This window comes from Polypterus senegalus, chromosome 1 (assembly GCF_016835505.1).
Source record: "Polypterus senegalus isolate Bchr_013 chromosome 1, ASM1683550v1, whole genome shotgun sequence".
Taxonomy (NCBI): domain Eukaryota; kingdom Metazoa; phylum Chordata; class Cladistia; order Polypteriformes; family Polypteridae; genus Polypterus; species Polypterus senegalus.
In genome coordinates this window covers 340920656-340981603 of record NC_053154.1, presented here as the reverse complement: position 1 = coordinate 340981603, position 60948 = coordinate 340920656, and the positions used below count along the sequence as shown (strand labels likewise).

Here is a 60948-nt window from a genome sequence, read left to right as displayed (position 1 = left end):
GACGTGTAAAAAGTATTTCCTCTTCACTTGATGCCACTTTCCCTTCTGTTACAGACAGATCATCCCGATTCTTTGTCTCCACTTATCCCTCTCTGCAGAGGACTCTGCCCTCAGATCCTTCACCTCCCAATCTTTTGCCACCATGTCTCGCCACCTAAGCCTCTGCCTTTCTCTTGACCTCCTTAATTTCTACTGACAGTTGTTCTGCTTTTCCAGATGGGTTGTCCTCCCTGCCATGTCAAATATGCCAAAACTCCTCATTCCGCTTTCCATAACGTTCTCCATAACACACATGAACCTTGCCATGGTGTGGCCTTCCTTATTTGCTTTTCTTTTTCTTAAGGAGACCACTAGCAGCCATCTCAGCCTATGTATTTCTGCTGAATGAGGAGCTCATCTTTCTGCTTTTAGGTGGCTCAAATTTCTCAGCCATACAGCCACACTGGTTGGGCTTCTCACTTTCAGAACTCACACTTGAGTGTTCCTGGCAATATCTGATTATTTTTATCTCCTCCCACTTCCTGTTATTTTATCTATTTTACGCTAACTCTCGCCCTTTAGCCTCGAACACAGAGCCCAGATGTTTGTCGTGTTTCATTTGTTTTTATGTCTATGTGTCTTCTGCTTGTGACTCTTGTTCTTTCATCCCCTCCTTCACCGCCTACCATACCTTACTTTTAACCTTATGTGTTCCAAGGCTTTTTGCAAATGTTAACACTGTCCTCCGGAGTTCATTGTCCAAATTTGCACTTAATGCTAAACCATTAGCTAACTGTTCTAACCCTAACCCTTATCTATTGATTTTTGATGCTTCTTTCTTAGTATCTCCATCACCAGTATAGACTCTCATGTTCTGCGTGATGATGCCAATTTTCATTTAATTCAAACTTTCCATTTCTCTGCTTTCTCTTTGTACCACTGAATTTGCCCAGATGTACGTTGACTCTCACTTAATAAGTCTATGACTGTAAAGTAGACCTTGCCATTAATTCCTTTCATTTCCTGATTTCTTCTATTATAACAAACATTTGATACCAATGATGTTCAGGTCTGAAGCAAAAATCTGATATTAGGGCACCTGAATAAATGCATTTATGTCATTAAATGAACAAAATTATCCAACAACAGGTGTCACCCTGTTAAAAGTCATCACCTGCTTTCACATTCACTTAACTAAAACCTACAATGTGGATTTGACAAAACAACATGAGCAGAGGCAACTAAAGGAGAAAGACTGTGGGAATTAAACAAGTTCAAGGAAACGAGCGACGTGCCAGAGTCGGACCAGTTGAACAGGTTAGCACTTTAATTGTAATGTGAGATCATTTTTTCCAGATTTCAGAGATGAGATTGATTATTTTTCACATGACTCTTCTAAACATTTATCATTTAATTTTTATAAGAGTCCATTTGTCAAAGCTGATGATTTTTCCGTCTCATAAAAACATTAACTCGTGGGCACGTTGTGATTTGTTATGGATGACTGATCTCACTTGAGGTAAGAGTCAATGACAAGGAGACCTGGACCTGCTTCTGTCCTACAGGAGAAGGTGAAGCTCCAGGCTACTGAAGATGGACATGGCCAAGGTGACTGCCACTTAGTATCACTCCTAATCTCAGAGGTTCATTGACGTAAATCATAAGGACTACCATGATGCCTTATCAGCCTCATTAGCTGACATTTGAGAATTTCTGGATGGTGCAACACTTTTTTCAATATTAAATTTGAATTTGGGATATTGGGAACTGATCTGTGACAGTCAATGGTTATAAAGCCCAGTCTATCACCAGCAGATCAATCAGACACCACATATGATTATAGCAGACTAAAAAACCCAGCTAAGATTCACACCGTCGATGATTTGTTTATTTGTTACGTGGGGATCCCAGGAACGCACTCAGCCTTGGCCCGACTCGCACAAACTCCTTCACAGTGATGAAACAGCAATCAGTAATAAAACAGAAATTGAAGAATGTATTAAACACAATGAACACAATATTGGCAAACTACAACAATCACAACCCAGTTCCCTTCCAGCGATTATGCAATAAATACAAATTACGCAACCACAAATTACTAACAAAAACCACACGCGATAAAGTCCATGAAAACCGCAACTGATGGAATGAAATGATAGTGGTAGAAAGTCCCGAGATCGGCTCGCTGTATGTGAATGTAAAGGCCAGTCCTACCGGTATTTCCTGATGAGATGATGACGTGTGAATGGGATCAGGAATGCTCCTTTCTTCACAGGACGATAACAAATCCTCAGACAGTCCTCATGCAGCAGGAAGACACCAGACAGTCCATACACCCAAACCAGGAGACGATTGAGGACAAAACAAGAATCCACGGGTAGTAAAACGGGAAGGCAAAAAGACAGGTCACTCCAGACACGAAACACAAAGGACTTCCTCCTCTCTGTAGAACTGGCCACCTTTTAAATATCACGCTGGCCTCCTTGTCCCCAGCAGCCCCTGCACGCTCAGCAGACGACCAATCAGAGCCACTGCAGGGACTGCTGGGAGCTGAAGTTTCAATCCTCAGTAGCACCGCTACATGATGACCTCTTCCTACAAGAGCGGACACCCTCAGGAATGACATAAATGGCCGTCCAGGTTGTGATTCATCATCAGTGCTACCGTGTGTTTTGAGGTCACCTGCAATGCCTGCATTGGGTTAGCCGCCTATGGAGCTCCTCAGGCGCCAGATACCCATAGCCGCTTAGCAGATACGTTTTGATATAATTACATTCATCACTCACCTTGGGCATGAAGTACGGGTAATAAAAAGACAATTGTTCTCCAAATGTGCGCCATCTGTACCTTAAAAAAAGAAGAAAAGTAAAGACTAAGTGCCATGTAAGTAGCTTAGAAAACATGAAGACAAACCAAAGCAGCTGAAAAGACTGACTGAGTAAGTGCAGAGGAGCAGGGAAGAGTACAGGGAGGACATGTCACAGGTATCTGTACAGACGTCACACTTTAATATTGATTAGTCATTTACCGTTCATGTGTTCCTCACAGGATGATAATTGATGACTTCAGAACCAAAGCTTCAGGCTCCTAGAGGACAGCTTTCCAGGATTTCACATTCATAGAACCTTAAACCTGAACATAGAAAAATATATTAATATTTATCAGACCGTAAAGAACTATACATTACATGTGAAAAAACTCCTACAGCTTAAGCTTCTCCAGTGCTCAAAGTGCATCCAGATTACTGCTTAGTCAGCGTCTTTCTCCTCTTTAACTGACATTATTACTTTTAAATGACATATTAGTAAAGTGAGGGATGAGTCCCAGCGCCCTGATACACGAAAATTCAACCAAAGAGCAAACTTCAAGTACTGAGCTCTCAAAACCCAAGGAATCAGAGTCACGAGGAACTGATCACATCTGTCTCAAATGACAAAGTCGTAAATTAGGACATTAGGGTTAATGGCTGCAACTTTACATGGAAAGAGCCAACATTTATAAGAGAACAAGACACATTCTGATGACAGCTACAGATTAGCAGGTGAAGATACAAATAAAAAATCAGTTTTATGAAGAAAGATAAGACTTCTGAAATGGCAGACACAATTCCACCTGCTGTGGTACTGCCAGTCAATATTGCATGAATGTCTTTACTAATAACCTAGACTACAGATGGAGCAGATGTACCACAGTGCCACCATACCACGTGTTACTTGTAGGACACGGTGCCACTGCCCTCCAGATGTCACACAAAGCTTTGTCTGCTAACAGAGTGGACGTGACAAAGACACAGATGATGAAGAAGAGGGTGCCCCTCCGACAGCACTTCAGGAAGCCCCTTACTCAGATCTCTTCAATTCACTTCTGTATTGCCCACTTGTGGCACTCGCCCACGTTTAAATGCTAAAAGGCAGTGACTTTAGGTGAATACAAGGCACAGATTGCACTACAGCACCAGTAGTTATACTTGTACTTATTTAAGAGCAGATCTTTTACTTCGTTTTCTTCATTGTCACCATTATGTGATGTGACTCATAAACACAACATTAACGTCTGCTTGTTTGTGATGACACTCGGGCACATTTATGAATTAAGCCAAATGATACTCCTTCAGTTACGCCATCGACTAACTGCTTTACTTTAGGTAGCAGTAGATAAGTGACAATTATCTTAATTTAAATGTAATTAACAATCAGAAGTGATATAATTACAGGTTGGCACTTCTGTATGCGTTACGCACTGCTGAAGACACAACTCAACAGACTTTACATTTCAGGTTGGATGAATTCACACGAATCACCAGCAGAATCTTTAAAACTCTTTAGACGGCCAGTCACCGTGTTTCCATGTTTTGTAAAACAAGCAGCCTGCTCTAACATTTTACTGTCACGCTGTTCGAGTTCAGTTTCATCCAGTATTTCAGTCATAACCTTTCTTTTCATCCTTTTTCCAAAAAAAATACAATTAATATTAAAAGCTATAACTGTGTCTTTAGGGGAATCTGAAAGCAAAACATAAAAAGGAGTCACATCTACAACTTTGTTTTGTAATTTCAGCTTCAAACAGGATTAGCAAGATGTCAGCCGTTACTACAGATTGTAAAAGAAACAAAAAAGGGAGAGTCTTCTTAACAATTAGCTATAAAAAGATTAAAAGAGTGAACTCAAAGCAAAGGGCACAAAGAAGATTCTGTGTGATTAGCACTAAAGGCCTCAGGCACTCCGCCTCACAAACAGACAGACGCTCACTTTCACTTGATACGATGAAGACAGACTCGTCACACTCGTCACACCATTTAATGTAAACCGAGGGTCACAACTTGGCTGTGTTGATCATTTTGAAGATTTTATTCCACTTTAATAGTCGTTCACTTCTGACTGTTCAACACAAGTGTTCATGATTAACGTTTAGCGCTTCAAATCTATGAACATACATTAAACAACAGCGCCATTGATTTCTATGGCTTTACTAAAACTAAAAGGCGACTGGACATACTTACTCACTCTTAACCTGTGGAAGGAGCTCCCTTTTGCTAATTCAACTGAGTCTCATTTTCTCATATTTACATGTAGGGGGCACCAGCAAGCCCCCAGACCCTTCAACAGACCACCATCAACCCAAGTGTCAGTTCACTTAATGACTGACTTTAACAAATACCTGCAGGTATGGCTGATGTCCTACTACCACACAGGCACAATCCCTCTTATTTTCTTGACTTTTCTTCCTTTCTTTTTCCTCCTCCATGTAAACTTCATCCACACTCACATGACTCTGGCTCACCTGGATGAGGCTGTGTGACCCTACTACAGGTAGATGGTACCTCCGGGACAGACGAAGGTCCCTTGTGTAGCGGTCCGGTGCCACTCAGATTCAAACCGTCACTAGGACGGTGATTTATTTATTTTTTCAGTGAGGATTTGAGGAACGCACTCAGCCTTGGCCCGACTCACACACTCTCACATACAGAGACACAAACCAAACGAATGTGTGAAATATCTATTATCCATCCATCCATTAAGTGTAAAATCATACATTAACAATAAAAATCAGACAACCTCCCCTTCCCCTTCGGTGAGACAAATATTACACACAACAATCAACTCTGACAATAAACACTCATGGCAACGTCCTTATCACTGTTACAATGTGGCAGAAATGGATGAAATGGTATGGCGTAAAGAGGATGATGATGATCCAGCCTCCATAATAAATGAATTAAACAGTCCTACCAGTAGTTCTGAGCGGTGAAGGGTGAGAGTTGCGGACGCACAATGACTGTTCCATCACAATACACACGACAGGCAGGCATGAGACAGTCTGTTCATCCTAGCAGGAAACGATCCTGGGTACAAATGACTTCACGGTGGTTACGTGGGATGGGACACGCAGGACACACAGAAGCACAGACCTTCTTCTTGCTGCTTCACCTGCCACTTTTCAAGTTTTCCGCTGGTCCTTCTTGTCCCCAGCAGCCCCTGCACCCGTTTCAGACATCCAATGAGGGCAATCCCTTTTGGGGCTGCTGGGAAATGGAGTCCTTTTAGTGGTACCACTGCTACACTTGAAATGGGGATGATTTGTCCCTGTAGCTCTCCTTGGTGGCACCCATGAAACACCACAGGGCTGTGTAATTAGGCTACAATTCCCAGCATGCCCTGCAGGTATCCATGCAGTCACCTATAGTCCATGCAAGTGGTCTCTAACTGTCTTTCCATTATACTTCCCTCCTGGCCTGGTAAAGAACTTTAAACCATCCCAGCAGGACACCAACCCATTCCTGTTGACCATCACATGGCTTACTTTCCCTTCTGTAGCACAGCTGCTCTTCTACTGACAAAGAATTCAGGAAATTGAAGTGCGTGTCTCAGTCTAGTTGTCTATTTGCATGTATATTATATGGTTGTGGTAGTAGTAGGGCTTAATCTGTCTTGCTTGGTTTTTTATCATCTCTATTGCTTTTGATGTTTGCACTTTGTATTGATTCTTGTATACATTATAACTTTCCTTGTAAGTCACATTGCATAAAGGCAAATGCTAAAGAAATTCCATCCATCCATCCATTATCCACCACTTATCCGAGGTCGGGTCGCGGGGGCAGCAACCTAAGCAGGGAAGCCCAGACCTCCCTCGCCCCCGCCATCTCCTCCAGCTCTTCTGGGAGTACCTCGAGGCGTTCCCAAGCCAGCCAGGAGATATAATCCCTCCAACGTGTCCTGGGTCTGCCCTGTGGCCTTCACCCAGTGGGACATGCGGGAACCACAGAGAGGTGTCCAGAGGGCATCCTTACCAGATGCCCAACCACTTCAACTGACTCCTCTCAATGCGGCGGAGCAGCGACTCTACTCTGAGTCTCTCCCGGATAACTGAACTCCTCACCCTATCTCTAAGGGAAAGTCCAGCCACCCTGCGGCGCAAACTCATTTCGGCCGCTTGTATCCGCGATCTTGCTCTGTCAGTCACTACCCAAAGATCGTGGCCATAGGTGAGGGTAGGAACGTAGATCGACTGGTAAATCGACAGCCTCGCCTTTTAGCTCAGCTCTCTCTTCACCAAGACAGACCGTTGCAGAGCCCGGATTAATGCGGATGCCGCACTGATCCGTCTTCGACCTCCGCTCCATCCTTCCTCACTCATGAACAAGACCCCGAGATACTTGAACTTCTCCACTCGAGGCAGTAATGTGTTCCCAATCCGGAGAGAGCATTCCACCCTTTTCCAGCTGAGAACCATGGCCTTGGATTTAGAGGTGCTGACTATCATTCCCGCTTCACACTTGGCTGCAAACCACTCCAGTGAGAGCTGGAGGTCACTGTCTGATGAAGTCAACAGAACCACGTCATTCACAAATAGCAGAGATGAGATTCTGAGGTCACCGAACCGGACCCCCTCTGCTCCTTAGCTGCGCCTAGAAATTCTGTCCATATAACTTATGAAGAGAATCAGTGATAAAGGGCAGCCCTGGCGGAGTCCAACCTCAACAGGAAACGAGTCCGACTTATTATCGCAATGCAGACCAAGCTCCTGCTCCTCCGTAACAACAAGCCTTGTACCCCGTACTCTTGGAGCACACCCCCAGGATGCTTTGATGGACACGGTCAATGCCTTCTCCAGATCCACAAAACACATGTGGACTGGTTGGGCAAACTCCCATGCCCCCTCCAGGATCCTGGCCAGGGTGAAGAGCTGGTCCAGTGTTCCACGGCCGGGGCTGAATCCGAATTGTTCATCTTGAATCCGAGATTTGACCGTCGACCAAACTCTTTCTCCACCACCCTGAATAGACCTTACCAGGGAGGCTGAGGAGTGTGAGCATATCCTCCGGTCACCCTTCTTAAAAACGGGGACCACCACCATGGTTTGCCAATCCAGAGGCACTGCCCCCGATGTCCATGCAATGTTGCAGAGATGTTTCAACCAGGACAACCCTACAACATCCAGAGCCTTGAGAAACCCAGGGTGAACCTCATAAACCCAGGGCCCCGCAACCTCGGAGCTAAAATGCTAAAGAAATTATTATTAATAATAATAATAATAATAATAATAATAATAATAATAATAATAATAATAATAATAATAATAAAGCAGAACAGAAACACTTTTCAACAGACTAAAATCAAAAGCACCACTTCCCTTTGCTCTTCTTGTCTTTGTAAAGTCTGCACACACACACCTCTCGGTCACCAGAATCATGTCACAGATGAGCTGTCATCAGCACTTGTTGGTGACAATGCCTTCTTGATTACCAGTAACACCAGCACACTCTTTATTCTGTAAATTTACAAATCCACCATCAAACCAACAGCCAGCTCCACTGCAGAACTGTGTGCATCAGCATAAAATATCTCATTGCAAATATCTCTCTTTCAAATAATCGTTGCTACAAAACTTTCAAGTCCTTACCTGCTTCTGAAATCCAATCCTGCCAGTTCACCCTCAGCAGCTTTATTAATGTGCCAGCACTTATAAAAATAACAACTAAACAGCCGTTAGAGCCAATGAGGCAGTAAATACAGAAAGAGCGATGTCATCAACAGTGGGATGTGACAGAGTTGTAATGCGATATGCTTTATGCACAAGGCCTGAGCATTTAACTAAAAATGAAACTATCTTCACCTCCATCTTCTAATAATATGAAGCTGTGAGCCAAAACAAGCGTTCACTCTCCAGTGAGCCCTTAGCTGTAATGACACCTGAACCTCTTAGCGATCATCCATCCATTATCCAACCCACTATATCCTAACTACAGGGTCACGGGGTCTGCTGGAGCCAATCCCAGCCAACACAGGGGGCAAGGCAGGAACAAACCCCGGGCAGGGTGCCAGCCCACCGCAGGGCACACACTGTCAGCGGTGGCTGGGGTGGCTTACCTGGCCGGGATGCCCAGGAGGACTGGAGGAGGGCTTGGCGCCTTCCCAGACCATCTGGGGGCGACCGCCCTGGTTCCTTTGGGGGCCACGGGTACAGAGCTTTGAAGCTCCACCCTGTAGGGGCCCGTGGTCACAGGCAGGGGGCACCCTCATGCCTTTGGAGCCCTGGACCTCAGCACTTCCGCCACACCAGGAAGTGCTGGGGGGAAGAGGAGCTGGGTCATCCGGAGTGCTTCCGGGGATACAGGTACAGTATCTGTCCAGACGTCACACTTTAATATTGATCAGCTATTTACTGTTCATGTGTTCCTCACAGGATGATAATTGCTGACTTCAAAACCAAAGCTGCAGGCTCCTAGAGGACAGCTTTTCAGGATTTGACATTCATAGAACCTTAAACCTGAACATGGAAAAATATATTAATATTTATCAGACCGTAAAGAACTATACATTACATGTGAAAAAACTCCTTTAGCTTAAGCTTCTCCAGTGCTCAAAGTGCATCCAGATTGCTGCTTAGTCAGCGTCTTTCTCCTCTTTGCCTGACATCATTACTTTTAAATGACATAGTCGAGTGAGGGGTGATAGCATGGAGCATCCGCTACACAAAAATTCAACCAAAGAGCAAACTGCAAGCACTGAGCTGCTGCTCTCAAAACCCAAGGAATCAGAGTCACGAGGAAATGATCACGTCAGTCTCAAATGACAAAGTCGTAGAATTAGGACATTAGGGTTAATGGCTGCAACTTTACATGGAAAGAGACAACATTTATAAGAGAACAAGACACATTCTGATGACAGCTGCAGATTAACAGGTGAAGATACAAATAACATATCAGTTTTATGAAGAAAGATAAGACTTCTGAAATGGCAGACACAATTCCTCCTGCTGTAGTACTGCCAGTCAATATTGCATGAATGTCTTCAGTTATATAACCTAGACTACAGATGGAGCAGATGTACCGTAGTGCCATCACACTACATGTTATTTGTAGGACACGGCGGCCACTGCCCTCCAGATGGCACACAAAGCTTTGTCTGCTAACAGAGTGGACGTGACAAAGACACAGATGATGAAGAAGAGGGTGCCCCTCCGACAGCACTTCAGGAGGCCCCTTACTCAGGTCTCTTCAATTCACTTCTGTATTGCCCACACACTCTCACTTTCGCTAATGCTAAAAGGCAGCGACTTCAGGTGAATACAAGGCACAGATTGCACTACAGCACCAGTAGTTATACTTGTACTTATTTAAGAGCAGATCTTTTACTTCGTTTTCTTCATTGTCACCATTATGTCATGTGACTCATAAACACAACATTAACGTCTGCTTGTTTGCTGATGACACTCGGGCACATTTATGAATTAAGCCAAATGATACTCCTTCAGTTACACCATCGACTAACTGCTTTACTTTAGGTAGCAGTAGATAAGTGACAATTATCTTAATTTAAATGTAATTAACAATCAGAAGTGATATAATTACAGGTTGGCACTTCTGTATGCGTTACGCACTGCTGAAGACACAACTCAACAGACTTTACATTTCAGGTTGGATGAATTCACACGAATCACCAGTAGAATCTTTAAAACTTTTAGGCGACCAGTCACCGTGTTTCCATGTTTTGTCAAACAAGCAGCCTGCTCTAACATTTTACTGTCTCTCTGTTCGAGTTCAGTTTCTTCCAGTATTTCAGTCATAACCTTCCCTTTTTATCCTTTTTCCAAAAAAAAAAAATTAATAGTAAAAACTATAACTGTGTTTTTTGGGGAATCTGAAAGCAAAAAATAAAAAGGAGCCACAAACTCCTTTTTTTTTGTAATTCCAAAACTTTAAACAGGATTTTGCAAGATGTCAAAGTTTCTGCAGATTGTAAAAAAAACAAAAAAAGGGGGAAAAAGGTCTTTAAAAATTGTATAAAAAAATTAAAAGGGAACTCAAAGCAAAGGGCACAAAAAAAGATTCTGTGTGATTAGCACTAAAGGCCTCAGGCACTCCCCCTTTCCCCAAAAAGACAGCCCGGCCGGCTTGCTTTACTTGATACGTTTTAAGACGGGGGGCCCACACTTGTCACACCCCTTTAATGTAAACCAAGGGTCCCACTTGGCTGTGTTGCCATTTTGAAGATTTTACTCCACTTTAATAGTCGCCCCTTTGACTGTTTAACACACGTTTATGATTAACCCTTTTCTTCAAATCTATGAAAATACATTAAACAACAGCCCATTGATTTCTATGGCTTTACTAAAACTTAAAAAAACACTGGACATAATTTTTCACTCCCCCAATTTTGTGGAAGGATTTCCCTTTTGGGTAATTCAACTGAGTCTCATTTTCTCATATTTAGATGTAGGGGGGCCAGCAAGCCCCCCGACCCTTCAACAGACCACCATCAACCCAAGTGCGCCCCCTTAATGACTGACTTTTAAAAAATACCTGCAGGTATGGCTGATGTCCCTACCACACAGGCACAATCCCTCTTATTTTTTTTGACTTTTTTTTTCCTTTCTTTTCCTCCTCCATGTAAACCCCATCCCCCACTCACATGACTCTGGCTCACCTGGGTGAGGCTTTGGTGGCCCTACTACAGTTAGGTGGTACCCCGGGAAAAGGCAAGGTCCCTTGTTGGGGGTCCGGGGCCACTAGATTCAAAAACCCTCACTGGGGCCCCGGGGATTTATTTATTTTTGGGGGGGATTTGAGTAACGCCTACCTTGGCCCCCTTTCCAACCACACTCCCACAGACAGAACACAAACCAAACAATTTTGAAAACATTTTCCATCCATCCATTAAGTGTAAAATCATACATTAACAATAAAAAACAGACAATTCCCCCCCTTTTGGGGGACAAATATTACAAACCAACAATCAACTCTGAAAAATAAACACTCAATTCAATGTCCCCTTTTCCCCCTGTTCCAAAATTTTTCCGAAATTTTGGAAAAGGTATGGGAAAGAGGATGATGATGGGTTATTTCCATAATTTAAAAGAATTAAAAAGTCCTACCCCGTAGTTCTAGTGGGGGAGGGGGGAGAGTTGGGGCACACAATGACTGTTCCCCCACAATAACACCCAAAGGTAGGCATGAGAAAAGTCTGTTCATCCCCAGCAGGAAATAAATTGGGAAAAACTTCCCCCGGTCAGGGATGGGGCATGCAAGTTTTTTTTTCCTGTTAAAGAAGGCATGGGGCTATCCAGTTTTACCAGAGATTCTGAATTATTTTACTTCCCCCGATGCTCATTTGGCCCTTGGCCATGGAAGGGGAAAACACAATGTTGAAAAAAGCTTGCACCCAAATACAAGACCGTTACCATTCATGACTTAGAAAAATTTTATTCACCTTTGTTTCCGCCAGAAGAAAAAAAAAAAGGTGTAAAAAAAAAGGGATTGTAGTGAAGCCTATGGTGTTTTTCTGATTTCAGTTCCCCACCGTCAAAGGGGGACCAACTTTTCAGTCCCATCCTGATAAGGAATAAAAAGTTTATAATGGTGTACCAAGATCATCTCACCCAAATTTGGGCCCCCGGCCTGTCAAATCAAAAAACAGCGGAAGAAGTAGCTTACAACTTGATAGACTTTTTGGCTTGGAGCACCATCGGGGGTTTTTAGTCCGACAACGGCCCGGAATTTGAGAATAAAAATGGTCAACAGCCTGATGGAATACTGTACTGGCCAACTTTGAAGATTGTCCATGGGAAGCCCAAACCCCAAAGCCAGGGAAGTGTCTAACGGGGGGCAAACCCCAAACATCCACAATATGCTTTTGCTCTTGGATGCCCAAAATGAAAAAAATGGCGGCTGGAGCGAGGGAATACGGTTTAACTTATGAAAAAAAAGGGGCCCGTCCTCTGGAATTTTGAGAAACACCATAGAAGCCCCTTTTACTGCAAAATTAAAGTGGGTTGTGGACACTTTTTTTTTGGGTGTCGTTTTTTGTGACTGAAGACAAAAGGTGAATTAAAGTTTAAAAACCCCCTTTTTCATAAAACACCAGGCAAAAGGGTTAAAAAGACAGAGAAGCACAGTCCTAGGACACCAACCCTTCATCTGCCCTGGGGGGCAGTGTTCAAGATTTTTTAATAAAGGTTTTTTTCTTATGACTTTAGTTAAAAAAGTATTTTAAAAACATTAGCCCTGAATCAGCAAATTTCAAAACCTAAGGGTTTAGTTCTTTTGGTCCCCAGTTTTTATAGTCCCACACTTTTGGTTTTTTTTGTAGAAGCCTAGAAAAACGAAGTAAACTAAAACCATGGGCGGGATTTTTCCGATGACCCTTGGGCACTACACCAGATTGACCAAGCTGTCTTTATTTTTCCCCAGGGTCTCACAATGTCTTCCATACCCCAAGATGTTTTTTCCAGGTGTACAGACAGGACAACTGGAAAAAATAATAAAAGTGTACAAAAAAATACAGCTGGGGAAAAAACAAAACCATAACAGAAAAACCCGGGGTTACGCACAAAAAAACCAGAATTAACCATGATTAAAAAAAACGAAAGTAGCAGGGAAGGCATGGATAGTGAAGAACCCTCCTTTTTTGCCGCGGTTGTGTGTGCTTAAAGGAAAACAGTGGTGCCCATACATGCAGAAAGTGGGAAAATGTTCATGTGATCTTTTGGACATGCTAATAAAAGGCCTGGGAGGAAATGGAAGGTTATGGGGGGGTTTAAAAATTTGGGGCAATATTTTCTTCCCAAAATTGAGAATCGGAAAATAAGAACAATTTAAAAAGGGAAACTAAAGTACAGGGGCCCCAAAAAAAGAAAATGGACACTGACAAAAAATTCCTCCTGCATCTTTGGGGGGCACTGTCGGGGTTTCCCATCCCCGGCGCCCACAAGGGGATGGGGGCCCGCCAAATTCTTGGCAGTTGTTATGAATGTGAGAAGGCGCTTTTTCTGGGCTTGGGAAATGTGAGGGAAATTTTGAAATAACTTTTTATGCAAAATCAAAAAAAAGGTTTGTCAAAAAGGGCTTACTCAAAAGGGTTTAAGAACGTTCCCACCACGGGAAAACGATCTTCAATCTGCAGGAAGTGGCCAAGGATTTGTGAGGTGTATTTCAAGACTAAGTGCCAAAACAACAATTGCCTTTTGGAAAAAGAAGGTTATGCAATTTAAAATGCCATTCTAGCCCCCTTTCTTTTCGAAAAAAATAGTAGGCTAAGTAATGCCCCTTCCCGATTCTTTTTGTTCTCCCAGTAAGATATCCCCTTTTATTTAAATTTTTTTTATTTCTTTTTTTCATTTTAGGGCATTTTGTTATTAAAGATCTTTCCAATCTGGGCATTTTCCCCAAAATTTGGGGTAAAAAAAAGTACTTTTTCTTTTTTTGTCCTAGGCATTTTATGCAATACCTGGGAAAAGTATGTAACAACGCAGAAAATTTCATACCTTGGAAAAGGGGGCAGGCATTGTATACATTTTTCCTAGGTGTACACCCCAAAAATGTCCGTGAAATTAACAGTGGGGTAAAATCATGACATCAAAAACTGTAAATAGAAAAACAATGCAGCAGTGTTTAATTTTATAAAACTTAAACCAACCCCAAAACCGTTTAACCCCCAAAAAAAAGAACTTTTTTTGGAAATTTTCCCAAAACCCGCAAAAAACGTATACAAAAAAATATTTTTTTACAAAATAAAATTTTTAGGGGTTTTTTACATTTTTAAAAAAAATTTTACAAAATTTTTGTGCTTTACAGAAAGGGAAAATGCACAAATACAGTAAAATTATGTTAATATGAGGGGGCTTAAAAGCGGTATTTCCCGGGTTTTGAATTGAGCATTTAACAATCTATCAATCAATCAATCAATCAACAAAATTTTTTTTATATAGACATATTCATACAAAAAATGTAGCCAAAAATGCTTTACAAAATTTAATAGAAAAATAGAAGACACAATAAAAGATAAAAAATAAGTCAACCCTGAATTAACATAGAATAAGAGTAAGGTCCATGGCCAGGGGGGGACAGAAAAACAAAAACCCAAAAGGGTGGGGAAAAAAATAAAAACTGGGGGTTCCAGACCACGAGAACGCCCATCCCCTCTAGGCAACCCCCCCCCAACATAAATCAAAAAAGTCCCCCCGGGGATTTAGGGTTTTCAATGGAAGGACCGATTGATGGTCACGTGACTTCCTTTTCAGCCCCCTCAAATTTTCATCCCGATGCTTTAGGTAGGGGGGGCGCAGGTCACCACCACAAAAAAACCAGGGAAAAAAAAAACAAAAAAGAGAGTAGGGGTCAGTATGGATTTTGGAGCCCCTGTGAATAATTATTATGGAAAAATTTAACAACAGAGTATCAGCATTTAAATTAAAAAAGAAGTTATAAGAAGGCCCCTGTTAAAATAATATGTTCTCGGGAGTGTTTTTTTTAAATGCTCTACTGTATCCCGCCTGGTGGAACCCCTTTTGGGGGCTATTCCCGATTTTGGGGGTCTAAAACCCGAAGGCTTCCCCCTCACCACTTCTTTTAAGTTTAGCTTTTTGGGAAATTATAAGGGGACACTCATTTTTAAGATCTAAAGGGGTTTCGATTTGGGAAAATAACCCCCAGGGGATTCCATATAAAATTAAATTATTTAAAAAAGGCTTTTTAAAAACCCTAAAAATTTTTTAAAAATCAATCCTGAATGACCAAGGGAACCAGTGTAGTGACATTTAAAAATGGAAAAATTGTTGGGTTTTTTTTTTTCCCAGTTAGGGGTTCAGCAGCCGACCCGCACCCCGTTTTCAAATGATTTATGTCTTTTTTTGGGGGGTCCAAGGAGGCGAACATAACCCAGGGGCCACTGAAAACAAAAATTTAATTAATTTCTCAGCATCTTTTTAGTGATATAAAAAGGTCTAACTTTTGCTATGTTTCTTAAGTGAAAAAATGCTGTCCCAGTGGTCTGATGATTATGCCATTTTTTAAAATTCGTTACGTTTTAAATTACCCCTAAATTTTTTTCTTTGCCCTTTAAATTTTAAAACCCTTTGTGCATCAAGTTTATTTCTTTATAACCCCACTGAATCCAAATTTTTGCCAATTACTAAAAACCCCCCTTTTTCTTTATTTAGTTTGGTTTTTCCCCCCCATTCAGGGAAAAACCGTAAGACATTGTGTTAGTGTATCCCAGAAAAATTTGGGGGCATTTAGGTGCTTTAAATTTTAAAAACAGCTGTGTGTCATCAGGGATAGCTGTGGTAACTCACGTTGTAACCTGAGATAATCTGACCCGGAGGCATGGGGTTTAGAAGAGCAGCGGGCCCAGGATAGAGCCTTGTGGAACAAAAATTGAATATCATGTGTCTTTGACATTTGATTACCACAACTCACAAAAAAATTTCCTCCATGTCAGGTAGGATTCAAAAACCCAAATTTTAAAACCCCGCCAGAGAGGCTCACCCATTGACTAAGGCATTTCTAAGAATGTTTTTGATCAATGGTGTCAAAAAGCAACACTCAGATCTAAGAGGTGAGAGAACAGATAAATGGCCTCTGTCTGCATTCACCGCCAAAAACATTTACTACTTTTAACAAAGTGCAGTTTCTGTGCTGTGATTTGTTCTAAAAACCCGACTGGGAAAATTTTTCAAAAAAATACGGGGTTTTTTGAGGGGGGTATTTAACGATTAAAAAGACTGCCTTCTCTAGAATTTTACTTAAGAAAGGGGGTTAAAAGATGGGGCCAAAATTTTTTAAAGGCAGAGGGGCCCAAAATTATGTTTCTTAAAATAAAGGGGTTTTAAATACAGCAGTCAAACAGTCTGGAAAAAACCCCCTATTTTAAGAAAAAATTAACTATGTCCAGAATATTGTCAATTTTGCCTTCAAACAACGGTAAAAAATGCATTAATTCGGGAAATATTTTTTATCCTCCCTAATAAAAGAGCCATTATTAAGTAGAACTTATGGATTTTTAAAAAAATTTGGGGTGTTTTTTTAAAAATATTCCTTAAAACCTCACCTTTTCCCAATTTTTCCCTTACCCAAAAAAAAAATTTGCTCCCGCATAAATTTAAGGGACAGGGGAAATGCAATGAACATGGGGCAATTTTGTTAATTTTTATATATATATAATATTATTTATATAATCAGATTTTTCAGTTAGGGGTTTATAAAATTTGGAATTTACAAAATGTTATTTTCCCGCCCCCAGAATAAAAGGTATTAAAAGAAAAATAATTATTATGATTTCCCAATTTTAGATTTTAAAATTTCCCCTTTTAATTTGAAAGGTTTTCCAAAAATAAGGTGACCGGGGAATGAGTTGCAGAAATTTTTTTTTTTGTCCTTTCCAAAAAGGTCAATTAGCTGCTAATTCCCGCCCCCTAGCTGTTCATCAGTTTTTATTTTTGAATTATATTGTTAATCAGTTGTAAATAAATTGAAACATTTCTGTTTTTTATTACAGAAAAGGGTTTGGGTTTTTTTTAGTGGCTTAAAAGGGAATTTTAAAATAGCAGTAATGATTTGGAATGCACATTTTTCATTCCCGGGGAAAAAGGCTGTGTTTGAATCTGAAACTCCCGAGCCCCCTGGCCCCCTCACAAAAGCAGCAGAATTTTATCTGTTCTCTCATTGGACTAAATTATTGGGGAGGGCCCTCTTGCCGGTTAGGGCTTGCTGCTGAGTGCCATCCCCCTTTAGTAGGGGTCCAGGGAAAAAAACGAAAATACCACTGGGGAAGCTCCAACCTTTCCTTCAAAAAATGAAATAATGACCCCGGGGGGCACAAGGATAATGTTTTTGTTTTTGGGGGGTATATTTTAAGTCATAACGCCACCCAAACGGGGGTTTTAGTTTTGGTAGGTTTCCAAAGCTTAATGTTGAACTCTTTCGGGTGGTTTTTTTTCAGTTAGTTTTTTTGTTCGCCATTTTTGTTGGGGGGGTTTTTTTGGCAGCATCATCCGGGATGGGTAAAACATTTGGGAGCGTTTTTTAGTTTTCTAAAAATTTACCCGCCATTTTGCAGGGAAAAATTTTTTTAAATTTGTTTAAAGTTGTTGCATTGTAGAATTCATAAAAAAACCCCAATTTCCCTTTCCCAAAAAAAAAATTTTTGTTGACTGCAAGCGGGCATTTTGTACATACCAGCTTTTTAAAACTCATTTCTTCCCGGGGTTTACAATGGCCCCACAATTTTTTACCCCCTAGAGCTGTTGTTTCCAAATTTTCAGGCCTAATTCCCCTATGTAAGTTTCACACCCCAAGAACCCCCATCCCCCCAATTTTAAAAAAGCATATAGGGGGGGACCCGTGGCATGTCCAAAAAAACTCTTTCAAAAAAATGACGGGGGAGTCATCATTTTACTGCTCCCTGTCCTGGGAAAAAGAGGGCTTGTTCAGGAATACATTTTAAAAGTTGGGGTAGGGGGACGCCCCTTGCTTCCCTCTCATTGCAGGTGAAAAATGCTTCCCCAAAAACAAAATAAAAACTTATTGCCCCAAATTTCCCGTGAGACCTTTTTTTAGGAATGTATGCTTATTCTCCTAAAACCGCAAGGCCAGTTCCCCCTTCCAAACCCCCAAAATACAGACAGTTTTTGAAGAGCTGCAAAATTTGCATGAGTTGGGACATGATGACCTTTTTCTACGTTTACTTTTTAAAAAGGAAAATGTGTCTAACAAAATTTTATGCTATTGTTAAAATCTGTGATTGTATGAGGGACCCCAATTTTGGGTTCCCCTTGGGCTTGGCCCTCAGGCCCCCCTGACAAGAACAAGCTTTAGGTGTTTAAAAAGATGTTCAAATACACAGAGCCCAAAAAAGTAAAATTAGGAAATGATGAAAAAATTTACACAAAGGTTGTTTCTAAAATACCTGTGATGCAAAAAATTAAAATGGCTTATTAGAATCAGAATTAAAAAGGAAGAATTTTGTCATAGCAGTATTGTGGGAAAAAGACTCCAATTATTTTGGTGACCTAAAGTGGACAAAACTTTTGGTCCAACCAGTTATTCATTGAAAAAAACGAGGATGCCTGAAGCCAACCCCGTACCAGGATGCTTTTTAAAAATTTTCAATCCCTTGGCTCTGTAGGAAAAAAACAAAGTTTTTTCAGTCCATCTTTGTGTGGGAAATTTTTTGCTTTATGTGCGGCGCTTGATCACATGTCCCTTTTTCTTTTTGTGAGAGAAACCCCCAAAAAAATTTGGGTGCCGGGTTTTTTTCGGATGTTACTGGATTTAAAAGATTTGGAGGAAGATGGAATCACTATAGTGCAGGTAAAAAGGGGAAAGGGGCCTTTTATTTGTATTGCAGGGGAAAATTTGGGTTTACACAGCATTGGGGGTTTGCTGAAAAAATTTTGGGCATTCCCTTTTTTTTACAGGTTAATGTGAAATCAAGCCAAAAAGGAAAACCCTTTTAAAGTGATGATCCAAATGTATGAGGTCCACAGCGCCCCTGAAAGTTTTACTCTGGGGTGTTGGTAAAACTACAAATTTTAAGACAGTCAAGGCGCCCAAAATTATAAAGATAAACTCTGTTTTTTTAATGCTTTGAAATTTTTTATGTTTGCCAGGCTGGTCTACCCCCCTTGTTTTTTGGGGCCCTGATGTATTTGAGGGGGGTCTTTTTTCCCATGATGTTGCACAGTACTTGAAGCATTTCATTAAGAAAAAAAAATGGCTTTTCATGGGGCCTTTTAACCGGGCAAAAACAAGCAGTTCAGGTACAAAAAGGGTCTGATGCTCACAAAAGGGCCCTGTGCTGTCAGCTCTGAGGTGTCCCAAACTTTTGGCCAAAAAAAATTCGAATTGGAATTTCTTAAGGTTGGTTTTTCCCCGTATTAAAAATTTGTGTTCCACAAAACATACTATATAAAAATATTAATTTAAATTTAAAAAAAGATATTGTTGATATGATTTGTGCACAAAAGTTTTTTTTTGTCATAGGTAGCCTTTTCTTGACATTATAATCCAAGACTATTTGGGCTGAAGAAAGTGTTTTCCCCCGAGAGTCCCTAAAACCAAAAAACCCCCTTTCCCTTTGGCCCTACCCATCCAGCCCCTAATTTTGAAATTTGGCCCCCTTGTCAATTTGGACAAAGCGTTTTTTAAAGTAAACACAGCTACTTGGGTGTGACAGACTTTTTAAAAAAATTTTAAAAAAAAAATTTTTTTAACTTTTATCTGAAAGACATCAATGTTTCAGGCATATCTTTTTAGCCGGGGGGGGTGCAGTGAGCTGCTGCAAATCAAAAAAAATTTTTCAGTGACACAGTTAAACATCGGGGGGACTTTTTGGGTTTTCAAAAAAAAATATTTGTGTCTCCCCGACATACTGTATAAAGTTACATCGTATAAAAAAGGGAATTTCCTTTTTTCAAAAAAGATGAGCCAATGGAGTTTGGGAAATTCTATTAGTTTAATTCCAAAAGGCGGGGTGTGTATTTTCTGATGGATATACAAAAGCTTACCCGACATTCTGAATACCCACCAGTGACAAAAACCCGAGCACAAGACAGTGACGTTTGGGGGCATTAAGCCGGGGGGATTTTATCCGTTTCCTTTTACGCCTTTTAAAGGGCACCAAGTCATTCCACTGAAACACAGTGTGTTGTCGAAATAAACAAAGATCTTGGCCAGGTGGGGGGAAACAAAATGGGTAAGGGATGCTTTTGTAAAAAAAAATAAAAAGTACTTTTTTTGAAAAATATGAAAGTGACAGCAGTGTTTATTTTTAGTTATACAGAAATAAAAATAAACCTCACTCCGTTATATATTTCAAAACAGAGGTTCCTCTTATGGGGATTTATGTAAAAATGTTTCTTGAATGAATGTCTAATTACGCCTGTCCTTTTTTTTATAATCTTGAAAACTGGCCATTTCTTTTCCCCAATTCCAAAAAGACTGACTTGGAGCAAATATTGCCACGCACCCCATCACTGATTTTCTTTTCCTGACCCCCTTTCCCGAGGTAAAAAAAAGAATTTTTCTAGAAGAGAACATGTGATCCTTTTTGGGGGGGAGACATATGATGACTTTCAGTATGTTGAGGAAATAAAGGGTGTCAGCTTGAGGCCAGTTCCGGCCCGGGGAAAATCCTTTGTTTTGGGAAACTGAGATGTGGGGGAAGTATTGCAGTACAGGATGCAACCAGTAACCCCAAAAGGGGCCTGCATAAAAAGGGGTCAATCTTTAAAATAGAAACATAGTGTTCCTGGTAATTTTTTTCGGGGTGTGTGTGTGTTTTGCAGGCCGGACTCCTGAAAGCAGCAGCTCTTTGGTTTTGCCTCACCAGGACCTCCCCGGGTCCTTAGTCTCCTTCAAAAGTTCCCTCCTCTGTTACTGTTAGCACTTGGTTAGTCAAAGTGGCCTTAACTAAAACCCGCACATACACTGATTTCTGACTGATAATAAGCAATTTTAAATGACCTTGAAAAACTAAAAAAAAATCCTCCAATTGTTTTGTGAAAAAGTTTTAGGGAAAACAAGACTTGTTTTAATTTTTTTTGAATTTTTTTTTTTTATTTAGGGCGACCTTATTTTTTAAGGCGGTTTTGGGGTGGGGTGTAGATCAAACATTTGTTAAAAAACATACCCTTTTCGTTTCTGCCCCGTGCATGATGTTTGGGGAGCCCCTTATTGCTTCCCGCATCCATTACCCCTCGGGGCTGGCATCAACTCTGGAGTTTCTGCAGAGGGGCCCTTTACCTTTGGGTTTTTTCCCCCAAATTTTTTCACAAAAAAACTTTAAAATAGCTGCTTTCATTTTAACCCAGGTTAACCCCCCATTTTTAACCTTCTTTCTTTTAAAAAAGGCCTTTTTAAAAAAATTCGCTTATTGTTAATAAAAGGAAAAATTTTTATTAATTTTGGTCATCTGTGTGTCTTCTGTTTTTCCAAGGTGTTTTTTTCAATCAACCCAAAAAGGTCACTAAAGTGCAGGAAAAACAAAAACCCCCCTTTTTCAAGTTAACCCAGGTATTACCTTTTATTCCCAAAAACTTTTCGGGTCATAGTGGCGTGATGTCTGACTAAGGATAGTAATATTTATGGCATTTACTGATGTGCCTCACCCCCTTTTAGTTTTTAATTTTTGTTTTTTAGTTTTATTATCTTCTCAGCTGTACAAGTTCAAAAAAAGCAAGGAAAAATTACAAACAAAAAAAGTTACAAAAATTTGTAAGCAATATTACTGAGTTTTTTTTTGGGCTTGTATTTCCCATTTTTATGCCTGTACCTCAATTTGGGAAAAGCTTGTATTCCGCTGGTCCTTCTTGTCCCCAGCAGCCCCTGCACCCGTTTCAGACATCCAATGAGGGCAATCCCTTTTGGGGCTGCTGGGAAATGGAGTCCTTTTAGTGGTACCACTGCTACACTTGAAATGGGGATGATTTGTCCCTGTAGCTCTCCTTGGTGGCACCCATGAAACACCACAGGGCTGTGTAATTAGGCTACAATTCCCAGCATGCCCTGCAGGTATCCATGCAGTCACCTATAGTCCATGCAAGTGGTCTCTAACTGTCTTTCCATTATACTTCCCTCCTGGCCTGGTAAAGAACTTTAAACCATCCCAGCAGGACACCAACCCATTCCTGTTGACCATCACATGGCTTACTTTCCCTTCTGTAGCACAGCTGCTCTTCTACTGACAAAGAATTCAGGAAACTGAAGTGCGTGTCTCAGTCTAGTTGTCTATTTGCATGTATATTATATGGTTGTAGTAGTAGTAGGGCGACTCTGTCTTGCTTGGTTTTTTATCATCTCTATTGCTTTTGATGTTTGCACTTTGTATTGATTCTTGTATACATTATAACTTTCCTTGTAAGTCACATTGCATAAAGGCAAATGCTAAAGAAATTCCATCCATCCATCCATTATCCACCACTTATCCGAGGTCGGTCGCTGGGCAGCAACCTAAGCAGGGAAGCCCAGCCCTCCCTCGCCCCCGCCATCTCCTCCAGCTCTTCTGGGAGTACCTCGAGGCGTTCCCAAGCCAGCCAGGAGATATAATCCCTCCAACGTGTCCTGGGTCTGCCCCGTGGCCTTCACCCAGTGGGACATGCGCGGAACACCCCCAGGGAGGTGTCCAGAGGGCATCCTTACCAGATGCCCGAACCACTTCAACTGACTCCTCTCAATGCGGCGGAGCAGCGACTCTACTCTGAGTCTCTCCCGGATAACTGAACTCCTCACCCTATCTCTAAGGGAAAGTCCAGCCACCCTGCGGCGCAAACTCATTTCGGCCGCTTGTATCCGCGATCTTGCTCTGTCAGTCACTACCCAAAGATCGTGGCCATAGGTGAGGGTAGGAACGTAGATCGACTGGTAAATCGACAGCCTCGCCTTTTAGCTCAGCTCTCTCTTCACCAAGACAGACCGTTGCAGAGCCCGGATTAATGCGGATGCCGCACTGATCCGTCTTTCGACCTCCCGCTCCATCCTTCCCTCACTCATGAACAAGACCCCGAGATACTTGAACTTCTCCACTCGAGGCAGTAATGTGTTCCCAATCCGGAGAGAGCATTCCACCCTTTTCCAGCTGAGAACCATGGCCTTGGATTTAGAGGTGCTGACTATCATTCCCGCCGCTTCACACTTGGCTGCAAACCACTCCAGTGAGAGCTGGAGGTCACTGTCTGATGAAGTCAACAGAACCACGTCATTCACAAATAGCAGAGATGAGATTCTGAGGTCACCGAACCGGACCCCCTCTGCTCCTTAGCTGCGCCTAGAAATTCTGTCCATATAACTTATGAAGAGAATCAGTGATAAAGGGCAGCCCTGGCGGAGTCCAACCTCAACAGGAAACGAGTCCGACTTATTATCGGCAATGCAGACCAAGCTCCTGCTCCTCCGTAACAACAAGCCTTGTACCCCGTACTCTTGGAGCACACCCCCCAGGATGCTTTGATGGACACGGTCAAATGCCTTCTCCAGATCCACAAAACACATGTGGACTGGTTGGGCAAACTCCCATGCCCCCTCCAGGATCCTGGCCAGGGTGAAGAGCTGGTCCAGTGTTCCACGGCCGGGGCTGAATCCGAATTGTTCATCTTGAATCCGAGATTTGACCGTCGACCGAACTCTTTTCTCCACCACCCCTGAATAGACCTTACCAGGGAGGCTGAGGAGTGTGAGCACATCCTCCAGTCACCCTTCTTAAAAAGGGGGACCACCACCCTGGTTTGCCAATCCAGAGGCACTGCCCCCGATGTCCATGCGATGTTGCAGAGATGTTTCAACCAGGACAACCCTACAACATCCAGAGCCTTGAGAAACCCAGGGTGAACCTCGTCAAACCCAGGGGCCCCGCAACCTCGGAGCTAAAATGCTAAAGAAATTATTATTAATAATAATAATAATAATAATAATAATAATAATAATAATAATAATAATAATAATAATAAAAAGCAGAACAGAAACACTTTTCAACAGACTAAAATCAAAAGCACCACTTCCCTTTGCTCTTCTTGTCTTTGTAAAGTCTGCACACACACACCTCTCGGTCACCAGAATCATGTCACAGATGAGCTGTCATCAGCACTTGTTGGTGACAATGCCTTCTTGATTACCAGTAACACCAGCACACTCTTTATTCTGTAAATTTACAAATCCACCATCAAACTAACAGCCAGCTCCACTGCAGAACTGTGTGCATCAGCATAAAATATCTCATTGCAAATATCTCTCTTTCAAGTAATCGTTGCTACAAAACTCTCAAGTCCTTACCTGCTTCTGAAATCCAATCCTGCCAGTTCACCCTTAGCAGCTTTATTAATGTGCCAGCACTTATAAAAATAACAACTAAACAGCCGTTAGAGCCAATGAGGCAGTAAATACAGAAAGAGCGATGTCATCAACAGTGGGATGTGACAGAGTTGTAATGCGATATGCTTTATGCACAAGGCCTGAGCATTTAACTAAAAATGAAACTATCTTCACCTCCACCTTCTAATAATATGAAGCTTTGAGCCAAAACAAGCGTTCACTCTCCAGTGAGCCCTTAGCTGTACGACACCTGAACCTCTTAGCGATCATCCATCCATTATCCAACCCACTATATCCTAACTACAGGGTCACGGGGGTCTGCTGGAGCCAATCCCAGCCAACACAGGGGGCAAGGCAGGAACAAACCCCAGGCAGGGTGCCAGCCCACCGCAGGGCACACACTGTCAGCGGTGGCTGGGGTGGCGACCTGGCCGGGATGCCCAGGAGGACTGGAGGAGGGCTTGCGCCTTCCCCAGACCATCTGGGGGCGACCGCCCTGGTTCCTTTGGGGCCACGGGTACAGAGCTTTGAAGCTCCACCCTGTAGGGGCCCGTGGTCACAGGCAGGGGGCACCCTCATGCCTTTGGAGCCCTGGACCTCAGCACTTCCGCCACACCAGGAAGTGCTGGGGGGAAGAGGAGCTGGGTCATCCGGAGTGCTTCCGGGGATACAGGTACAGTATCTGTCCAGACGTCACACTTTAATATTGATCAGCTATTTACTGTTCATGTGTTCCTCACAGGATGATAATTGCTGACTTCAAAACCAAAGCTGCAGGCTCCTAGAGGACAGCTTTTCAGGATTTGACATTCATAGAACCTTAAACCTGAACATGGAAAAATATATTAATATTTATCAGACCGTAAAGAACTATACATTACATGTGAAAAAACTCCTTTAGCTTAAGCTTCTCCAGTGCTCAAAGTGCATCCAGATTGCTGCTTAGTCAGCGTCTTTCTCCTCTTTGCCTGACATCATTACTTTTAAATGACATAGTCGAGTGAGGGGTGATAGCATGGAGCATCCGCTACACAAAAATTCAACCAAAGAGCAAACTGCAAGCACTGAGCTGCTGCTCTCAAAACCCAAGGAATCAGAGTCACGAGGAAATGATCACGTCTGTCTCAAATGACAAAGTCGTAAATTAGGACATTAGGGTTAATGGCTGCAACTTTACATGGAAAGAGACAACATTTATAAGAGAACAAGACACATTCTGATGACAGCTGCAGATTAACAGGTGAAGATACAAATAACATATCAGTTTTATGAAGAAAGATAAGACTTCTGAAATGGCAGACACAATTCCTCCTGCTGTAGTACTGCCAGTCAATACTGCATGAATGTCTTCAGTTATATAACCTAGACTACAGATGGAGCAGATGTACCTTAGTGCCATCACACTACATGTTATTTGTAGGACACGGCGGCCACTGCCCTCCTGATGTCACACAAAGCTTTGTCTGCTAACAGAGTGGACGTGACAAAGACACAGATGATGAAGAAGAGGGTGCCCCTCCGACAGCACTTCAGGAGGCCCCTTACTCAGGTCTCTTCAATTCACTTCTGTATTGCCCACTTGTGGCACTCGCCCACGTTTAATGCTAAAAGGCAGCGACTTCAGGTGAATACAAGGCACAGATTGCACTACAGCACCAGTAGTTATACTTGTACTTATTTAAGAGCAGATCTTTTACTTCGTTTTCTTCATTGTCACCATTATGTCATGTGACTCATAAACACAACATTAACGTCCGCTTGTTTGTGATGACACTCGGGCACATTTATGAATTAAGCCAAATGATACTCCTTCAGTTACACCATCGACTAACTGCTTTACTTTAGGTAGCAGTAGATAAGTGACAATTATCTTAATTTAAATGTAATTAACAATCAGAAGTGATATAATTACAGGTTGGCACTTCTGTATGCGTTACGCACTGCTGAAGACACAACTCAACAGACTTTACATTTCAGGTTGGATGAATTCACACGAATCACCAGTAGAATCTTTAAAACTTTTTAGACGACCAGTCACCGTGTTTCCATGTTTTGTCAAACAAGCAGCCTGCTCTAACATTTTACTGTCTCTCTGTTCAAGTTCAGTTTCTTCCAGTATTTCAGTCATAACCTTCCTTTTCATCCTTTTTCCAAAAAAGAAAACAATTAATAGTAAAAGCTATAACTGTGTTTTTAGGGGAATCTGAAAGCAAAACATAAAAAGGAGCCACATCTACAACTTTGTTTTGTAATTCCAGCTTCAAACAGGATTAGCAAGATGTCAGCCGTTACTGCAGATTGTAAAGAAACAAAAAGGGAGAGTCGTCTTAACAATTAGCTATAAAAAGATTAAAAGAGTGAACTCAAAGCAAAGGGCACAAAGAAGATTCTGTGTGATTAGCACTAAAGGCCTCAGGCACTCCGCCTCACAAACAGACAGACGCTTGCGTTCACTTGATACGATGAAGACAGACTCGTCACACTTGTCACACCATTTAATGTAAACCAAGGGTCACGACTTGGCTGTGTTGCTCATTTTGAAGATTTGACTCCACTTTAATAGTCGTTCACTTCTGACTGTTTAACACACGTTCATGATTAACGTTTAGCGGCTTCAAATCTATGAAAATACATTAAACAACAGCGCCATTGATTTCTATGGCTTTACTAAAACTAAAAGGCGACTGGACATACTTACTCACTCTTAATCTGTGGAAGGAGCTCCCTTTGGCTAATTCAACTGAGTCTCATTTTCTCATATTTAGATGTAGGGGGTGCCAGCAAGCCCCCAGACCCTTCAACAGACCACCATCAACCCAAGTGTCAGTTCACTTAATGACTGACTTTAACAAATACCTGCAGGTATGGCTGATGTCCTGCTACCACACAGGCACAATCCCTCTTATTTTCTTGACTTTTCTTCCTTTCTTTTTCCTCCTCCATGTAAACTTCATCCACACTCACATGACTCTGGCTCACCTGGATGAGGCTGTGTGACCCTACTACAGTTAGGTGGTACCTCCGGGACAGGCGAAGGTCCCTTGTGTAGCGGTCCGGTGCCACTCAGATTCAAACCATCACTAGGACGGTGATTTATTTATTTTTTCGGTGGGGATTTGAGTAACGCACTCAGCCTTGGCTCGACTCACACACTCTCACAGACAGAGACACAAACCAAACGAATGTGTGAAATATCTATTATCCATCCATCCATTAAGTGTAAAATCATACATTAACAATAAAAATCAGACAACTCCCCTTCCCCTTCGGTGAGACAAATATTACACACAACAATCAACTCTGACAATAAACACTCAATTCAATGTCCTTATCACTGTTCCAATGCGTCAGAAATTGATGAAATGGTATGGCGTAAAGAGGATGATGATGATCCAGTTTCCATAATAAATGAATTAAACAGTCCTACCAGTAGTTCTGAGCGGTGAGGGGTGAGAGTTGCGGACACACAATGACTGTTCCACCACAATACACACGACAGGTAGGCATGAGACAGTCTGTTCATCCTAGCAGGAAATGATCCTGGGTACAAATGACTTCACGGTGGTCACGTGGGATGGGACATGCAAGTTTTTTTATCCTGTTAAAGAAGGCATCAGTGCTATCCAGTTTTACGTCAGAGATTCTGAATTATTTGACGTACTTCACGATGCTCATTTGGCCATTGGCCATGGAGGACAAGACACAATGTTGAAAGAGCTTGCACCCAAATACAAGACCGTTACCATTCATGACATTGAACTGTATATTCACCTTTGTGAGCCATGCCAGAAGAAACAAAAAGGTGTAAAAAAAGGCATTGTAGTGAAGCCTATGGTGTTTTCTGATTTCAGTTCCCACTGTCAGGTGGATCTAATCGATTTTCAGTCCCATCCTGATAAGGAATACAAGTTTATAATGGTGTACCAAGATCATCTCACCAAGTTTGTGGTTCTCAGGCCTGTCAAATCAAAGACAGCGGAAGAAATAGCTTACAACTTGATAGACATATTTACGTTGCTTGGAGCACCATCGATTTTACAGTCCGACAACGGTCAGGAATTTGAGAATAAAGTGGTCAGCAGCCTGATGGAATACTGTACTGGCCAACTTTGAAGATTGTCCATGGGAAGCCGCGCCACTCACAAAGCCAGGGAAGTGTCTAACGAGCTAACCAAGACATCGACAATATGCTGTCTACTTGGATGCAAGATGAAAAAACTGACGGCTGGAGCGAGGGAATACGGTTCGCCCAACTTATGAAAAAAAGGGCCTGTCACTCTGGAATTCAGAGAACACCATATGAAGCTCTCTTTGACTGCAAAGTTAAAGTGGGTTGTGGACACTTTTTCTATGGTGTCGTTTCTTGTGACTGAAGACAGAGAGGTAGAATTAAAGTTAGTAAAAATCTTTTATTCATACACACCAGGCAAAGGTTAAATGACAGAGAAGCACAGTCCTAGGACACCACCCTTCATCTGCCCTGAGGCAGTGTTCAAGATTTTTTATAAGGATTTTGTCTTATGACTTTAGTTACACAAGTATTTCAAAATCATTAGCCTGAATCAGCATTACAAAACCTAAGGGTTGAGTACATCTGTTGGTCCCTTAGTTTTTTATGAGTCCACACTTGTGGTTTTTTATGTAGAAGCCTAGAAAACAAGAAGTAGCGCACACCATGGGCACGCATGGTCTGCATGACCCTTGTCACATACACCAGATTGACCAAGCTGTCTTGTATTTTTCCACAGGGTCTCACAATGTCTTCCATACCCCAAGATGTTTTACTAGGTGTACAGACAGAAGACGAACTGGAAAAGATAATAGAAAGTGTACAAACAATACAGCTGGAAGAAACAGACCATCCAACAGAAGAGACTGAGGTTACTGCACAAAATACTGGCGAGAATTCAATCCATGATGAAGGAAACGAAAGTAGCAGGGAAGACATGGATAGTGAAGAACCCTCCTTTTCTGCCACGTGTTGTGTGTGCTTAAAGGAAAGCAGTGGTGCCCATACATGCAGAAAATGCGGCAGAAATGTTCATGTGATCTGTGGACATGCTAATAAAGGCGATGGCGGTGAGGAAATGGAAGGTTATGGGGTTAATAATTGGTGCAATATTTGCTTCAACATTGAGAATGCAGTAGAAAGTAAGAGACAATTGAAAGGGAATCTAGAAGTACAGGCCAAAAAAATGAAAATGGACACTGACAAAAAATTCCCTCCTGCATCTTTGGGGGACACTGTGCGGGTTCCTATCCCTGACGTCGACAAGGGGTGCGGTGACCCGCGAAATCTCTTGCCAGTTGTTATGAATGTGACAGAAGACGGCTTTTACCGACTTGGAACAGTGTGAGGAATTTTGAACTAACTCTATGCAAGATCAAAATTCAGTGTTTGTCAAAAGGGCTTACTCAAGGTTGAAGACGTTCCTGACCACGAAATCGATCTTCAATCTGCAGGAAGTGGCCAAGGATTTGTGAGGTGTATGTGCAAGACTAAGTGCCAAAACAACAATTGCCTTTGCGTAAAAAAGAAGATTAAGTGCAATTCAAAATGCCATTCTAGCCTTCCTTGCTGCAACAAATAGTAGGCTAAGTAATGACACTTCTGATTCTTTTGTTCTCCCAGTAAGCATATCCTGTAGTTCATTTTGTATTTCTTCTTTCATTTTTAGACATTTTGTTATTAAAGATCTTTCCAATCTGGACATTTCACACTTGGTGTAAAATAGTACTTGTCATTCTTTATAATGCCTAGGCATTTTATGCAATACCTGGGAAAAGTATGTAACAACGCAGATATTTCATACCTTGCCTAAAAACGGCAGGCATTGTATACATTGCCTAGGTGTACACTGTAAAAAATGTCCGTGAAATTAACAGTGAATTGCTGTAAAATCATGACATCAAAAAACTGTAAATAGAAAAACAATGCAGCAGTGTTTAATTTATAGTAATACTATAGTAAAATACCTAACCAAACACAACTGTTAATTTCAAATTAGTAATATGTTAAAAGAATCCTATTTCTTTGTAGAATTTACAGATTACTGTATTTTAAACATAGAAAAACTGTGATACAAAAAGCAATATAATATAGTTAATATCACAAGATAACAGTGTTAAAATTATGGGGTTTTTTTGTCAGCTACTTTTTTTTAGAAACCATATTACATTTTACAAATTCATATGTTGTGCTTTACAGATAAGAATATGCACAAATACAGTAAAATTATGTTAATATGAGTGGCTTAAAAAGCAGGTGATGTGTCTGTTTAGAATTGAGCATTTAACAATCTATCAATCAATCAATCAATCAATCAACATTTATTTATATAGCACATATTCATACAAAAAAATGTAGCTCAAAGTGCTTTACAAAATGAATAGAAAAATAGAAGACACAATAAAAGATAAACATAAGTCAACATGAATTAACATAGAATAAGAGTAAGGTCCGATGGCCAGGGTGGACAGAAAAACAAAAAAAACTCCAAAGGCTGGAGAAAAAAATAAAATCTGTAGGGGTTCCAGACCACGAGAACGCCCAGTCCCCTCTAGGCAATCTACCTAACATAAGTCAAACAGTCCTCTTTGTATTTAGGGTTTTCATGGAAGGACCTGATGATGATGGTCACGTAGACTTCTGGCTTTCAGTCCATCAATGTTGGTGCATCCTGATGCTTTGAGTAGGTGGTGGTGGCGCAGGTCACCACCACAAAGAAACCAGAAAAAGAAACAGAAGAGAGAGTAGGGGTCAGTATGGATTTTGGAGCCACTGTGAATAATTATTATGAAGAATTGAACATACAGAGTATCAGCATTAAGTTAAAGTGAAGTTATAAGAAGGCCATGTTAAAGTAATATGTTCTCAGCAGTGTTTTAAAGTGCTCTACTGTATCAGCCTGGTGAATTCCTATTGGCAGGCTATTCCAGATTTTAGGTGTCTAACAGCAGAAGGCCGCCTGCCCGCCTCACCACTTCTTTTAAGTTTAGCTTTTGGAATTATAAGGAGACACTCATTTGAAGATCTAAGGTTACGATTTGGAATATAACGCGTCAGGCATTCCGATATATAAGATGGAGCGAGATTATTTAAGGCTTTATAAACCATAAGCAGTATTTTAAAGTCAATCCTGAATGACACAGGTAACCAGTGTAGTGACATCAAAACTGGAAAAATGTGTTCGGATTTTCTTTTCCCAGTTAGGATTCTAGCAGCTGCATTCTGCACTCGTTGCAAATGATTTATGTCTTTTTTGGGTGGTCCTGAGAGGAGTGCGTTACAGTAATCTAGTCGACTGAAAACAAAAGCGTGAATTAATTTCTCAGCATCTTTCAGTGATATAAGAGGTCTAACTTTTGCTATGTTTCTTAAGTGAAAAAATGCTGTCCTAGTGGTCTGATGATTATGCGATTTAAAATTCAGATTACAGTCAACGGTTACCCCTAAATTTTTTACTTCCGTCTTAACTTTTAATCCTAGTGCATCAAGTTTATTTCTGATAACCTCACTGAATCCATTATTGCCAATTACTAAAATTTCAGTTTTCTCTTTATTTAGTTTGAGAAAATTACTATTCATCCATTCAGAAATACCAGTAAGACATTGTGTTAGTGTATCGAGAGAATTGGGGTCATCAGGTGCTATTGATAAGTACAGCTGTGTGTCATCAGCATAGCTGTGGTAACTCACGTTGTAACCTGAGATAATCTGACCTAACGGAGGCATGTAGATTGAGAAGAGCAGCGGACCCAGGATAGGGCCTTGTGGAACACCATATTGAATATCATGTGTCTTTGACATTTGATTACCACAACTCACAAAGAATTTCCTCCATGTCAGGTAGGATTCAAACCAATTTAAGACCCTGCCAGAGAGGCTCACCCATTGACTAAGGCGATTTCTAAGAATGTTGTGATCAATGGTGTCAAATGCAGCACTCAGATCTAAGAGGATGAGAACAGATAAATGGCCTCTGTCTGCATTCACTCGCAAATCATTTACTACTTTAACGAGTGCAGTTTCTGTGCTGTGATTTGTTCTAAAACCTGACTGAAATTTATCAAGAATAGCAGGTTTATTGAGGTGGTCATTTAACTGCATAATGACTGCCTTCTCTAGAATTTTACTTAAGAAAGGCAGGTTAGAGATGGGGCTAAAATTTTCAAAGGCAGAGGGGTCAAGATTATGTTTCTTAAGTAGGGGTTTAACTACAGCAGTCTTAAGACAGTCTGGAAAGACCCCCGTATCTAATGACAAATTAACTATGTCCAGAATATTGTCAATTAGCACGCCTATCAATCTATCAGTAAACTGCATTACACTTGAACTATTTTTATATCCTCCCTAATAAAAGAGCTCATTATTAAGTAGAACTTATGGATTTTAAAACATTTGAGTGTTCTTGACATATTCCTTAAAACCTGCACTTTCCCATTTGTCTTCACTGTACAAAATAAAATTTGCTCAGCATAACTAAGCACATGAGACTGCAATGAACATGGAGCATGTTGTTAATATTATACTATATATAATATTATTATATATAATACAGATTTACAGTTAGGTTCATAAATATTAGGACATTGACAAAATGTTATTTTGCCTGCCCGTCACAGAATACGGGTATTAAAAGAAAAATAATTATTATGATTTCCTAATTTGTAGATTTTAAAGTTTCAATTTTAATTTGAGAGCATTTACACATAAGGTGACCGGTGAATGAGTTGCAGAAATTTTTATTTTTGTCTTCCAAATGGTCAATTAGCTGCTAATCTGTTCCATAGCTGTTCATCAGTTATTTATTTTTGAATTATATTGTTAATCAGTTGTAAATGATAAAATGAAACATTTCTGTTTTTCATTACAGAATGACATTTGGTAATATTTATAGTGGCTTAAGGCAATTTTAAATATAGCAGTAATGATTTGCAATGCACATTTTACATTCCCGCGAAAATAAACGGCTGTGTTTGAATCTGAAACTCCTGAGCTCCGCCTCGTCCACTCACAGAGCAGCAGAATGTGTTTCTGTTCTCTCATTGGACTAAATTATTGCGGGAGCCGCCATCTTGCCGAAGTTCGCGGCTTGCTGCTGAGTGCGCATCCTCTTTAGTAGTGTCTAGAAAATGACGCCGAGTACCACTGGTAAGCTAACAATTCATTTCCTTCAAAACTGAAATACATGACCGTTTGTTGTCACAAGGATACTGCTTTTGTTTGTGGCCGAGGGTATATTTTACAGTCATAACGCCGACTAAGCGGGTGTTAATTAGTCTGGTAGGTTTCATGCTTAATGTTGAACTCTTTCGGATGGTTTGTTTTCAGTTAGTTTTTTAGTTCGCCATGCTGTTGTGGAGCGGGTGGTTTTGGCAGCATCATCCGCGATGGGTAAAACATTTAAAAAATGACGTTTTTATTAGTTTTCTAAAAATGATTACCTGCCATTTTTGCAGCAAAACATTAACTTCGTTGAGGAGTTACGTGCTGCATTGTAGAGTTCATAGGAATGAACCCCATTGCTCTTTCAAATGTGTTTGTGTTGACTGCAAGCGGACATTTTGTACATACTCAGCTTTTAAAGCTCATTTCTATCGGGTTCACAATGTGCCTGCACACACTGTTACCGCTAGAGCTGTTGTTACAGATTTTCAGTGCGCCAATTCGCTATGTGAGCGCCAGTTTCACACCGCGAAAGAACTCGTATCCCACTTAAAAGAGCATATAGTGGAGTGGCGACCTGTGGCATGTCCAGTAACTGCTTGCAAAAATATGTTTACTGTGGAGTCATCATTTTACTGCTCACATGTCCTGGAAACAGAGGGCTTGTTCAGTGAATAGCATTTGTGACATGTCCAGGGGTCACGTCTCTCAGCATTCTGCTCTCATTGCAGGTGAAGATGCTTCCCAGAGCTCAAATGAAAGCGTTGGATTGCCTCAGAATTTCAGTGAGACCTTTCTTAGGAATGTATGCTTATTCTACCTAAAACTGCAAGGCCAGCTCCACCTTCCAACTTCAACAATACAGACAGTTGTTGAAGAGCTGCAAAATGTGCATGAGTTGGGACATGATGACACTTTACTACGTTCACTTTTGAAAAAGGACATGTGTCTAACAAATGATGCTATTGTTAAAATCTGTGATTGTATGAGGGATTCAGATCTGTTCTCTGTCTTGTCATCAGGGACCACTGACAAGAACAAGAGCTCAGGTGTTTAAAAAGATGTTCAAATACACAGAGCCCACAAAAGTAACATTAGGAAATGATGAAAATATGACACAAAGGATTGCTTACTACATACCTGTGATGCAAACATTAAGTGGCTTATTAGAATCAGAATTATGGAAGAATTCAGTGTCATAGCAGTATTGTGAAACAGACTCCAATTATTTTGGTGACCTAAATGATGGACAAAACTTTTGGTCCAACCAGTTATTCATTGAAAATCGAGGATGCCTGAAGCTAATTCTGTACCAGGATGCTTTTGAAATTGTCAATCCCCTTGGCTCTGCTAGGAAAAAACACAAAGTTGTTTCAGTCTATCTTTGTGTGGCAAATTTACTTGCTTTATGTGCGACGCTGATCACATGTCCCTTGTCTTACTGTGCAGAGAGCATGACCTCAAACAATTTGGAAGTGCCAGGGTTTTCTCAGAGATGTTACTGGATTTAAAAGATTTGGAGGAAGATGGAATCACTATATGTGCAGGTGAAAAGGTGAAAGGGGCGCTGTATTGTATTGCAGGGGACAATTTGGGTTCACACAGCATTGGTGGGTTTGCTGAAAACTTTAGTCATTCTCGGTACTTTTACAGGTTACTGTGAAATCACGCAAAGTGAGCTTCATAGTGATGATCCAAATGTATGAGGTCCACAGCGCACCCCTGAAAGTTATGACTCTGCTGTTGGTAATCTACAAGCTGAAGACAGTCAAGACGTCAAAGTTATAAAGATAAACTCTGTTTTCAATGCTTTGAAATCTTTTCATGTTTGCCAGGCTGGTCTACCACCTTGTTTAGGCCATGATGTATTTGAGGGTGTCTTTTCCTATGATGTTGCACAGTACTTGAAGCATTTCATTAAGAAAAAGAAATGGCTTACATAGTCGCTTTTGAACCGGCGCATCAAGCAGTTCAGGTACAAAGGATCTGATGCTCTCACAAAGCCATGTGCTGTCAGCTCTGAGGTGTCCAAGCTTTCGGGTCAATCCATTCAGAATTGGAATTTCTTAAGGTTGCTGTCTGTATTAATATTTGTGTCTCCACAGACATACTATATAAAGGTACATCATATAACTAAATAAAGATATTGTTGATATGATTTGTGCACAAAAAGTTTCTTTGTCATAGGTAGCCTATCTTGACATTATAATCCAAGACTATTTGGACTGAAGAAAGTGTTTATTTCCTGAGAGTCCACTAAAACCAAAACCCCATTTCCTGCGGCCCTACTATCCAGCACTAATTTTGAAATTTGGCCCCTTGATCAGATTATGGACAATGCGTTTTGAAAGTAAACACAGCTACTTCAAGAGATGTGACAGACTTTTGAAAAACTTTAAAAACATCTGCTTAACTTTATCTGAAAGACATCAGATGTTTCAGGCATATCTTTCAGCCGGGCCAGGGTGCAGTGAGCTGCTGCAAGTCAAAAACTTTTACAGTGACACAGTTAAACATGCAGTGAGTGACTTTGGCTTTTCAGAAAACAATATTTGTGTCTCCACAGACATACTGTATAAAGTTACATCGTATAAAAAAGGTAATTTCCTTTTGTCAAAAAATGATGAGCCAATGGAGTTTGGGGGAACTTCTCATTAGTTTAATTCCAAATGACGCAGGTGTGTATTTTCTGATGGATATACATAATGCTGACTGACATTCTGAATACCACCAGTGACAAACCAGAGCACAAGACAGTGACGTTAGAGCATTAATGACTTGATAGATTTGTATCCGTTACCATTATACGTTCTTAATGGGCACCAAGTCATTCCACTGAAACACAGTGTGTTGTCGAAATAAACAAGATCTTGGCCAGTGTGGTGGAGAAACAAAATGCATATGTATGCTTAGTAAAAATAATAAAGTACTATTTGAAAAATATGAAAGTGACAGCAGTGTTTATTTTTAGTTATACAGAAATAAAAGTGCAAATCCTCACTCACGTTATATACTCAAAGCAGAGGTTCCTCTTATCGGTATTTATGTAAAGTGTTACTTGAATGAATGTCTAATTACGCCTGTCTTTTATTTATAATCTTGAAAACTGGTGCCATTCTTCCTCAATTCCAGAAATGACTGACTTGGAGCAAATATTGCTACGCACCGCCATCACTGATCTCTTGCCTGACCTTCCAGAGGTAACAAAAGATATTCTAGAAGAGAACATGTGATCCTTTGGGGTGGAGACATATGATGACTTTCAGTATGTTGAGGAAGCCGATTTGCTGTCAGCGTTGAGGCCAGTTCAAGCCAGGAAAGTCCTTGCTGCTTGGAAGCTGAGATGTAAGTCAAGTATTGCAGTACAGGATGCAACCAGTACCCAAAGGAGCCTGCATAAACGATCAATCATAAATATAGAAACATAGTGTTCCTGGTAATTCTTTTTACGTGTGTGTGTGTGTTTTGCAGGCCGGACTCCTGAAAGCAGCAGCTCTTCTGTTGGTGCCTCACCAGGACCTCCCGGATCCTTAGTCTCCTTCACCCAGTTCATCCTCTGTTACTGTTAGCACTTAAGGTTAGTCAAAGTGGCCTTAACTAAATCTGCACATACACTGATTTCTGTACTGATAATAAGCAATTTTAAATGACCTTGAAAAACTAAAAACAAATCCTCCAATTGTTTTGTGAAATGTTTTAGGAATACAAGACTTGTTTTAATTTTGTTTGAATTTTTTTTTCTATTTAGGACGATCCTGCTATTTTTCAAGACGGTTCATGCTGAGTGTAGATCGAAACATTGTAAGCAACAACATACCCTCTTTCGTTTCTGCCCTGTGCATGATGTTTGGGAGCTCTTATTGCTTCAGCATCCATTACCCATCGGAGCTGGCATCAACTCTGGAGTTTCTGCAGAGGTGTCATTTTGACTTGGCTTTACCCAATTTTTACACAAAAATCTAAAGTAGCTGCTGCATTTAACTTCGAGGTTAACCCGTCATTGTACCTTCTTACTATTATAAGAGGCTTTAAAATAATCTGCTTATTGTTAATGAAGGAGGTTCATTATTAATATGGTCATCTGTGTGTCTTCTGTTTGCCAAGGTGTTTTTTCTCAATCAACCCAGAGAAGGTCACTAAAGTGCAGCAGACAAACACATCACGTCTTCATGTTAACTCCAGAGTAGTTACCTTGATTCAAGAACTTTCGGATCATGAGTGACGTGATGTCTGACTATGGATAGTAATATTTATGGCATTTATTGATGTGCCTCACTTATAGTTTGAATTTTTGTTTTTCAGTTCATTATCTTCTCAGCTGTACAAGTTCAAGAAGCAAGGAAAAGTTACAAACAAAATTGTTACAAAGTTTGTAAGCAATATTACTGAGTTTTGTTTGTCTTGTATTTCCTCATTTCTATGCCTGTACCTCAATTTGAAGAGCTTGTATGAAAATATCTGTACATGTTTTCTATGTATTCTAGTAAGGAAACGCAGTAATCCTTAAAGGGTGTTAAAAACTTACATTTTTTCATAAAAAATAACCCCTTAATTGTCCTTAAGACATATTTAGAATGAAAGTCCTTTCCTTCTTTCTTGCCCTATTTCTCTATTTTCCTTTTTCGCTCTTTCTCTGCATCTTTCTTCTTTCAGTTACAATAAGATAATCATTAATCTGTTTTGTAATGTTTGTAAAGTTTGTAATTGGAATATGTATGTTGAACAAAAAACATCTCATTTTTCACTACTTTGAGGTTAATAAATTATTGGAAAAGCAACTTACAATCTTTAAAACTGCAAAAGACACTAAAACAAAATTTGAGCACAAAATTAGTTTTCAGTTAAATGACAGTCTTATAATGAGGTTTTTACAGTTAAACAATTTTGTTTGGTACACTGTAAAAAAATTAAAATCTGTTGTTTTTACGAAAACAAACTGGCAGCTGTGGTTGCCAGAATAATTCTGTAAAAATACAGTGAAAATGTGAACAACTTTACAGAACAACCTGTAAATTTTACACTTTAAAACTGTTATTAAAATAAACAAATACAGTTTAAACTGGTAAGTCCAACTTCTCTTTTCTGCTGAATTAGCTTGAGATCACAGTAAAATTGAATGGGGTTCATTGTAAAATAAACAACAACTGCATGTCAATTTTACCTAAAAAATCAGTTTAAAAGCAGTGTGGTCATGTTAATTCAGCAGAAAAGGACTGCTGGATTTACCAGTTTAAATTGTTTTTTTTTTTAAATAAATAACCGTTTTAAAGTGTGAAATTTACCGATTGTTCTGTAAAGTTGTTCACATCTTCACCGTATTTTTTACAGAATTATTCTGGCAACCACAGCTGCCAGTTTTGTAAAAACAAAGGATTTTTTTTTTACAGTGTATATATATGCATGGCATTCGTAGTCTGAATCACAATCTGATTGTATGGGTGGCTACCTACCAGGTAACGCCTGTGGTTGGTCTGCAAGTCGGCTAAAATCCGCCGCGGTGGCCTCTTTCAGTTGCGAGAAGCAGATCATAGAATGGTTCAAATAGTTTACTGTCAAATAATGCAAAGAGTACGCGCCCTAATTCTGGGCTCATCAGGCGTACACACTCACTGCACCCTTTTTCGGGGAATCGAACCTCAGATGTCAGCGCTCGAGGCGAAGCCTCTTTACGATGCGCCACGGCGTGCAGTTCGTTCATTTGACAGCATGTAGATCGGGGTAATTACATTCATGTACATTCATATATATAATGTAGCGACCCGTGGTTGAGTCTTAAAGCTTTTAGAGCCGTACTCTGCCGTGCACCTCTCCCAAGCTGTAGGCTAGCGGACTGCCAGCGTTATGCACGCAGCTGCACCCAGCTCTTTAGGTAGCGAGCACTCGTGTCCCATACACCGCACGACTCCGAGTGTCTCGGTAATAATTGCTTCGATAGAAATCTTAGCAATACACAGCTCTGTCCTGTTGTATCTCTTTATTAGAGCAGATAGTCAGAAAACAAAGCTTAACTCATTTGCTTAGCCATTGCCAAGGTCATTAATGAAGCCATCTTTCTTATCTATGGTAACTATTTACATTCAAATAACCCCCGGACGGCAACAACCCAACCCACCCCACCAGTTGAGCACAGACACATACAATAATTACAACAGGAAACACAATTATATTACTTGGTTAATTTAACACAACAATCAGCTTTTACATAAATTACCCACAATGCTATTTACATAAATTACCCAAAATGCAACACGCCGCCAGCGCTGCTGCCGGGTCGCTACACAGCCCAGAAAGAGGGTTAGTGTCCCCACAACCCTACTCATCACAGTAAAAATCGAACAAATGTCCTGGCCGGCGACGGACGCGCTTCGGCCTGCCTGATGTACCATCACTCGTGTCTGGCTCAGTCCTGAGACTGTCAATGTCTGTCTCGGCGCCGGGGGTGGAGGTTGGAGAGCCGCTTGGATTCTCAAGTCTTTCTTGTTCTGGGGCCAGTGGGTGGTATGGTGCCAACCGGTCCTTGTGCAGCACCACCCGTCTGCCCCGTCCAGGCATTCGGACTCGGAAAACTACCTCCGATATTTTGTCCAAAATTTCTCCAGGTCCTTGCCAATGGTGAGTCAATTTAGGAGACAGTCCCCGTTTCCATTGCGGGCAAAATACCCACACTTTGTCTCCTGGTTTCAGCGTCGGGCCATGAGCCCGTGTGTCATAAGCCCGTTTCTGGCGAGCTCCAGCTCCCTCCAAGGCCTCCCTGGCCAGTCGATGAACAGTGTCCAGGCGCTCTTTCAACCGTCTAAAATAATCCAGTTCGGGCCCACCAACAATCTCAGGCTCAGGGGGCGAGCCAAACACCAAATCCACTGGCGTGCGCAGTTCTCTCCCGAACATCAGCCCCGCTGGTGTGCATTGGCTTGATTCTTGCACGGCTGTCCTATATGCCCACAGGACCAGAGGCAAATGTTGGTCCCAGTCTCGCTGGTGATGACTAGTCAGGATCGCCAGTTGAGTGGCCAGGGTGCGATTAAATCGCTCGACCAGTCCATCACTTTGCGGGTGAAGGGGGGTGGTTCTAGTCTTTTTCACCCCCAGTCGCTGACACACCTCCCTGAACAAACGGCTCTCGAAGTTTCGCCCTTGATCACTGTGCAGTTCTTCCGGAACTCCAAATCGAGTGAACATTTCATCCACTAGTTTTTGAGCCGCTGTGGAGGCACTCTGATCCAGAACTGCATACGCCTCTGGCCATTTAGTGAAATAATCCATCGCAACTAAAATAAAACGATTTCCGGCTTCAGTTACAGGAAAAGGACCCAGTACATCCACTCCGATTCTCTCCATGGGTGCCCCGACAAGGTACTGCTGCAACGGCGCGTGAGAACGTTGACCAGGTCCTTTTTGCGCAGTGCAGATGTCACAGCAGTGGACGTGCAGCTCCGCGTCTTGCCGACACCCGGGCCAATAGAACCGCTGCCGCAGTCGACGCACTGTCTTAGCGTTTCCGTAGTGTCCGGATCCAGCTGCTCCATGGACCCATCGGAGGACCTCGGCGCGCAAAGCCTGGGGAACCAGCAGTTGTAGTCGGTCAATCCCCCCCTGGGTGCTTGCCACCGTCTGTAAATTACGCCATCGTGCAACTCCAAGTTGCCCACTGGGAGTGTAGTAACTTGAGTTCAGGCCCCTGTGAAGACACGGTTTGCCAGTCGGGACATTCTTGGGTCTCCAACCAGCCCTTTACCTTCTCTAGCGCTTGGTCGTTCGCCTGTAATTGCCTCAATTGGTCAATGGTGAACGGCTCCCCTGCTCCAACAGTGTCATCTGGCCTTGCGGATGCTGACGATGGCCCCAGACCCCTTTCTTCCTGTCGGCGGCAATATCGACACTTCGTTGCTGAGTCATGGACGTCTGGAGAGGGCATCAGCGTTGGCATGCTGTCGTCCCGTGCTGTACCTCGAAATCATATTCCTGTAGAATCTCCATCCACCTTGCCACCTGGCCCTCTGGTTGCCAGAAATTTAACATCCAGGTGAGGCTAGCATGGTCAGTCCGCAGCGTGAACCTAGTGCCCAATAGGTAGGGCCGAAAGTGCCGCACGCTAAGATCACTGCCAACAGCTCCCGCCGAGTGACACAGTAATTTCTCTCCGGTCGACTGAGGCTGCAGCTGTAATAAGCTACCACTCTCTCCAGCCTCCCCTTCTGTGAGAGTACGGCCCCAATCCCCACATTGCTAGCGTCAGTGTCCACCACAAAAGGTTGGTTGGGGTCAGGGTACGCCAGGACAGGCGCGCTGACGAGGGCAGCTTTCAGTTGTTGGAAAGCGGCTGTGCAGTCCTCCGTCCACCCAAACTGTTGGCCCTTACTTGTCAGTCGGTGCAAGGGGCTGGCAATGGTTGCAAAGTTTTTTACAAACCTCCTGTAGTAGAGGCTAAACCCAGGAAGCTCCGCAGTTCGGTGATGTTGGCTGGTGGGGCCAGTTGCTCACGGCAGCCACCTTTGCTGGGTCTGTAGCCACCCCGCTCTCACTGATTACGTGCCCTAGAAACTGGGTCTGTCGGGCGAGAAGATTACATTTTTCAGGGTTCAACCGCAACCCGGCGCTACAAATGGCGGTCAGGACCTCCCTTAAATTGTGCACAGCCTGGTCAAAGTCTCTGGCATGAATCAACAGATCATCTAAATAGACCACACAACGGGTTCGGGGAATGTCTTTTAGGACCCGCTCCATTAGTCTTTCAAAGGTGGCCGGTGCATTACAAAGTCCAAACGGCATTACCTTAAACTGCCACAGCCCTTGTCCGATGGTGAATGCAGTTTTGGGTCGGTCCTCTGATGCCAGTTCTACCTGCCAATATCCACTGCGCAAGTCCAAGGTGCTGAACCAACGGGATCCAGCCACATAGTCCAATGCATCATCGATGCAGGGCAATGGGTAAGAGTCTTTTCTAGTGACTGCATTTAATTTACGAAAGTCCACACAAGGGCGCCAACCCCCCGTTTTCTTCCGCACCATGACCATGGGTGCGGCCCAGGGACTGTCCGAAGGCTCAATAATGTCGTTGGTTACCATCTCGCGAATCAATTCTTCGCAGCTTGGCGTTTTGCAAGAGGCAATCGGTGGGGCGCAAACGAATGGGGCGGCGTGGCCAGTGTCAATGTGGTGTTTTACTAACGAGGTTCTGGTGCAGTCCTCCTCTCGAGCGCAAAATGTCCACAAAGTCATTCAGTAATTGCTGGAGTTGCTCCTGCTGTGGCGTGCTCAGATGTTCACCACTTCGATGGCCCAATTCCTCTACAGCGGCAACCGTCTCAGCTGATGGGGGGTCGTGCGATGAATTTGTCTGTCCAGCAATACTCTCCTGGGGGTTCTCTGCAACTTCCAAACAATGGTTGGGAGCCGGTGAGCAGTGGTGTCCAGGTGAATCCACTCTGGCAGTCCTTCCAGGACGGTTCCAGCCCGACCGGAGCGGCACAGTCTCATTACCAAAACAAAGGACGGCCCTTGACACATCAACACGTGCTCCCCAGTGGGCCAACAAGTCCAACCCAATAATGCACTTGTCTTTAATGTCCGCAAGCCAGAATTCGTGGCTGGTCTGGCTCGTCCCTACCAACACAGATAACAGTTTCTTTCCGGGCATTACTGTCCGTTCACCCGTAACAGTGCGTAGTTCGCTATTTGTGGGGGTCCAGTCCTCTGGAAGAAGACCAGCGGTTTGGGCAACACTCCTTTTGTAGCAAACAAATAGTGGACCCGTGTCCACTAAAGCACTGCATGGCCGCCGTCAATAGTGCAGTCTAGGTATAGTCCAGTGGAAAATCCACAGCGCCCACTTTAAGGCAGTCATTGTGGAGGGGGCTGAAAAACGGAGCGAGGGTCCCTCACGGCCTCACCCCGAGGTCGTTTCCCGGCGGTGATGTTGTACGAGGCAAAGGACTTGGAGCAGGGCAATCCCTGGCAAAGTGCCCTGGTTCCCCGCATCGGAAACAGCGGTCTACTCGTTGTCTCTGTCGGGGGGTTGATGTTAGTTGGGCGCGACTGCCCTCCACTACCTCAGACGGGTCCCCTTCCGCCCTTCGTTCAACTGCTCTCGTTAGTCGACTCGGCGTGGCGTTCGTCTTGTCGGTGACTCAGCCTGTAGCACCTCTTCAGCCCGCTCAGCCTCTCGCAGTGCCTCGCTCAAATCTCGGGGTGACAACAGACAGACATGCTGGCGGAGACGTTCTGGTGTGAGGCCCGCAGGAAAGCATGAAGACTGAGTTCCTCCCTCGCTGCTGTCGAGAAAGTAGGGTAACCTTTTCGTGAATATACCCTGATGTCAGCGGCAAAGGCTCCTACACTCTCACCTTCACGCCGACGTCGGCTAGTCAGCTTTTCTCTGCTGCATTCTGCTGAGGTTCTTTGTCCAAAGCGACGGGTGAGAGCAGCGGTGAGAGCCTGAAGATCACGACACTCCTCCGATGGCAGATCAATGAGTACCTGAAGTGCGGGACCCTCCAAGGCAAGGGCCAAGTGTGTCGCAGCTTCCTCGCAGCTCCATCCATTGTGTAGGGCGGCCAGATCTACTTGTGCAAGGTATGGCTCTAAGGGCGTCAATCCGCTGTATCGCGGTAGCTTAGCAGGTGACCGTGAAAAGAGGACCGGCCGACTGGTAACCTGAGGTATCGTTGCTGTAGTTGAATGTTCATTCTGGCGTGCCTAGAAGATCGTAACACTGTCCGGGGAATACTGGCACCATCAGGCCTGTTTGCCTCTTTTCTCCGCACAGTTCCGCTGATCAGGCGCTCTAACGTAGCGCTGTTCTCTAAGATGGCACGCTCTAATTCTTCAAGACTCTGTTCCATAACGGCGTCTTCTAAACAGCCTGGTCTCCCACTTCTGACACCAATGTAGCGACCCGTGGTTGAGTCTTAAAGTTTTTAGAGCCGTACTCTGCCGTGCACCTCTCCCAAGCTGTAGGCTAGCGGACTGCCAGCGTTATGCACGCAGCTGCACCCAGCTCTTTAGGTAGCGAGCACTCGTGTCCCATACACCGCACGACTCCGAGTGTCTCGGTAATAATTGCTTCGATAGAAATCTTAGCAATACACAGCTCTGTCCTGTTGTATCTCTTTATTAGAGCAGATAGTCAGCAAAACAAAGCTTAACTCATTTGCTTAGCCATTGCCAAGGTCATTAATGAAGCCATCTTTCTTATCGATGGTAACTATTTACATTCAAATAACCCCCGGACGGCAACAACCCAACCCACCCCACCAGTTGAGCACAGACACATACAATAATTACAACAGGAAACACAATTATATTACTTGGTTAATTTAACGCAACAATAAGCTTTTACATAAATTACCCACAATGCTATTTACATAAATTACCCATAATGCAACACGCCGCCAGCGCTGCTGCGGGTCGCTACAATATATACACAAAATCCAGGCAGGAAAAAACAAAACAAAACGAACAAATCTGCACTACAATCACAAAATCAGTTTTTTTCTCTAACATTAATGAGATCTCCGTTAAATTTCCATTCTAATTTCTAATAAATACACAGATAATGCACAATTAAAACAGTTTTACTAGTCATGAAAATATGAAAAAATGCCTTAATAATGCAGTGAAAAAAAAACATTAATTTCAAATATCATGCACTCTCTTTTCCAGAAAGGAGAATACCAGAATTGGCTCAGAATGCTATTTACTCGGACTGTGACACAACTAATTACATATAACGTAACACAAACACACGGCGTCCTGTGGCCTGCCTTAAACAGTTTTCTTTCTTTTTCTTTTACTCACCGGATTTCTTGAGAGAGAGAAAAAAAATCACAGAAAGCAGAAACAATTAATCATCGTAGAGCTGAAATTCTAACATACAACTTATTTTTTAAATTCTAACTATATACTGTACCTACTTATTATACATAATTCTGAGTTGCAAAAAATAAATCAGCCTGTTTTGATTTCTTTACGGAGTTTCTTTCTCTAGCGACTGCTATGCAAAAAACAGTCCTCCACTTCCCAAAATCCCCCTCCACTCTGCCAGACAATTCAAATTAAAAGTCCTGTTATCAAAGTTACCCAATACTATCCACATGCAGAGCCGCAGCACCAGACGTCACCGCAGTTGTAGACATAGACATATATACAGTAGATAGATGCTGCATTCACTGTGTTGCCCAGTCGACACGATAAGTCAGCGCGTCCGCCCTATTGCAGTGGCAAAAGTGCCATTTAAACTAATACAGGTAGACGTGGAAACCGGGTTTTCTGATGAAAAAACAATAACGTTTAAAACAGTATCGTTTACATGCAACATATTTTGCCGAATCGTTTACATGCAATTATTTATATCCATTTATACACTAATAATGGCAATTATTAAATAATGATAATAATAACAATAATAATAATAATATAATGATGATGATAACAATAATAATAATAATAATAATAATTACTATTAAATAATTCCTCCCGTATAAGTAACATTTCTCGGACTGCCTTCTTCCATCTCTGAAACATTTCTAGACGTCGTCCTGTTCTTACCCAACACAGTACTGAAGTATCGGTTAATGCCCGAGTCACCTCACGTATAGATTACTGTAACGCTATTCTATCTGTCATTCCACAAAAACATATCCATCGCTTACAGCTTCTTCAAAATTCAGCTGCCCGGATAATAACCTGCTGTTCTAAATCCACTGAACATATCACACCTCTTCTCTCTCAACTTCACTGGCTCCCTGTTCACTACAGATTATGATACACAGTCCCGCTCTGAACATTTAAAGCTCTTCACACCTCACTGATCTCCTCCAGACTGACACTCCTCTCACTCACTCAGATCCTCATCAGCAGCTCAACTTTCTGTACTGCACGTCAGACTTGGTGCTATGGGAGCTCGAGCGTCTCATCTCGGGAATTCTCTTCCGTCTCTTATATGTCAACTCGATTCAATAACACATCTTAAAACTATACCCTCAATTGTGAATGTTGCACTGTTACTTCCAGTTATCTTTGTCTGTCTTTCTTTTAACAGTGAACTGATACACTCAATGACAAAAATAAAGAATTTTATTGTATACAAATTGGCTGAATAATTTCTGAAAACATTTCACTCATTCCTCTCTCAATCTCTCTCTCTCACACACACAATGTGGTTACTTAAATATATACAGGATAGGATCTAAACCCCATGACACAAAACTGTCTTCCATAGCTATTTCCATGCTTTGCCACTCTGTAATTTGAGAGTATTCAGTCTGGTAATGTGGTGCAGCCTTAGTTTGTGGAAGACAGACATGACTAAAGACATGAGCATAAAATGATGGTTGTCAGTTTCAAACTGTGTTTCCTCCATGTGCTCCTTCATGTGAATCAATCTCAGCCGAACAAACTGATAGATCAAAGATACGCTGACAGCTTGCCCTCGTGTCGACTGTTGGATAACACGCTCAGCTACTTTGACCACCTTGACTGGACCCTCAGAAGGAATCATCAGACCTCCTTTGTACTTTAATGTGAGCGAGTGGTAGCTTTGATCATATGACGCCGGTACAGTGTTTGTTACCAAACTAGCACAGGCACACGTCACAGGACAGCTTTCTCAAAATCTCGTCTAAGGGCTACCTGACCTCCCACTGCTTCCTGAGGTGGATTTCTTTGGGAAACCTTCAAAGTTTGAGAAATGTTAACAGCTAACAACAATCTACATAGTTACTGACTAAATATGTTTAGCCAAAACGTTGTTTGGAGGCTCACTTGAGCACATAAATGCATAGCTTTGCTAGCTTAGCCTGGCGTAGCTAGAGTTAAGATTATAAAACGGGATTTTCTAATGGCCAAATATAACCAAACAATTGTTCAGCCTTACCTATGAAATGTAATCCCCCAGAATCTGATTTGGAGCGTACAGTGGTTTGTACAATCCCAAGCAGCACATGCAAGAGGCATCTTTATCCATTATTTCACTCCACAGCAGTGCCACAATATGGCGGTGACGTTGACGTACGATGCTGCTGGTCATGCGGCGTCTAGTAATTCTATGTCTATAGTTGTAGACCCGCAGTTACAGACCTGGAAGTGACGTCACTGTCATTGCAGGACTGACTTCATAAAATTACCTTCGGCAGGTCTCGGCAAAGCCTGGAAAGTAACGTCGGGTGAAGGAACCGTTCAAAAATTAAGCGATAAAAATGAGAAGTAAAAACAGAACATCAAACCAAATAATACGCATCATTGTGAAGATCAGAGGGTTTCTGCCATCATGTCGTTTCACACATCAAACTAAACAATACGGATCGTTTCTGTGAAATATTAATATTTACATTTACGTTGTGTTCGGGTCTGTGGGAACCATTGAACTGGTCGGCAGAATTAAAATCATCAAGATCTGTGTTAACAAAAAAATAGTTTTTCGTTTACATTCACAAAGTATACAATATAATTACAATGTTTGCACCACGTTACAGTTAAGTTAAATGTTAAGAATAAAAGTGATTAAGTTTTTTAAAATGTACTATGCATGTGTGCAATATTGTTGTAAACCAATTTAGAATGAACATTTTAGCCAATCTAATATTTTAAAACAAGTATGTGAAGATAACAGTAATACATATTCTACACTGATAATGTTCTCCATGGCTCCTCCAGACCCTTTCACATCTGTCACATGTGCTCAGGGTGAACCTGCTCTCAGCTTTTAAATCCCGGCTGAAGACTCACGACTTCAGTTTAGCACACCCTGACTAGAGCTGCTGATTAACTGTACAGACTGTCATTAGCACTAAAACAGAAGTAACATGATAGTTAGAATTTGTTACTAACCCTCACCTATTCTGTTTCTGTTCTCGGTACTCAAATGTGGCACTTGATGCCACGGCCCAGCTGCCAAGTTGTTTTACCTGCCTAAGGTAAAGTCATCTCTGATGGAGGATCACAGGAATCGTGGGGTAGATGGTACCTTTCATCAGATTGGCTAGCCCAGCACTATTTCAGCTGTGGAATGGCCAAATGGGGGGAGGCAGCTTGATGGATGAGGTCTCCATGACTGTAAAAATATCCAAATCTTATTATGTGATATCATCTACTGTTAAATTCTGCTCCGTACGTCTAAAATTTTTATTTTTATGCTGTATTAAGGATTTGTTCTGTGTATTGTATTGTATTGACCCCCTTCTTTTGACACCCACTGCACGCCCAACCTACCTCGAAAGGGGTCTTTCTTTGAATTGCCTTTCCTGAGGTTTCTTCCATTTTTCCCTACAAGGTTTTTTTGGGAGTTTTTCTCTGTTTTTTTAGAGAGTCAAGGCTGGGGGGCTGTCAAGAGGCAGGGCCTGTTAAAGCCCAATGCGGCACTTCCTGTGTGATTTTGGGCTACACAAAAATTATTCGTATTGTATTGTATTGTATCTGTGAAAAGCACAAGGCACCTGCCAGTGGTGGACCTGCCAATTCTGCCAATCAAGCTCCCCGGTGCCCACTAGAGGATGTCGGGCCCTCAGATCACCATCATGAAGTCTGTTTCTGATTGTTTGGTCAGAGACATTCACACCAGCGGCCTGCCTGCCTGCTGGAGGTCATTTTGTAGGCTCTGCCAGAGCTCATTCTGTTCCTCTGGTGGGTCCTGCTGATGGGTTAAGGATCTTCTACAAGGGGCCCTGTCCAGCTTTCCTCAAGGAACTGCCTGCCTGTCTCCTGGAATCTCCTCCATACCCTTGAGACTGTGCTGGGAGACAAAGCAAACCTTCTGGCAATGCCACGTGGTATTGATGTGCCATTCTGGAGAAGTTGGACTACCTGTGCCAGCTCTGTAGGGTCCAGGTATTGCCTCATGGCACCAGTAGTGACACTGACCGTAACCAAACGCAAAACAAGTGACAAAACAGATGAGGTGGGAAAAATGTCAGTGTCTTCCCTCCAGCTGTTAACCCATTCATTCCTGTTTTGGGGGTCGTCTCATTGTTGCCCCCCCCTGTGCACCAAAGCAGCTGAAACTGATGACCAAGCCCCTCTGCTCCTTCACTGACCACACCAATAGCCCACCAGTGTCATTGACTTGATACTGTACTCTCATTACAAAGGGTTCCTGTAACATTTTGGCGCAGTATATTTGAACGTAATATTCTGGTTTTCTAAGTCACTGCACACATTACTGAAATCCACTCAGTGATCGTTTAGATAGCCAGCCTCCCACTTCAGTCCTTCACAAATGCAGCAGTTTACAAACATCGTATTTTAATTTCTCTTTGAGAAGCATGAAAGATAATTGGGGTGAATCTCAACTTATAATTACATTTTTGCTACATATGTACTATTGGGGGCGGCATGGTGGCGCAGTGGGTAGTGTTGCTGCCTCGCAGTAAGGAGACCCATCTGGGTTTGCTTCCCAGGTCTTCCCTGTGTGGAGTTTGTGTGTTCTCCCCGTGTCTGCATGTGTTTCCTCACACAGTCCAAAGACATGCAGGTTAGGTCAGATCACATTCTATTTGTTTATCGAGCAGAACTGAATATTTTCATTTTCTACACAATACTGTAATAAGTGTACAGTTCACACAGTGAGACACACAAACACACACTCACTATGTAGTATACACACTACGGGTGCCGTCATGGACTGTTGAATCGACACAATGGCTGTACACGCTGGCATCTTTGGCACTTCTCGTCCCAGTAGCATGTGAGATGTCACCAATGGTTTACCCTGCTCCTTAAGAAGGCTCTGTCTCCTTCTCCCTGTTCCAGCCTCACTTCAAGGTTGTCCAGATGACAAAAGTATTTTTTTCTTAGATGTTTAATATGTTAAAAAAAATTGTCTGTGGCCAGCATCCAGCGTGATGTTTGGTCTAAATTCTCCACTCCTCTTTCTGTAGCATTATAGTCCATTATCATTTCTGGCCATGGAGTCTCCTATCCCTGTGCAGGTCACATTGTGCACCAAGGATGTGTCATTTGTTTAGACAAACGTGAAGGTCTTCACTGGCCAATGTCTGTGTCTGTGTGTCTGTAATGTCTGTGTGGCCAGCAGTTGAGATGGGAGTTCTGGCTTATTCGTCCTTATTGTGCTGAGCATTGTCACCTTCCTCTTGAGGAGCTGCTGTCCCAGTTTGTGTAAAAGTAAACGTTACTGCATATGGTGTTGTGGCCATGCAGCTCATGTCATGTCCAGGGTAACCCTCACGCCTTCATTTCTCACAGGAGTTCCTCCATCTGACTTCCCCTTGTTAATGAAATGACGTCCTCTGCTCTTCTGTATCTCTGTGCTTCACCTTCAGCAACTTATTCGTAGCTTTGGACTGGCTTATCTTTGTATGCAGATGATGCTGAGATCTATTTCAGTGTTAAAAGTGACTCTTCATCTCTGCTTTCTCAGCTCACAACTTACCTCAATGAAACTAAATTAAAAATAAAACTTGGAACACTTTAAAATTAAATTGCAATGTAACTGAACTCCTGCAAGTGGCACTAAAGTGTAACTTAAGAAAACAAACTCCTCTTCCACCGTTCTGGGTGATGATCTCCTCAGACCTTCTCGGTGTCACTTTGATTCCTCCTTTTCTTATTTCACCATGTAAGCCACATTAAGAAACTTCCAGCTGTGTCACATTCCTTATGTTTGCTCATTCCTCTCCTTATCTAATGGTGAGAATCTCGTCCCTGCTTTTATCACATCCCACATTGATTATTGTAAGTCACTACTGGCAGGTGCCACTTCTAATCTTCTATCACAGCTCCAGATGATTCAAAACTCCACTGCCAGAGTCCTGACACGGACCACCAACAGCGGGCACATCCCACCATCCTGCTGCACCTTCACTGCTCCCTGTGACTTAGAGGACTGAATATCAAATTCTGTTACTGACCTGCCCACTAAGGTCCTCTCATTCTGTGCCCTCACTGACTGGCACTCTGTGGGTGACAGCAGGACCTTCAGCTGTATATAGCGCCCTGACTGTGGACTGACCTCCCAACATTAATGACATCAGCTGACTCACTTCATTCGTTTAGGAGGACATTAAACAGACCTGACATTCGGCCCCTTCTGTCAGTTGACCCCCTCTGTCTGTCTGTCCAGGTACTCAGGGTTTGCATTTTTATCACCATTTATGTTATTTGTTTCAGTTTTTTTGTAGCATTTGATGTTGTATTTTAGTCTGCATTATTGTCTTTTATTCTATTTGAATGTTTTTGATATCCTGTATTTATCTTTATTTAATGAAGATATTATTTGTAGCCAATGTTATATCGGTCCTGTTGTTCTTTCTGAATTTTGGGCAGGGTGCTACATAAATAAATTGTGTTCTTATTAGTATTTTTATTTCTTTTGATGGCCCATCGTTTATAATAATAAGTGACAAAAACTAGAGCAGTTCTATATAAGGCAATTAATATAGAGCATAATTCAGTGTAGAATATGTATTACCGTTATCTTCACAAACATGTTTAAAATATTAGATTGGCTTAAAAGTTTATTTGTAAATTGGTTTACAAGAATATTGCACACATGCACAGTCCATTTGAAAAAAACGTAATCTCTTTTATTATTAACGTTTTACTAAACTCTAACGTGGTGCAAACATTGTAATTATATTGCATACTTCATGAATGTAAACGAAAAACTATTTTCAATGAACACAGATCTTGATGATTTTAATGTTATCGACTTGTTAAATGGTTCCCACAGACCGAACACAACGTAAATGTTAATATTAATATTTCACAGAAATAATCCGCATTGTTTAGTTTGATGTGTGAAACGACGTGATGGAAGAAACCCTCTGAACTTCACAATGATGCGTATTATTTGGTTTGATGTTCTGTTTTTACTTCTAATTTTTATCGCTTAATTTCTGAACGGTTCCTTGACCTGACGTTACTTTGCTGAGACCTTCCGAAACCTTCCGAAAGTCAGTTTACGACATCAGTCCTGCAACGACGGTGACGTCACTTCCGGGTCTGTAACTGCGTGTCTACAACTGCGGTTACATCTGGTGCTGCGGCTCTGCAAGTGGATTCTACTCACAATACTGGCTTACATTCGGAGATTAAAAGTCTCACCCTATTAAGATGTATATAACACACTTCCTCTCCCTATTCTTCTAAAATAACTAAATTATTAAACTAGATACAGTTAGTTATATTCATATACACACCCATATATATATATATATTTAGTAATCAACTTTAAAGTGGGTCACTTTTGATATGTTTTACATGTTATTTTTATTTTGTGGCCAGGAGTTTCTGCTTTCACTTTCACTGGATGTTTTGCTGCCACTAAGCTCACATTCTCAATTCAGCTTCAGTCACTTGGATGTAGGATCAGCTGAAACAGCAGGGCCGTGTCTACACATCTCATTTCTCACGTTAGTCTTCATCTCTTTCTCTAGTGTCCAAAGTTTTTAAGCAGCTCTGATGATGGTGATGATGATGATGATGTGGATGAATTCTACTGAATGTGGATAACTGTGAGTGGAGTCGGCTTGATCTCGATGACTTTCCAAGCTTTCTTTTGCTTTTAATTTCCATTGGAAATTCTGCAATTCGCTCTTCAGACTATCTGTGAAACCCACAACATATCCAACTCCAATTACAATGTACTAATAATGAAAGCCTTCCATATTTCATACAAAAATCTCAAACATTGGGCTTTGTTATTTTCTACCAGCCATACTGATCTCTGATTCCATCTCAGGCACAAACAATTTATAGACAGAATTTTGCCACCTGAATGCCTGAAAAGATCAAAACTTAGAAAAGAGATTCTACTGTGTTCTGACAGGTGTCATCATGAAAATCATGGGGGCTTAGGAAGAACAGGGGTCTTAGGTTTGAATCAATGAGCAGACCTCACCAGCTGTATAGAAGGAAATAAAGAAAATCAAGCATGTAGTTTGAAGGTTAGGGGCCATAAGAACAGTAAACCCATAATGAGCAGAGTAAGAGCAGGTCATAAGAGTGTGGACAGCTTCTGAGATTATCTAAACCTGTTTATCCAGAGCAAGATCGCAGAAAACCTGGAGCCTATTCCAGCAGGTTTGGATGCAAGGCAGGAAAAATCCCTGGTATGCAATATGTGTGATGTTAAGAACAAAAAGAATATGATATTTCAACTGTCTATTTTGAGAGAGAGAGAAACATTTAAAAAATGGGGACAGATATTTTAAAACATAATTATTCTTCTTCTGGATTATTTTCACAATATCAGGTATTTTGAACTGTGAATATGAACTAAAAAGATAAATTAATATCCATCCATCCATCCATTATCCAACCCGCTATATCCCAACTACAGGGTTACGGGGGTCTGCTGGAGCCAATCCCAGCCAACACAGGGCACAAGGCAGGAAACAAACCCCGGGCAGGGTGCCAGCCCACCACAGATAAATTAATAAATGTAGCATAAACACAAAAACACATTAGTATGTTTAGCTTTTCACCACTTGGCTGACTCTCTTCTCCCACCTATCTGTAGTTCAGTAGAGACGTTGCCAACTCGGGAATTTTACAAGGTTTGTATCGCTTCGTTGTTAAACAACGTTTTTAAACAAAAGTGATTGGTCAGTAACAATATGCTAATCTTGTATGATGACCTTGTCAGTCTCTCAATCAGTGCCGTTTTATTTTCAAAAATCGTGAGTGGTCTTCTGTAGACTTTCTCATGTTCTTAGATATGGGGATGGATATTTAAGGAGTAAACCGCAAGACAAGGATTATATTATTTACATTAATGAACCATCAACAACAAATCAAATCCAATTCATAATTTACTGAACAATTATTACAGAAGTAAAGTTGAATAAATTGGACTCTGCAGCTACATGAATAAAAAAAAACTGAGTATGTGATCAGGTAAAGTACCACTTCCGGTTAATGGACTTGGCCCAAAAGTTAATGCAGATCTACAATTTTGGTGTAACAACCATTTGCCGAATTTTATCCATCTATCTAGTTGCGTATATGAGTTATCGTTTTAGACACACACACATACATAATTCCAAAAAACTGTATTTTCAAACTCAGGGCGGTCCAAAACGACAAGATTCATCAAAATGTCGAGGTTGAATGTTTTTCATGATTACTATACTGGCAGGTGAATTAAAAAAGCAGGCACCTGAGAAATAAACTGAAATGTTACTCGCTCGTGATTTTTCTGTCCATACGTTAAAGTTTTTGTTGACCAGAACATTCCAATTTCAGGAATTTAAACTACATCTTGATTTACAACAAGTACAAAGACAGGCGTCATGTAAATTGCTTTCAATTCCACACACTTTACGTGCGTATTCAGCTCGCTCTGTCACTGCAAATTCTGTGTGAACACCGGGCCTCCGTCACCAGCCACCGTTCACTGGATGAATATATGTGCGGGCGGCTCAAGGTACATGACTTTGTGTTTTAGAGTTAAAAGTTATAAGTGCTAAAAACTAACAGCAAGAATATTCATTCAAAAACGAAAAGTAAAATTATTCTTGGTAAATTATTTTATTTCAGTTAGTCTTTCCAGCTACTTTAATAGTTTTGTTTAGTTTTAGTTTTTCATTTGGTTTTGTTAATTATTTTATTTCAGTTAACGAAAATGCTTTTTTAATAATAGTTTCAGTTTTGATTTTAGTTTTCGTTAACTATAATAACCTTGCTTCTGTCTTCTCCTCAAACCTTCTTGGTCTCTCGCTCTTCTTTTGTCCCCTTAGGTAAAACATTTCAGTAGATCCAGTAATATTCCCTGACTGTGAACAGAGAGTGTGCCCACTCTGGGGTGGATGCTGTCAGTGTGATTTTCCTCTCTTTCTTTGGCTATGATCTGCCCATCCCTTTTTCATTACCTGTCTATCATTACCTGTCTATCATTTGTCACAAAGAGGTCCTTCTAATACACACAGCGCATGTTCTACGTGCTGATGTTAGATTGTTGTGTGTTTCATCTCTTTGTGTGAAACCTGATTATGGTGTTTGCTCCCAAAACTTCATTTTGGTTGACACATAGGGATTGGGTAGATCAGAGTTATAGGTAGGGATGTGGAGCCCCAATGGGTCACCTTAAAACCAGTCCACTAAAGGACTGGGGGACTCAGTCATTAGGGGATTGAGCCAGGGGTGTGTTCCAGAGACAGAGAGTACATGATTTTAAGAACCTTGGTAATCAGTTCTTCATGTGGTGTCATCAGTAAACTGGCCAATGGTCAGATGGTCACCTACAGATTTCCAAAACCAGAACTGTTATGACTAGCATTTGTGTTGCAGCTTTAAAGAGTTACAGAAAAATTGGACGGCCTTGTTTGACATCTTTATGAACTTGGGGGATACAAACTGGTGAAGAACCCAAACTGCTTGTATCCTTATTAAAATCGTTTGACTAAATTTTCCATTTTTTTTCAAAATCCAAATAATTCTAATGTACATAACATCTGACATCCAAAGGTCATGCAAAAAGACAACTTCCCCTTGGGGATTAAAACTGTGTACCAAATACCAAAATAAACAGAATGCTTTTACATGTCAAATCTTTGACATATATCAAGGAACAAAGTAAATCTTTCCTCTTCCATTTGATAATTGTGGAAATGTTTAAAGCCCTAAGTAATCTGCTCCTCCACATATCTCAGGTCTTTCACCTCCAGGGCACTCAAATCTTCTCAATCTCTTTTTCGGAGTGGTGATCGCACTTTTTCAGAACCTTAGAGTGCACGACCTAAAGATGTCAACACCACTTCCACTGTTTTGACATTTAAATCCCACCCAAAGTCCCACTCTCTTACTGGGGCTTTTGGGGATGTACACTTTGTCATTTTTTTTTTTTGGAGGATAAATCTAGTACATTGATTCATCTTTTTCTGTCACCCAATTTCACTCTTTTTCTGTTGCTACTAACGGTCATCGATTTGGGGGTCCCCCCTTGACTAATCAGGCAACAACCCATCACAAGACCCTCCTCAAACTTTTTCCCATTAATTACAACTGTGAATCACGACTCTGCATGGCCCAAACAAATATCAGGAAACACCATAGTTTAAGAGCCTATAGTCTAGCATATACTTTTTGTGATGTTTGTATTGTGGTTTATTGTTTAAATTAATTTGTCTCTTTTTTTACTTTGTACAGCTGTGAACTAAGGCACTATATAGGCACCCGACCCGGCACAGATTCACACTGAGGCACATGTATACAGAACACAAAAGTTTATTATCTTCACCTGTAGGGCACATCTTCCCCGTGAACCCCACAGGCAATACACAGTCCCAAGCACAGTAACACAAACCACAAATACACTCCTGTTTGGCACCACCACTCCTCCTTGGCAACCTCGTCCTCTTCCTCCCGATTATGGCCCAGAGTGGTGGTTGCCGGCCCTTTTTATAGTCCACCCAGAAGTGTTGCAGGTGGGGCTGTAGAGTTGTCCAGGCCGGCTCAGGGACCCATGCAGCACCCGCTGGCAGCCACCCCAGATCCCAACAGGGCTGTGGAGAACTCCATTTCCCATGAAGCCCTGCGGAAAACTAAGGCACCATCCTCAGCCAGGGAGGCTGCCACCAAGCGTCCCGGGGGAGGTATTGAACAGTCTATGATTGCTCCCCCAGAACATGCATAGGACCCGGCCACCCACCACACAGCACTTTGGTCAGATGTTGATTGTTTAAAATGTGGAATTTGAAATTATAGTCCAATAAGTGGAGTACTAGATGCATGTTATTATGAATAGATCTGTCATTTATAAATCCTGATTGTGTGTCTGAGGTTATCTGAGTAGGACCCGTTTTCATGCTCTTACCATAATTAAGGTGTGAAGGTGCGTCACAGTGGGCTGACCAACAGACGTCAGCTAACACACAGTAGACTCGCTTCACTTCCACTATAAAGTCTCTTCATTTTGGTGATGTCCTGGTGAAACCTCTCCCCGTGTTCACCAGAGATCACTCCCATGTTCTCTTTGCTTACCTGCTACCTGGTGAAGACAATGAACGGATCAACCCAACCTAAAATCATTTAAACAACAATGTTCTCTCTTCTGGACAATAAAAAAGATATCCTTCTACCTTCGAAATATAAATTCCTGTCTTTTCTGAAAGAATAAGAAGAGAGAAAAAATATACCAAAGACAGCAAAAAATGACTAGCAAATGATTTAGGGTTGCTTCCACTTTAATAACAAGGAAGAGTGACATTTTTCAGCTCAAAATATACTTCAGGTTATATTTCGGTAATTTACGAGGTTTTTTAATGAATTCCAGAAGTAGCTTTAAAAAATGATGAGTTCATCCATCAGGGCCATGAGATTTTTGAAGGACCATCCCATATGTTGCATACAATAGGAGTGCGTACAGGTGCAGTTTGTCTCAGAGAGGCATTTATTTCCGAACCACTAATCCCGCCAGAAACTCACCCTCTAACCCTTAAACTCTTTACGGCAAACAAGAACACACTGTCCTAAAATGTACATATTGCAAACATAACACCCATCATAGCGCTTTCTAGGTATTCCAAACTAATATCTGAATCAAGTTTTTTAAATTCTCCTTGATCTTAGGGATCCGTTTTCCCAACGTGCAGAAAAAAAGCGTTAACGTCGGCACCTTACTGCCAGTGATTAGTAGTAGAGCTTTGCCTGTAAGCGAACGACAGCTAAAAACACGGTGATGTCAGCCTAATTGACATTTTCATTAGTAAGTTCTGTTAAGTTAGTTGGTACAGCAGGTGAATGTTAGCTCCATTCTGTCTGAGAAGATGAGATTTATCAGATGTTTCGTTAAACCAAATGGAAGCAACACAGCCACCAGTAACTGTTTATGTTCAGTCGGTGACAAGCAACAGAATTCCACCCAATTACATTAAACTGAGTAGGAACCCAACCGCCTCTCCACCATCTGCCATATCCCCAAAGCTTATGAAATCAAGGGGGCAATTTTGAGATTATAGTGGAGGGAGAACAGAAAGAAACCAGCAACTGTGAGCCATAAAGTGGCATCAATGTGGGCTGTCAGCCATTGCCAGACTGGACACAACATACATGCCCAGTAACGGTAATCAAAATCTGGCTGGCATAGCAAACCCACGGTCTTCTTGTGAATCAGTGGGAGGTTTTTATTAAACGATTTTATTGAACTTGACTTCTCTGTCTGTCGGTTTGTTTGTCTTGCAACTGATTTTAAACCCACATTTGGTGAAGCAAATTTCTTCAAATTTTGCATAAGTGTTCAGTATTGGTGACTAAACTGATGCAATTAAGTAACAAATTTTGCCATAATTAATGGTTATGCCATTCCGATTAATGCACACACAACAATGACGAAGACAGAATATAGTGAGATATACAAGTGAGAGATGCATTGGATTGCCCCCACTTGCCTCTTCCAGTGGTGCCACGGCCCACCTGCCAAGTTGTCTGCCTGCCTATGGCAAAGTCATCCCTGATGGAGGATTGCAGGAATCATGGGAAAGAGGGGTCCTTTCATCGGATTGGCTGGCCCAGCACTGTTTTAGCCGTGGAATGGCCAAATGGGGGAGGCAGCTTGATGGATGAGGTCTCCATGACTCTAAAAATATCCAAATCTTATTATGTGATATCATCTACTGTTAAATTCTGCTCCGTACTTCTAAAATGTTTATTATTATGCTGTATTAAGGATTTGTTCTGTGTATTGTATTGTATTGACCCCCTTCTTTTGACACCCAGCCTACCTGGTAAGGGGGTCTCTCTCTGAATTGCCTTTCCTGAGGTTTCTTCCATTTTTCCCTACAAGGGTCTTTTTGGGAATTTTTTCTCATCTTCTTAGAGAGTCCAGGCTGGTGGGCTGTCAAGAGGCAGGGCCAGTTAAAGCCCATTGCAGTACTCCTTGTGTGATTTTGCGCTATACAAAAATAAATTGTATTGTATTGTATTGTATTGTTAAATAGACACGCTAACTTTACCTGCTTATTCTTGTGAAAGAGTAGCTTTGATGCTCACGCTGAGGAAATATTGGCATGAGCTTGCCGTTCTGACGTTGATATTTTTCTTTGTAGCGACTGAGCGCTAATCCCATAAGAGCCTGAACAGAAAAACAGAGACTAAAATATCATTCTTTTTAGTATTCAAATAATTCTGCAAAGAAGATTTATGATGTAATACTTATAAAGAAGCTTCTCATTCATGAAAATGATTCAAGAAAAATCATTTGCAAAAGACTAAAAAGTAAAAAATTAAATATATAAAAATAATTGTTTTAAGTAAAACAATTTTATTTTATGTGCTTTAGTTATAAATGCACTAAAAAGAAAAAAAAAATGTTTCTTTAACCACAATTTTCATGGTTATATGTGACTAAATAAAATCGTGGGGCACGCATAAATTAATTAATTCAGCCAATTAATGGAATAGCTATCATAAAATATATAAAACAACAACATTGTAATTCCCCACCATGCTAAACAAGTTTCAAAAATTGTTTGAATCAATTAATTTATGTGCGCCCCATGACTGAGTTGAGTTATGAGTTTATAACTAAACTAATTAAAATAAAATCATTTTACTTAAAAAATGAATGTATTTTTTCATATTTTGAACTTTTTTTTATAATAGCTGAGATCTAAAATTAGATTAGTATTTGAAGGATGGAAGCCACAGTACTGGTGATGAAGGGAGCAAAGTGACTTTCAATAAGTGCCAGTCTGACTGGAATAACAATGGAATTGGTGACCAAGATGCCAAGTGCTCTTTAACTCTTTTGTAAGACCCTTGATAACTGAGAGCTACAATATCAGAGGTGTCAAAGAATGAGAAATCTATGGACAGAGAGGGATAAGTGAGTCTACAAGAGCCATTGAAAGAAAGGAGTGCCGATTTGGGAAATAACCTACGGACATGTAAGAGATCACCCAATCTTGGGAACTAAGTTATAGACATGTTGGAGATCACCCATGGCCTTGTCAAGGAAGAAGAAATGTACATAAAGTCAGATCTTATGGTAGGTACTGCCATGATGTGGTTGTACTTTCTAGTTCTTGTCATGATTTTTGCAGCATCATTTTAAGAACACAAAATGATAACAAAAGGGCAATAGAGGGAAATGAGGCACATGAGCAAAAAAAATAAATTACTTTCTTCACTCATAGCTCATGAAAGTAATGACATCACAAGCAGTAAGCGGCAGAAAGGAGTTTTTCTTTCTTTGTTTATGCAGATGCTGGGCAGACACTTTATGGTGGGGTGAGAAGCTCAGCAGTTCAGGAAAGCCTCAGAGCAGAGT

The 60948-nt window shown here is 41.5% G+C and overlaps 1 protein-coding gene, 1 long non-coding RNA gene and 1 pseudogene across 5 annotated transcripts in view; 1 reads left to right on the top strand and 2 right to left on the bottom strand.

Annotated features, from left to right (window-relative positions):
* Positions 1–2300: 2300 nt before the first annotated feature.
* LOC120517258 lies at positions 2301–8545 on the bottom strand. 2 transcript variants are annotated; one of them, XR_005631007.1, is made up of 4 exons: positions 8380–8545; positions 8150–8247; positions 3008–3111; positions 2301–2826 (listed from the first exon to the last, which is right to left on the bottom strand). It is a non-coding gene; the product is annotated as an uncharacterized LOC120517258 (long non-coding RNA). The 2 variants fall into 2 exon arrangements; XR_005631005.1 differs by lacking the exon at positions 8150–8247 and having other exon boundaries at positions 8380–8530.
* A 19548-nt stretch (positions 8546–28093) lies between these two features.
* On the top strand, positions 28094–29916 carry LOC120519900 (annotated as a pseudogene).
* Positions 29917–60018: 30102 nt separating this feature from the next.
* Positions 60019–60948, bottom strand: part of LOC120517183 (ICOS ligand-like) — a 90384-nt gene continuing 89454 nt past the window's right edge. For all 3 annotated transcript variants that reach the window (XM_039739357.1, XM_039739354.1, XM_039739365.1), the window contains one exon: positions 60019–60948. This exon is cut by the window's right edge and continues 891 nt beyond it. The gene's annotated coding sequence lies outside the window, so the exon portion shown is untranslated.